Below are 69,660 nucleotides of genomic sequence, written 5' to 3'. Positions count from 1 at the left end.
ATTTCAAAGGGGCAGAGAAAGACTTTACAATTTCAAGTTTTCTAAAGTAAATGTTCTAAGAAGGGGAGGCCAGGGATTACAGGCAGAAAGAAACCCAAGATTTGGTAAAGTTAAGGGAAACATTTAAGGTCATCTCAGTCACAGACCAGAGTTTATTCCTAAGAATTATACTAAATTGTATTGAAGGGAGACTAAGGGCTTCCGATGGGGTTGATAACCTAGTAAAGCCCCATACACTGCAGTTTGGGAAGGGTTCCCATTCTGCCCCCACCTGCCAGCTACCGTGACCCACCCGGGTACACTCAGCACTCAGTTGGCCCTCCCATTTGGAGGAGAACCCTACAAGGACAGTAGACCTACTTATATCTGAGCAGATGCAAGCCCATGCAAGATTACTCAACTTACCCTTCCAGATATGAACAAAAGAATGAGGATTCGCAGACATGGAGGGAGGAACATCTTTACATGGCCCCCAAGAGCCTGAGCATTTTGGCACCTGCCTTCCATACCACCCTTTCTGATGCCTATCTGCTCCTTGCTCTCTGTGATCTGACCACAGGACCTTTGTCTGAGTTCCTCAAACACATCAAGTTCTTTCTGGACTGAGGGTCTTCACAAACGTTACTTCTCCACTAAATCTCCCTTCCCTCCAGTCTGCACCTAGCTGAGAAGTCTCATGAGGGCACCCTCACTGACATCCCCAACCAATCAAAATCTCCTTTCGTACCCTCTCACAGCCAGGGCCAGCTCCATACTTTGCAGGGACCAGCAGAAAATGAAAACACAGGACTTCTTGTCCAACAGTGATTAAGAAGACAACAGCAAAGCATTTTTTTTTTAAAGATCTTATTTATTTATGTGACAGAGAGACAGCCAGCGAGAGAGGGAACACAGCAGGGGGAGTGGGAGAGGAAGAAGCAGGCTCCCAGCGGAAGAGCCCCGATGTGGGACTCGATCCCGGAACACCGGGATCACGCCCTGAGCCGAAGGCAGACGCTTAACGACTGCGCTACCCAGGCACCCCAACAGGAGGGCATTTAACCCAGCATAGAGCCCTTCTGAACACAGGGCTCCACGTAACTACACAGATTTCATGCCGACGAAGCCAGCCCTGCTTGCGGCATGACCTGATTTTCCTTTATGGCATATATAATAACTGGCAATGAAAGATTGTGTGGTTGCATGTATAATGTCTGCCTCCCCCTGCTTTTATAATCCCCCAGTGTAGATAGCATTGTGTACCACCGCCAGCACCCTCCCCCCAGCCCATCTTGCCGGGCGCTATACCAGCAGCTTTGCAGATTCACAGTCTATACCTGCCGAATGTCTGAATGACTGGGAATACACGAGTCAGTGATTCCATAAATCAGTCCGGGGATGATGAACGCACTGCCTCTTCATCCTCAATGCAACACCACCAGAGACAGTCTTCTGAACAAATGGGGTGTCTGTTTGGACCTTACACTACCTTGTTGGCCTCTGGGAATGGATCAACCCAAATTACATGGATAAAGCAATGCTTGGTGTATATTTTCCTTGACTTTGTTGATATAATCTTTTCTTAATACTAAGTAGGAAAGGGGAGTTGATTTCTCCTGTATTTTTATTGAAATTTTATTAGTCTATAGAGAAATTTTGGAACAAAATATCGAAGTGAACAAAAAAAAAAACTTTGGAAAGTATATTGGCACCTAATGGATTTAGACGGCCCAGAAGAGTATTTCTGCAACTAACCCCCTGAGAAACTTCCAAAGGTCCCAGAGCACACTTGCACGAGCAGAGTCATCAAACAGGGTTTGAGATGGTAGGAAATCAGAAACACCCCAGGAGAACAGAAAAGTATATGCATCCAGTGGAAAGTGGGCGGCAGTCCAAATCAATGCCCTGGATTTCTATCTAGCCGCTGCTGAGCTGTTTAAAAGGGGACAGAGGCAGGACGCCCAGGTGGCTCAGCTGGTGAAGTGCCTGCCTTCAGCTCAGGTCATGATCCCAGGGTCCTAGGATCGAGTTCCGCATAAGGCTCCTAGCTCTGCAGGGAGCCTGCTTCTCCCTCTGCCTGCCACTCCCTCTGCTTGTGCTCTCTGTCTCTCTGACAAATAAATAAATAAAATCTTTAAAAAATAAAAATAAAAGGAGACAGAAGGATTACAATTTATCACACTTCACCATCTCTGTACATTAAAAGCACACACACAAAGCATTAGTGAGTGTTCGAGAATACATGTCTAAACAAAGTACACATTGAACACAACAGAATGAGAGCCCATGGGGGAAGGAGAATGGGCACAGACTTGTGGGATAAAGGAGGAAAACAACAAAATTCTATAGTGACCTGGACTCAGCTGACCCCACCAAGGGGTTGTGAATCGAGGGGCAGGATGAACTCAGGGTTAGCTTCGGATGTTTAAGGAGGCAAGCAAGGAAAAGAAGAAGGGAGAGAGGGAAGGAGGAAGAAAGGGACGAAATTCAGTATCTATTTTTCTTGTGAGTAGTCTGACCTAAGCTGCTTTGACATCTGCAAGGCAGAGCCAGGAAGGTTTGGTGCTGTCACATGATGCTGGACAAGACATAGGGAATGAAGGATGGTGCCCTGAGTCTATGTCAAGGAAAAAAGGAATGAACACAAGAAGGACTGGGGGAAAAGCAAGAGATGAGGCCATGACATTGGGCTGCTCTTTACCTGCTGGAAGCCACGTAGTGGGTCCCATAGGAGAAGGCACCAGGTGACGGTATTAAGACAGCCTCCAGTGAGCAAGCACCATATTGAGGCACTGTGCAAGCTTCTTTACTTTGATCACCTCAACAATTTGCCAAAACAGGAACTACTATCCCAGGTATAAGCATGGAAACTGAGATTCAGAGAGGTTAAGTGTCTTGCCCCATGCCACCCAGCTAGTAATGTCAATGGAGAAATTCACATAACGACCTGAGGAGCCAGGCACCTGGCTTGTCGTTTTAACTTTGCCACTTTTTTTTTTTCCTTTTTGGGTCAGGAGCAAAATTGCGTTCTTTTTCCCTATAAAACGTGACAGTACCTAACTCAAAGGGTTGTAACGATGTCATCTGTCCCTCACTGCCGATATGGCAGAGACTCAAGGACATTTTGTAAATTCCAGCCCCAACTAAAGTTAAACCAGGCACAGGGGCTCCTCTCTGTGTGTCCATACTCTTCCCAGCTCCCGGGGCGGGGAGGGGGGTGGGGGGATTGGTGGCTGTTCTATAACAGGGTCCTCCTCCCCCTGAGTCCTGCCTGGCTGCCAAGGGAAAGGGCCCAGATCATAAAATCCAACCTCATCCCTCCTCTCTAGACCCTGGGATTTGGCTTTTACCCTACGGCGTTGCGAAAAGCAGAAGCAATAGTCCAACTATGTGTCTTGAGGTTTTTTACTTTTAACTGGAAGGGCGTGTTATCGAAAGTTCAGAGAAAACCAGTTCCCGGGCAGGGATGGAACTGGGTGAGTCAGGGACACTGCTCTGTTCCTCTTTGAGGCTCCAGAGGTCCAAAGACAGAAAGTGCTGTGGCAGATATTGGGGGAAGGGAGGGGGCAGGAAGAAAAAGGTTGGTGGGAAGCAAACAGGTCTGCTTGAGGCTCTTTAGGTGGTGCTGAGGCCTGAGTTGAGCCCCAAAGAAGGGTCTCAGGGACCTTGAAGGGGCTTCTGCGTCCAGCACATACCCAGAAGCAGCCCTTGAGGAAGGACCTGCTGACCACTCCCAGGAAGAGACAGATGTCCCGTGGTCTACATAGATCAGAGCCCCTGTGTGTCAAGGATACCTTGAATGGGGACAACTCTGGGGAACAAATTACATAGCAGTCTCCTGCTCGGTCTTGAATTCTGGGGGCTAGTTTGCCCTCTGCTCCTGGGTAAAACTCACAGCAGTCCCCACGATTTTCCTGGTTGCTCTCAAATAATACCAACCATTCTGCAGTTATTTAAGTCACAAATTACAGTATCAGTATAAATAAATGAATAAAATTACAATTCCGTGTCTAAGTTTTATTTCAATCTTGCCTCAGTGACACCTTGGGCCCCTTGCAGGTGGAAAGCCTGCAGTCAGGGGTGGAGGGCTTTCCCCACCTGTCCTTGGACTTCCCCTGCCCTTGCATTTCTGACCCTTTCGGGGTTGGGGCACTGGAAGATAGAAAAGGTCAGGCCTCATATGGTCCCATTTATATCAGATGCCCAGAAGAGGCAAATCCATAGAGACAGAAAGGAGATTGGTTGCCAAGAGCTGTGGGGAGGGGAAATGAAGGTGAGTGCTAACGGGTACAGGATTTCTTTTGGGGGAGAAAGGACCTGTCAGTAATGGTATAAAGATTACTTCAGGGGCGCCTGGGTGGCTCAGTCAGTTGGACATCTGACTTGATTTCGGCTCAGGTCATGATCCCAGGGTTGTGATATTGGGGGCCCCCCTCCGCTCAGCACAGAGTCTGCTTAGGATTCTCCCTCTTCCTCTGCCCCTCCCCCAACTTACACTCTTAATTAATTAATTAATATCTTTTTTAAAAGGATTACTTCAAAGGGAAAACATCTGAGCTACAACAGATGCAGAAAGAAATCTTATCTGAGTGTCCCTTACAGACTAAAGCAGAGCTCTATCAGAGTCAGCTGCCCCAAAGCCCACCTCCAGGGGCACTTCAAACAAAACCACCTGTGTAAATGACCCTCATTAGAACTCTCCATCCCTTGAAGCTCTAGCCTCCCCCTACCTCATATGCTGGTTTATAAACTTTTACCCTGGCTGTTTGGGGAGTTCTCTCTCTCTATAGAGTACTTCCGCAGGCAAAATAAATTTTTCCCCTGTTAATCTATCTTTTGTCAATGAATTTGCAGGCTCCTGGTCACCAGAGAGAAGTTGGTAGAGGAAAAGATTTTACTCCCAACAGGGGTGATTAAAATGTCCAAGGACTAGATAGTGGTGATGGTTGCACAACCTTGTGAATACATACAAAACGACTAGATTTAAAAGAGTGAATTTTAGGATATATGAATTTTATCTCCATAGAAATAAAAGGTGAGGGGAACTAGGAGGTTCCTACATGCCTGGTCTATCCTGAACATCTAGCCCTGATGCTCTGGGCTTGGCAGGAATTTGAAGCTGACTCTTTCTCTTAAAATGCCCACCACCCACCCACCTCCCCCTGGGACCAGTCACTTGCAGCTCCCTTTGGTTGGGCTGGATGCTTTTTCCTTCTCAGCCCTGAAAAATACCGTGTTGATTCCTTCTCTTTGCAGGGGGCTGTTCTTCCTTCCAGGTGGTCCTCTTGGACAGGACCTGAGAAGACCCCAGACTGGCACTTCCTCTGGCTCAAGGCTTACGCCTGGCCCATGGGAAACACACACTCTCTGCCCCAAACGAGCCATCCAATGCAACAACTCTCCCTCTGTGCCACCCTCAAAGCAGCTGGCTAGACCATCTCTCTCCCTTTAGATTTTCTAGACCGAGTCACAGCTGCCCACTGTGTCCCCCAAATTGCTGAGTCATCTGGTTGAAGCCCTCTTTCCAACATGAGGCGTAGAGAAAAAACATCTCCAGCCTTCCCTATGAGAAGTAGAATTTTTGGTATTACCACAGCCTCTCTGAAATCTTCTTCCCTAATCTTCTACTCCCACCCACCTTTAATGCTTTCAATGTGAGTTCAAGGGTTAAAAATTACAATGAACCTTCTTTGTGAATCTGCATAAAGGTGGCATCATGCCCAGAAGAGTGGCATTTACCAACTTTTTTCACATCTTTTGGAAAGAGGAGGGCAGTTGCCAATCAGGTAAAGGGGAAAGTCAGGAAATCAGTAGAATCTGTCTCTGTGTCCCTCAGCTTCCCCATTTAGGCCACTTTAGGGCAACCCCACAGTCCCAAAGTCCTTAGTTGCTCAGTATCTTCAATTGTATTCTCCTCGGGTGCCATCCTAAAATTAGCTCTCTGAGTCTCTTTTCATACTAAAGTGTGAATGACTGGGGCGCCTGGGTGGCACAGCGGTTAAGCATCTGCCTTCGGCTCAGGGCGTGATCCCGGCGTTATGGGATCGAGCCCCACATCAGGCTCCTTTGCTATGAGCCTGCTTCTTCCTCTCCCACTCCCCCTGCTTGTGTTCCCTCTCTCGCTGGCTGTCTCTATCTCTGTCGAATAAATAAATAAAATCTTTAAAAAAAATAAATAAATAAATAAATAAAGTGTGAATGACTAACCAAGGCTTTCACAGGTTTTGAAAGACCAAAACCAGAAATTGGGAATCAGACATAAGGTGGGGAACAGCCAGTGACTTCTGGGATCTGGGGTCACCCAAGCTTTCCAAGAAGGATGGAACAGGGACCTGACCTTTTGCTTCTCCCTGGTATTCTTGGTACCAAGCAGAAGGCTGGACACAGAGTCGACCCTTAGTTAATACATATTATAAAGATGAAGAGAGGGATGAATGACTGGATGGGTGGGTGAATACTCTAACAGGAAGATCCCACCAATTTTTCTTTTTGCCTCAGGCTCCAGTACGGTGTAGCACAGCACTGTTACCAATCCTGTCTTGATTTAAGATTTTGATTTTTTTATTCACTGTGGAATTTTTTGGCATTAATTTTTATTTTTTTTAAGATTTATTTATCTGAGCGAGAGAGAGGGAGATGGGGGGGAGGGACAAAGGGAGAGGGAAAGAGTCTCAAGCAGACTCTGCACTGAGCATGAAGCCCAACGCAGGGCTCGATCTCACGACCCCCAGATCACAATCTGAGCCGAAACCAAGAGTTGGACACCCAAGCGACTGAGGCGCCCCAGCATTAATTTTGATGTTTAAAATATTTTATTAAAATATTGTTTTCTCAACTTACCAAGTTTTTGGGTGCCCTCTTAAGTTTTGTACCCAAAACCAGTGCCTCACTCACCACACCCTAATTCCAGCCCTGCCCAGAGTAAGGAATTAATAAATGGTAACTGTTGTTAAAATTATTATTACTGTATAGATAAGACATAATAGGACAATTATAGGCTTTAGAGTCAGATGGATTTAGGTTCCAACCTGGCTCATTCATTGATCAATCATTCGTTTATACAGGTAGTCAATGATTTTTTTGAGAGCCTCTTCCGTGCCACCCATTTTCGGAACATGCTGGCACACAGCAGTGGGCAGAACACCCTGTCTCTGCTTTCAGGGATCATCTACTCTAGACGCCCCGGCGCAGACCAGCTTGTGACCTTCCGTGAGTCACTTAGGCTTCCCAAACCTCATCTGTAACAGGGCAATATTGATCATATCCGCCCAGATTGCACAAAGGTTGGGAATTATAGCAATTAGTTATGTCAATAGACACAAACCCACACCCCAATACCCAACACAATGCCCCATCTGGTGTGATTCGCAGTTTCAAGGACAGAGACTGAGAAAGGGTAAGTATCCCGTGTAGGGTCACACAGCCGTCAGAAGCAGAAACAAAGACAAATCTAGTCATTCTGTTTCATACTCAAGGCTCTGCTCTGCTGGGTGGATAGACAAACCTCCCCTTCCCAGCCCAGCATCTTCCTGAGACCTTGGGGGAAATGGTGAGGACAGTCCTGCCCTGTTGTGGCCTGCCCTGGGCACCCACAGAGGCATAGTCCTGGCTTGGGGAGGATCTGAGGGAAGGAGTGGACAGGAGGGCTTAGTAAAGGAGGAAGAGAAGTATCAGAGAAAGATAAATTTAAAAATAGAAGGAGAAAGAGGCATCCAAAAGGGGGCCAGGCCATGCCCTGTGGTCTTGCTGCCTCCACCTTCTGCCATCCAGACGCTCTTGGGGACAGAGAAGCAGGTCCAAGTCTCCTAGTGGACACAGCCCAGCTTCATACCACCCTCCTCCTGGCAGAAGCAAAGGTTGTGCATACGGTCTCTCTTCTGTCTCTTAGAAAATCCCACAGGGTTTGTGACAAGTTCTTTTAAGACTGTCCTTGTTGTCCTGAAGCAGTTGAACTCCAGTGGTGGTAAGAAGCCAAGAAGCCAGTAAAGCCTGGTGAGAAAGAGTGGGTACTTTCCAGGGGAGGTGTAGACTTCTGAACACCTGTCAGTTGCACAGACACAGGGAGAGGCTGGGCCTTCTGGCCTGGCTGGACCTGCAGGGACTGGGGGTGGAGATGCCTATCCCAGTGGGTAGACAGGGCCTGAGTCCGGGAGGGAGAAGGTGGAAGATGGGAGGTGGCTGAGGGGCACATGAATCACGGAGGAAGATACTGTCTGGGGTTCTGGGGACGAGGACAATCCCTTGAAAAGGAGACTGGCCCCAATCTAGAAATTTCCAGGATTCCATAAGGAGGGTGGCTGAAGGGAAGTTTCATTCCTGATCCTGTGCCTCTTACTCCTCAGCTTCATCACCCAAAAGAGCAACGCATCTGGGCCTACCCCTGCGGTGCCTGGATCCACGACTACACAATGACTGGGAACAGGTCAAAAACCGTACTTGGCTGGCTCGGTGGTACGTAGAGCATGTGAGTCTTAATCTCAGGGTCGTGAGTTCAAGCCCCACATTGGGTGTGGAGCCTACTTAAAATTTAAAAAATTCTTTTAATTTAAAAAATAATGATATTTAAAAAGAAAAAAACATTAAGAACTTTCATTCAATTACAGAGAATATAAAGGCAAGCGCAGGGCCCCCTGAGCATGGGGCTCTGCAACCCTACAGCTCACACACCCATGAAGCAGGCCTCAACCTAGGGCTCAAAGCGAAATAACCACGATGCAGTGGGACATTTCAGCTCAGGATGCAAGAAGAGCAGAGGCCACAGTCACCTCCTCCCCCATCCCCCTCCCCTCCACCAGCCCCTAGGAATTGTCCTGCCTGAATTTAACCCCAATGTCGATTTCTTTCCACTCTGGTTCTTTGCACAGAATTCCGTTTGAGCAGAAAACAAGAAAGAGTCCAGGACTGGGGAACAGAAGCTGCTTCACTTTTAGTTCCATATGACAGAGAGCCCACTTAAAATGTGCTATGGGAATACTAAAATAGTTTATTGGTTTACATACTTAAAGAGAGCAAATGCCAGGGGTGTGGCTCAGGGAAAACTGGCCCCAGGGCAAAGGACTCCCCAGCTCTTCTGCAGGTGTGCCAGGACGGGGCTGCCTCTCCCCTTCCTTACAAGCAGAGAACTACTGGGGAAGGACCCAGCCTGCTGGGCTTGCGGGGATGGGTCCACACCTGTGACAAAGGGTTGACTGAGCCCAGAGACCCTCATAGCTGCATAGGCAGAGAAGTTCCCTCAGAGAAGGGGGGCATAGTTTCCAGAAGAAAGAAGGGTGTTGGAAGAAATAAATATATATAAAGCCCCCTACTTTGCTTTTTTTTTTAAAGATTTTATTTATGTATTTATTTGAGAAAGAGTGAGAGAGCACAAACAGGGGGAGTGGCAGAGGAGAGGAAAAGCAGGCTCCCCACTGAGCAGGGAGCACAATGTGGGGCTCCATCCAAGGACCCTGGGATCCTGACCTGAGCTGAAGGCAGAGCCACCCTGATACCCCCTACTTTGCTTTTCATTAAAACAAAAACAAAAAAAAAAAGCCTCTTGGGCTTAAAGTGTTGATTTACTTTAAGGAATGTTCTTAAAGTATTGCTTACCATGTTAAATGTCTGTACTCACTTATACATTACATGTGTGGTATGGACACGCCCCACACATGCCCCAAATGTTACCATTTCCATGCCTTTGTCTTAAACGGTGAGCTCTAGTACCAGAAGCCCTGGATTTGTATTCCAGCTTTGCTTCTTTCTAGCTGTGTGCACAGATTACTTCACTGCTCTGTGCCTCTCTACCCTGGTCTGTAAGAGAGTGTGGCAACTATCCCTATTTCACAGTGTAGTGAGGATAGAATGATAAAATATTTGCAAAACATTTAAAACAGCTCATGTCTTGCAACTACTGGTTATTAACACTATTTGCAGATACCTCTAACTAGAATGTTCTTCCTCCTTTCTCTGCATTTTAAAATGGTACAGAGTCTCGGTCCAATTTTTGAGACCCCCTTCAAAGGCTATCTCTTCCGTGACTTTTTTTCATCATCCTAATTCAAAAGGATCTCTCTCTTCTTCCTCTGAAGTCTACATGGGGCACCAGGGCCCCGCAGTTCTGGATGGCAGGGGCCTTCCAGTCCTCTCCATCTCTACCCCAACTAGAATAAAATCATCTTTACTAAGACTTACAGTAGTCCTTCTTAACAAGTACTAATAGAATTAAAAGCAATAAACGTAAAGCTCCCAACAGAGAAAACAGAGCTCTATGCCAGATAGCTTCACTGATGAAATGTACCAAATATTTAAAGAAGGATGAAAATACCAAACTCTTCCAAAAAATGAAAGAGAAAGCAGTACTATCTAACTCATCTGATGAAGCCAGCATCACCCTGATATAAGAACATATGTGCACACAAAACCTTGTACATGAATGTTCATAGCAGCATACTCGTAATATCCGCAAACTGGAAACAACCCAAATGCCCATCACCTGATGAGTGGATAAACACCATGTGGTATAGCCATACAACGGGCTATTATTCAGCCATGAAAAGGGATGAAGTATTGATAGCTGTTACAACATGGATGAACCTTGAAAATGTTGTGTTCAGTGAAAGGAGCCAAACGCCAAAGGCAACATATGCAGTATGATTCCATTTATGTGGGGCATCCACAGGAGCCAAATCCCCAAACAGAATGCAGACGAGTGGTTGCCAGGGGTTGGCGGAGGGGAGAATCAAGGTGACTACTTCGTGGGTACAGGGGCTCCTTCTGGGCGATGAAAATGTGCTGGTACTAGATAGAGGTGAGAGCTACACATGTTGTGAACGTCTAGATGCCACTAAATTAATCGCAGTCTGTAAGATGATTAATGGTTACTATTATGTCACGTGATGTTAACCTCAATAACAACAGCAAGCCTCCTTTTGAATGAGGGACTGTTACTTTTGCTTTCAGCAACTATATGAAGAAGGTGAGGCAGTCTTTACGGCCCTAAGGAGAAATTATCAATTAGCTTTTGCTCCATCACAAATCACCCTAAAATTCAGTAGATTAAATCAAGTGTTAACGAGACACCACCACACACCTATGAGACTGGCCAAAATCCAACATCGAATGCAGCAAGGGTGCGGAGCAACGGAAACTCTCATATGTTGCCACCGAGAATGCAAAATGGTTCGGCCACTTCAGAAGACAGCTTGGCGGTGTCTTACGGAACTACACATACCCTTACCATGTGATCCAGCAACTGCTCTCCTTGGTATTTACCCAAGGAGTTGAAAACTTTGGTTCACCCGAAAACTTGCACACAAATGTTTACGGCAGCTTTATTCATAATTGCCAAAACTTGGAAGCAACCAAGATGTCCTTCAGTAGATAAACAGATAAATAAGCTTCGGTAGATCGAGACAGTGAAATATTCAGTACTAAAAAAAAAAAAAAAAAAAGCTATCAAGCCATGAAAAAGAAATGGAGGAAACTCAAATTCATATTGCTAAGTGAAAGAAGTCAATTTGAGGGGCACCTGGGTGGCACAGCAGTTAAGCGTCTGCCTTCGGCTCAGGGTGTGATCCCTGCATTGTGGGATCGAGCCCCACATCAGGCTCCTCTGCTATGAGCCTGCTTCTTCCTCTCCCACTCCCCCTGCTTGTGTTCCCTCTCTTGCTGGCTGTCTCTATCTCTGTCAAATAAATAATAAATAAAATCTTTAAAAAAAAAAAAGTTTCCCAGGTAAATAATGGGGAACAGCATTAAAAAAAAAAAAAAAAGAAGTCAATTTGAAAAGGCCACATACTGCATGATTCCAACTGTATGACATTCTGGAAAAGGCAATACCAGAGAGACCGTAAAATGATTAGTAGTTGCCAGAGGTTGGGGGGAGAGGTGGTGAATAGGCAGAGCAGAGGGGATTTTTAGGGCAGTGAAAATACTCTGTATGATACCATAATGATGGATACATACGATTATGCATTTGTCCAAACCCATAGAATGTACTATACCAAGAGTGAACCATGGGTACCTGATTATACATCTGTCCAAACCCACCAAGAGTGAACCAGAATGTAAACTATGGCCTGTGGGTGATGATGATGTGTCAGTGTAGGTTCATCAACTATAACAAATAGCTCACTCTGGTGGCGGGTGTTGATCATGGAGGAGGCTATTCGTGTGTGGGGGTAGAGGGTATATGGGAAATCTCTATATGCCCCTCAGTTTTGCTATGAATCTAAATCTACTTTTAAAAAGTAAAGTTGTAATAAAAAAATGAAAAAATTTTAAGAAGCAAGCATTTTTTAATATCTCACAATTCTATGGGTTAGATGGATAATTCTCCTGGCCTGAGCAAGCTTAACTGGGGTTCAATGGTCTAGGATAACCTCTTAGCTGGGACAGCTGGGATAACTGGGGGACCTTTCTTTCCATGTGATCTTTCAACCTTCAAAAGGCTAGCATGGGCTGGTACATGCAACAGTATAAAGACTCAACAGAAAAATGGCACACAAGTCTCAATGTGCCAGCACTTTCCAAGTCCCTGCATCACATTTTTTATTATTCCACTCATCAAAGTGAGTCACAGAGCCAAGACCAGAGTCAGTATGGAACGGACTTTCCAAGAGCATGCATATTGGATGGGAGGAATTATTACAGCCATTCTTGTAAATAATCTACTAAAGGAAGGAATAAATCAAATATTTAAACCAAGACCTAACCTCTGAGCTAGGATTCGTAGATGGGCTTGGTCCCCAGTTGAAATCCCTTTACTTGACTTGATATCACCAAGGCATACAGGACATGAAGAGTGTGAGTGCGTGCATATGTGTGTGTGTGTCACCAGAACAGATGTGGAGAGTTGCCGGTCATGTTGGGCCAGCCCTGAGCACCATCTCCCAAGACACAGAGGTATCTTTGTGTCCTCTGACAAATTTGATTTGTGTGTGTCTGTGAATGAGGACCCCTCAAAATCATGGGGTCCAGGGCCCAGTCCCCTCCTGCCTGGGTCTTAAAAAGTAGTACCAGTCTTGGAGCTTTGAAAATTGGAATGTGATACCTGGCTTCTTCCACCAGGAGCAGCAGTTCCAGGAAGTCAGCCTCCTGCATGGTTTGTAGGTGTCAGTGCTGCCATGAAAAACACCATTTACGCAGCACTTTATGCATGTGCAGTAGAAACAGAGCAAGAAGATCTTCAACAGTGAGTGTCAGTCCCCCATGGCCAGCAGCTACCATCCTGCTGACATCTAGATGTCAAGTATCAATATGGCACCTACCCTCAAGGAGAAAATACAGCCATATGATAACATGTTGGTTGAATGTCTTGGACCCCTGCCATCCTGCAAGACAGAACAACCTGACCTTAGCAGAACGGTCACGCACTCCAGATACGGATTTTCTTTCTGTGTCAGTAGTGCCTTTGCCAACACAATTGAGACAGGGAAACAAGAGACCCCATAAAGGACTGCTTTTTTGGTTCCTCTTCCTGCTTCTATTTTTGCTAGGACCTACACCCCTGCCTTTGACACATGCCTTATAGTTCAGATAATATATGTCCTCCTTGTAAAGGTCAAGGAGTTAATGATTTCTTTGGAGTCTTCCAGCACGATAGATAACATCTAAGGAGTTACTTGGAGAGATCATCATGTGTGTTTTCCAAGACTCCAAACACCTTGACACCAAGACCCCAGGCTCCAGGGCACAAGGAGCTAAGGACTTATGGAGGATGCCTGAGCACTCCTCCTTGTTTTGACCAGTTCCCAAATGCCTGAAAGGACACATACACCAGACCACTAACCTCCATAAAAACACCAGACACCAAAATGAATGAGATTCATTCATCTTTCTAAGTCTCCCAGACACTCTGTATCTGCTCTCTCGATGTCTTCAATAAACTCTGCTCTCACTTGCTCTCGGCTTGCATTAGATTTCTCTGTGTGCAAAGCCAAGGAATCTCTTGCTGGTGCTGCGGGACCCTCCCTGGGTCCTCAGACTCAATCAGCCTGCATCACAAACATCCAAAGATTTACAGAATGCCTGATGAGATAGTATTTATACAACGTGGCTCAGGCCAAGGGATCTGTTTTATAGACAGTAATGTGAGTCAGTGGGCATAGGAGATCCACTGGCAATAGCATATACATAATCACGCAGAAGCAGCCAGACCAGGAGAATGGTGGGGTGTTAATAATTTTGCTAAGGGGACAACAGACTCAGGGTTGAGACTCTCCAGAATCCAGGATATCCGCTGAACCAAACACTGATAGATGATGCTATGTCCCCAACATCTAAAACACATAGGAGCCTCCCTTCCAGAACCTGAAGGAGGCCTTGTGAAGGACCCAACATAATAAAGCCACAGACATATTGGAGGGCAGCGTGGGGTGGACTATATCCTGCACTATTTCATGTCCTTTTGTCCCGCTGCTTACCTCACCCACTGCTCAGCCCTCACTTTTCTTAGATTTACACTATCTTCATGCAGGTGTCTTGCCTCTGCTTGCCTTTGAGAACTCTAGCTTCCTGATCTAGCTTCTTTGATCCTGAGGTGTGGAGCCCCTGCAAGAACATAACACACATGCAAGAACATAACACACATGCAAGAGCAAACAATTGCTGTGATCCACCACTGGCCAATGAAGGGTTGTCGCCATCATCTATTGCTGTGGCACAAACCACCCAAGGTTTAATGGTATAAAATGACAACTATTTCGCTCTACTCACAAATTCTATGGGTCAGAAATTCAGACAGGGGAGAGCAGTGATGGATTGTCTCTGCTCTGTGATGCCTGAGATCTCAGCTGGGAAGACACAACTAGCAAGGAGGGACTGAAATCTAGAACAGTGTTGTCCAATAGAAATATCATGCAAGTCATACACAAAATTTTCAATTTTTTAGCTGCCACATTAAAAAAGCAAAAAGCAGGGGTGCCTGGGTAGCGCAGTCGTTAAGCGTCTGCCTTCGGCTCAGGGTATGATCCCGGCGTTATGGGATCGAGCCCCACATCAGGCTCCTCTGCTGGAAGCCTGCTTCTCCCTCTCCCACTCCCCCTGCTTGTGTTCCTTCTCTCGCTGGCTGTCTCTGTCAAATAAATAAATAAAATCTTTATAAATAAATAAATAAATAAATAAATAAGCAAAAAGCAACAGATGAAATGAATTGTAATAATATATTTTCTTTAACACAATATATCCAAAACATGTAACCAATGTAAAAAATTATCCAGATATTTTACATGGGAGGGGGTATGTAATTAAATCCTTGAAACCTGGTGTGAAGTTTATACTTTCAGAACATTCCAGTGTGGACTTGCCCCATTTAAAGTGCTCAGTAGCCACATGTGGTTACTCGTTCCTAGACTGACCAGTGCAGATCTGGAGGCTTCCTCACACCCACATCTGGCACCGAGGCTGGGATGACCTGAGGACTATGCTCATTTGGGACTATTGACCAGAACATTGCCTATGGTTTGGGCTTCCTCACAGCACAGCGGCCTCAAGCTAGTCAGTCTTCTTATCTGGTGGCTCAGGACTCCAAGAGTGTTCCAGTGACTAAGGTTAAGTCCATGACTTTTCGTAACACAGCCTCAGAGGTCACATGGGATAAGCGATTGATTGAACAAGCCACAAGCCCCTCTCCATTTCTAGGGCAGAGAACATAGACACCACCACTGGGTGAGAGGAGTGCCAAAAAATTCGCAGCCATATTTTAAAAGTGCTGAAGGGATAAAAGCCAAAGATAAATGCTTCCCCTCTGTTCCGCCTGGCAAAATATTCCAAGATACCTTCATAAGGCTCTTCAAAAAAACTCTCAGCAGAGAGGTGCTGAGGAATAATGAGATTGATACATTTTTGCCAGTAGAGCCAACAGTATTTATTAATGGGTGAATGTGGGGTGTGAAACAAAGCAAGGAGTCAAGGATCAGGAGTCTGTGTGAGCAATCACACCACTGGTTTACAGGCTATTCCTGCACTGGAAGTGCTTAGCTCCTGGGGCAAACACTCTGACTTAGAGGATGAAATTAACCTCCTGGAGGAAGGGTCCTTCATGAAATACTCTGTGTGCCTGTATCCCTTGGGCAGTTGGGAAAGCATGAAGTCTCCTTTATTATCTACTTCCTGTTGCATTCCCAGCCTTGTTCCCTTTTTCAGAAATAGCATGTTGCCTATTGTATAGCCAAAGGACGGCACTCTGAACCTCTGCCCTGTGACTTCCTGGTCTTCCTCTCTTATAAATACAAGGGCAGAGCTGGGATCCCAGAGAGTCAGAGAGCAAGAGAGCCAGGAGTCCTCAGACCAGCTCTGCCTGCTATCGGGAAGATGAAGATCTTCGCGGCTGCCCTCCCCTTCCTCATTCTTGCTACTGCCCTTGGATCCCAGGTCGAGGTCGTTCATGGTGAGTTCAGTGAAACTTCCCACTGGTGACGCGATGCACGGTAACTCGTGAGCTGGGGAGGAGACGCAAAAGGGCACCTTTCTCCTCTGACATCGTCCCCTGCCCCAGGCGGGGATGTGAATTTGGCACTTGTTTAAAAAGCAGCACCAACAGGCTATAGACCTCTCTCTGGGAAAACTGTGTACAAACGACTGGTCCCCGTTGGGGAAATAACTCTCTCCCTTTTCATGACCAGAATTATTCGATGCCTTCTCTTAGCTGACATAGGTCTGTTAAGTGCTAAATCAAAAGAACTATAGTAAAATTGTAAATTTGCAGAAAGAAGCATAGAATTCTACAATGTTAGTGTAATATTATCATTTTGGAGAGGAAATGAGACAAGCCCTGAAAGTGCCTCACCCAAGTCCCCCTAACCATTCTATTCAGATAACAAACAAATAGCTAGTTCTTCCTATGTGCAGGCGGGCACTGTTCCAAGTGTCTTACGGACTTCATACATTAGACCCTCCTAACAACCCTCGGGGCGGACTATCCGCAACTTGTATAGTTCTGCCTATTATATTATTGTTCTCATTTTCCAAATGAGAAAACCTCAGACAACTTGCTCAAGATCATACAGCTATTAAGTGGTGGAATGAGGGTAGGAGCCAGTTAGGAAGCTGCTACGGAAAGGCAAGGCCACTTAAGATTTTATTTTGCAAGCCCCACACACATCATAGCAAGCATATCAGGTATACACACATGCCTCCTTAAATAGAATTCATGTGTAACGATTTAAGAAATGATCTAAAAGCTTAGTTGCCTTTGCCTCACTAGCCTAATGCAGGTCCGCAATCCCTTCTCCAAAACTCGGGTGGGATGTGTTTTGGAATGCAGAAGTATTTAGTTTTTAAAAACATAATACAATATGGGGGCGCCTGGGTGGCACAGCAGTTAAGCGTCTGCCTTCGGCTCAGGGCGTGATCCCGGCGTTATGGGATCGAGCCCCACATCAGGCTCCTCTGCTGGGAGCCTGCTTCTTCCTCTCCCACTCCTCCTGCTTGTGTTCCCTCTCTCGCTGGCTGTCTCTATCTCTGTCGAATAAATAAATAAAATCTTTAAAAAATATATTTTAAAAACATAATACAATATGATCCAGCAGTTCCACTCTGGATATATACCCAAAAGAACTGAAAGCAGGTACATGAAGAGAGATGCGTACACCCGTGCTCAGCACAGCATTATTGATAATAGCCAGAAGGGGAGAGCAACCCGACAGTCCATCAACAAATGAATAGATTTTTTTAAATGGGGTATCTACATACAATATATTATTCAAGCTTAAAAGGGAAGGAAATTCTGACACATTCTACAAAAGGGACAACCTTGAAGACATTATGCTAAGTGAGATAAACCTGTAACAAAGAACAAACACTGCATGGTGCGGCCTGGGGCTTGGGGGCAGGGAAAATGGGAGTGATTGCTTCACGGAAACAGAGTTCCAGTTTTGCAAGATGGAAAACGTTCTGTGGATGGGTTGTGGTGATGGTTGCGCAATACGTGAATGTGCTTCGTTTTACGGGTCCGTATGCTTTTGCACATGCTCACAATTGTGTCGATTATGTCTATTTCACATTTTCAATAACATAAATGACATTTTTTAAAAGATAACACACACCTGGACATTACTTAAGGTCGCTGGCAGAGTCTGAGACGTGTACTTCAATCAAACGTGGTAGTATTTCTGCAGCAAACACAAATAGTCATACTACTGGGATAAATAAAGATCGTGAATAGCCTCACTTCACTTTGGGTGACATTGTGCCACCGAATCAGTTAACGAAAAATTCTTCTGTTTCCTGAGCCCTTGTGGATTCCAGAAATGTATAGAAAGTATTGTGGTATGTACCACATTATGTACCCATTCAACCGATTTATTCATATCGGATTTACAGTTTGCTTTTGGTATTTCAAAGTCAGTCGGATGGATTCACATCTCTGACAGTCTCAAGAGTTTCCTGAAACACCCCAGGGCCCTGAGAGAGAAAAGGGGCCTGGAGGCAGACCTCGAACTCAGACCGGGGTCCAGTGGTGCAACGTCATCACCTCCCTACCAGGGGATGGGGCTGAGGCATGAGACCAGAGGAGACATGGACAAGGCTGCCTCAGTGATTTCTCTCCCCTCCTTGTTTCTTTCTCCCAAATAGAACCCATGATGGCAAAAATTCAGCATGAACCATTCATACATACGGAAGGTAAAGGTATATAACATTATATTATAGCATATGTTTAAAAGCAGCAGCTGCACAGATCTGCTCAATGGCTTCAGAACACCTCATTTACAGGGTGGGGGTAGGGGGAAGGTGGGGAGGGTCCTGAAGTTGGTGAATGTCCCAAGGAAGATCTGGATGGACTGTTAGAGGTGAACTCTAGTCCACCCAGCTGTCTCTAGAGTTGGCTCACGTGGGGGCAGAGGTGCTCACTGATGCCTTCGGCAGGAATGAAATACTCCCTCTTCTATCGTAAATGGCCGTGGCACTGTTACGGCCTTGCCTGTGTGCCCTCACATAGCTCAGCCCCCAGGAGAGTGAAGCAGGTGCAGGCCGAGAGGGAGAGCATCTTCCTGGAGTCCTGTGCCTTCTCACCCTCCCCAGGACTTTGGAGGAAAGGGGGAAAGGACCTAGTCTTCCTTGAAAAGAGACCCAGTCCTTAAATGGCTCTTTCCCCTTGCAGCAGGCTTTCACCGTCCCTCTGACTGCTGCCCCGACTTAAAACAACGAAAAATTCGATGTGCAAACATGAAAGATTTTTTTGTAACCAGTAGTGCATGCTCCCGGCCAGCTGTCATGTAAGTGCCAAGCTCACTAGCCATGTCTTGGGAGGGGAGGACGTGATGGACAGGTGTGTAGAAAAGTCCCACCCTCTGGATCCTGCCAGGTCGCAGGAGGCTTGTGTCCTCATTCGGATTCTGCAGGGCATCAGGTAAGAGACGCTCTCAGTGAAGAGGCAGACTGGGGACAGATGGAGACAGCAGAGGACAGGCTGCCCGAGGAAATACCCATGAGTCACTAAGGCAGCCTCAGAGTCTGAGGCAGGGTCTCAGAGAGGAGGTGCCCTGAGCCCCTGCAGCAGAGAAGGAAAAGAACATGCTGGTACGAGTGGGAGATCCCAGAGCCGGGGAGGAAGGGGCTCCCCATCCCCATTTGCTGAATGCTCCTTAGTTTGTAATCGTTCTCCGTCTTGCTCCCCAGTTTCCTCACCAAAAAGGAGCGGCTTGTCTGTGCTGACCCTTTTGATTTGCAAGTTCAGAATTGCATGAGGTCCCTAAAGATGAATCACGTGGATGTGAGAAAGAGGAGGCTTGCTTGAGAAGGGATGCTAGGTGCCAGCCACCCCACCTCCACTTGTCTTGTCCCAACGCCCTCCTGGGATTTTCTTGGCCTGAATTATTTTTCAAAAAGCAACAACTACTGTTCTTTTTGTTCTGGTTATAAAAGCAATGCATTAATAAAGAGTATCCAATGTAACTTTTCTTGAACTTTAAGAGGAAAAAGAAACTATAGGAATTGCTGAAATTTGGATTGTGTTTTTTTTCCAAATGATATATCATAATAGAATGTTTTAAAAGCTCAAAACATTCAAACTCATTCAAACATAGATTGAACATGTGTCAAAAATGTACTTAACCCATTTAATGAGGGAACCATAAAACTGAGTCAAAGATCATCTGAGGAACAGAGATTTATATAGTTAATTGGGGATGGCATTCTGATGTTAAGTCAGAGAAAAAACAGANATTTCAAAGTCAGTCGGATGGATTCACATCTCTGACAGTCTCAAGAGTTTCCTGAAACACCCCAGGGCCCTGAGAGAGAAAAGGGGCCTGGAGGCAGACCTCGAACTCAGACCGGGGTCCAGTGGTGCAACGTCATCACCTCCCTACCAGGGGATGGGGCTGAGGCATGAGACCAGAGGAGACATGGAGACAAGGCTGCCTCAGTGATTTCTCTCCCCTCCTTGTTTCTTTCTCCCAAATAGAACCCATGATGGCAAAAATTCAGCATGAACCATTCATACATACGGAAGGTAAAGGTATATAACATTATATTATAGCATATGTTTAAAAGCAGCAGCTGCACAGATCTGCTCAATGGCTTCAGAACACCTCATTTACAGGGTGGGGGTAGGGGGAAGGTGGGGAGGGTCCTGAAGTTGGTGAATGTCCCAAGGAAGATCTGGATGGACTGTTAGAGGTGAACTCTAGTCCACCCAGCTGTCTCTAGAGTTGGCTCACGTGGGGGCAGAGGTGCTCACTGATGCCTTCGGCAGGAATGAAATACTCCCTCTTCTATCGTAAATGGCCGTGGCACTGTTACGGCCTTGCCTGTGTGCCCTCACATAGCTCAGCCCCCAGGAGAGTGAAGCAGGTGCAGGCCGAGAGGGAGAGCATCTTCCTGGAGTCCTGTGCCTTCTCACCCTCCCCAGGACTTTGGAGGAAAGGGGGAAAGGACCTAGTCTTCCTTGAAAAGAGACCCAGTCCTTAAATGGCTCTTTCCCCTTGCAGCAGGCTTTCACCGTCCCTCTGACTGCTGCCCCGACTTAAAACAACGAAAAATTCGATGTGCAAACATGAAAGATTTTTTTGTAACCAGTAGTGCATGCTCCCGGCCAGCTGTCATGTAAGTGCCAAGCTCACTAGCCATGTCTTGGGAGGGGAGGACGTGATGGACAGGTGTGTAGAAAAGTCCCACCCTCTGGATCCTGCCAGGTCGCAGGAGGCTTGTGTCCTCATTCGGATTCTGCAGGGCATCAGGTAAGAGACGCTCTCAGTGAAGAGGCAGACTGGGGACAGATGGAGACAGCAGAGGACAGGCTGCCCGAGGAAATACCCATGAGTCACTAAGGCAGCCTCAGAGTCTGAGGCAGGGTCTCAGAGAGGAGGTGCCCTGAGCCCCTGCAGCAGAGAAGGAAAAGAACATGCTGGTACGAGTGGGAGATCCCAGAGCCGGGGAGGAAGGGGCTCCCCATCCCCATTTGCTGAATGCTCCTTAGTTTGTAATCGTTCTCCGTCTTGCTCCCCAGTTTCCTCACCAAAAAGGAGCGGCTTGTCTGTGCTGACCCTTTTGATTTGCAAGTTCAGAATTGCATGAGGTCCCTAAAGATGAATCACGTGGATGTGAGAAAGAGGAGGCTTGCTTGAGAAGGGATGCTAGGTGCCAGCCACCCCACCTCCACTTGTCTTGTCCCAACGCCCTCCTGGGATTTTCTTGGCCTGAATTATTTTTCAAAAAGCAACAACTACTGTTCTTTTTGTTCTGGTTATAAAAGCAATGCATTAATAAAGAGTATCCAATGTAACTTTTCTTGAACTTTAAGAGGAAAAAGAAACTATAGGAATTGCTGAAATTTGGATTGTGTTTTTTTTCCAAATGATATATCATAATAGAATGTTTTAAAAGCTCAAAACATTCAAACTCATTCAAACATAGATTGAACATGTGTCAAAAATGTACTTAACCCATTTAATGAGGGAACCATAAAACTGAGTCAAAGATCATCTGAGGAACAGAGATTTATATAGTTAATTGGGGATGGCATTCTGATGTTAAGTCAGAGAAAAAACAGATTAATATCCTATAGGAAAATAAAACTGTAACTCTGGGGATTATCTTTTCTTTTCTTTTTTTTTCATGGGGGGAGGGTAGGGGCAGAGGGAGAGGGAGAGAACCTTAAGCAGACTTCACGCTCAGTGTAGAGCCCAACACAGGGCTCAATCTCATGATCCTGAGGTCATGATTCGAGCCGAAATCCAAGAGTCTGATGACACTTAACCAACTGAGCCACCGAGGCATCCCTGGGGATTATCTTTTCTACTGGACAAAAATCATTTACATCTGTGCTAGATAAAAATTTGCAAGTTGGGGCGCCTGGGTGGCACAGCGGTTAAGCGTCTGCTCAGGGCGTGATCCCGGCGTTATGGGATCGAGCCCCACATCAGGCTCCTCCACTATGAGCCTGCTTCTTCCTCTCCCACTCCCCCTGCTTGTGTTCCCTCTCTCGCTGGCTGTCTCTATCTCTGTCAAATAAATTTAAAAAATCTTTAAAAAAGAAATTTGCAAGTTAACCTAATTTCACAAAGTCAGGGGCCCCATCAGGAATAAGTAGAACACCACTGGAGAGGACATTCCCCCTACAGGAGCCCTGGGGTGGGCTTTTTGGACAATCTTCCAAATGACATTGGAGGGCCTGCCTACAGTCATCCTTCTGCCTTATTTCTACATTTTGGATATTTTCTCTCAACAGACATAACTTCCCCTCTTTAAAGTTAAAGGACATTAAGAAAACCATAAAGTTGGACTGAACATGGGTAGTGAGATCAAGCCCAGCATTGGGATCCATGCTCAGCAGGGAGTCTATTTGAGGTTCTCCCTCTCCGTCTGCCCCTCCCCCACTGAGTGCTTTCTCACTTTCTCTAAATCAATCAATCTTTAAAAAATAAAGTTGGAGTGAATATCAATTTTACATTCATATCTATTCAAGTATATATGTTTATATTTATAATTAGTCTTAGTCAACCGTCTCAAAATTCAGAAGAAAGCACTGAAATTCTAAACAAAAAAAAAAATTTTTTTTAAGATTTTATTTATTTATTTGACAGAGATAGAAACAGCCAGCGAGAGAGGGAACACAAGCAGGGGGAGTGGGAGAGGAAGAAGCAGGCTCATAGCGGAGGAGCCTGATGTGGGGCTCGATCCCAGAATGCTGGGATCACGCCCTGAGCCGAAGGCAGACACTTAACCGCTGTGCCACCCAGGCGCCCCAACAAAAATTTTTTTAATTAAAAAAAAAATGTAAAACGTATCTTGCTTTTTGGGTGATTTGCCGTAAAGAGTTATAGGGAAAAAACTCACTGATGACCAAATATCTTTCATAATAATAAACACTATTAGAAGAAGAAACCTGAGACAGTGATTAAAGCTGGGAATTATAACTCTAAAGGGATTAAATACACATTCACACTATGTCTCCTCTTATTCTATGAAAAATAGTTAATCTTTGGAGGTTTGACTACGGTGTAGAAAAGCTTCTTTTGCTCCATCATTTAGGAGTAGGGGATGGACAGAAGGTGACTGGGTAGTAAGAGGTAGAGCACAGATGTACAGTTTAGCCAAGCATTCCAGGTAATTCTTAGGCAGGTGGTCTTAGGAAGGACCTCACTTAGACCATTTTAGGAGGTGCAGGTAAAAAAGGTAGGCAGGCTAGCTGGTGGACCTTTGCCTTAGTAAATTTCACTCCTTCAGGGATTCCGCTCTTTATTTCTCAGCGGAAGTAGAAATCCCTAGTTCCCTGGTTGTGAACGCAGTTTCTGAGGATGGGGGCACTGGCTCTGGTGGGCAAGGAGGAAGGAGGGGTAGGACTGGTCCAGCTTTCACTGAGGTTGTCGGAAAGTTTCATTTCTAGGGAGTAGAGGTGGTGGGACTCCTTTCTTGTCTTTGACCAAAAGTTGTCCTGGGCACTGCCCAGCTCTCTCTCTCTCGGGTCCATCATCCTCTGTGGAAGGCTCCCACACAGATAGCCTTCTTTACTTAGAGAACTGTGCTTGAACCCACTTATGATCTCTCCTGTTGCTCTCATCCACTTCACTGTATTCTGTTGAATTCAGCAGCTTTGAGTTAACACCAGCCCACTGAGAATGAGTGATGGAAACCGCAATTTTTGGCTTCTCTGCAGAGATTTTGTTTCAGAGCCTCGGTGAAAATCTCAAAAAGTTGTTAGATTGAAACGGCGCTAGACCCAAGGGGAAAGTGTGTGATTTCATTGGTTTCTCTGGCTGGCCAAGTTGTTAGCTCAACAGAATGAAATGGAGAGCACGGACCACTGGAACCATCTGGACAGTAGAGGACCAGGTGTCTCCTCATCAAGGCTTTGGGTCATGACAATGGCAGCTGAACGGAAAGGGGGAATGGACACTGAGATGTTCCTTTCTGACCAAGCATCTGGTCACTCATAGAAGGTCTTTGAGATCTTGGAGCAGACAATGGTTTGTTATGTCTACGTCAATTACATAATACATACTCTATTTTCACAGTTCCTCAAAAACTGCATGTTCTTTTTTGCTTCCTTGCTGTCTGTGTCACCTCTGCCACAAATACTCCTCCTCTCAACTCTCCCCAGCAAAACTCAGCCCAGCCTACAAGGTTCAACCTAGATGTACCTGTAAAACCTTCCCTTGCTATCTCACCTCGCTTTCTCTGGAATCCTGAAACTTACTTATTGTCACTCAGTGACTGAGTGGCTACTCTGTGTTACACGTTGTAATAGTCAGGATATACAGAAGATTGAAAGTAAGAACAAAATATGACCTCTGTGTGCAAGAATCATATATATAGCTCATCTCTAAATCTCCAAGTGGTCATGCAACAGTGGATTAAAATGATGAGGTGGCTTTATGAGGGGCAACCAGCCTGGGCCTAACACCTTTCCAGGCCCCATGCGGGCTACCCAAAGGTTGACGCTGACCCTTTGAACAGTCCAGGGTTTGGGGCGCTGACCTCCATGCCATTGAAAATCCAGGTGTAGCTCTCTAAAAACTTAACTACCAACAGCCTACTGTTGCCAAAGCCTCACTGATAACATAACAGTCGAATCACACATATTTTGTATATGTATTACATACTATATTCTTATAATAAAGTGAGCCAGAGAAAAGAAAACAAAACACTATTAAGAAAATTATCAGGCAGGGGCACCTAGGTGCCTCAGTCGATTAAGCATCTGCCTTCGGCTCAGGTCATGATCCCAGGGTCCTGGGATCAAGTCCTACATTGGGCTCCCCTTCTGCCTGCCATTCCCCCTGCTTGTGCTCTCTTTTTCTCTGGCAAATAAATAAATAAATAAATAAAATCTTTTTTAAAAAAAGAAAATCATCAGGCACAGAAAATACATATACAGTATTTACTGTATTTTTTTTAAAAATCCCCATGCAAGTAGACCTGCACAGTTCAAGCCTGTGTTGCCCAAGGGTCAACTGTATATTGAAGCACAACAGGTAGGGAGCTGTTCTAAGATCTGAAACTTCAGCATGCATAGAGGCTCTAGAGGGCGCACTTCCAGACCCGGTCTGGGGTAGGCATGGCCTGGGGGAGAACCTGTCCACCAGAAAAGCGTGAAGAAATCCCAGGAAATTAGCAAGGGAAAAAGAAAAGAGGACAGCTTGACCACCTCTCAGAGAAAGCAGAGGGACTCTGAGACAAAGCAACAAAAGCAGAAGGCAGCTAACGAGAAGTCTATGCAGACAAGAGAAAAATGACGACTACTTGGAAAAACCTGGGTGCTACCGCCAGCTAGGTGTAGCGTAAGCTCTATGGTCAAAATTTTGTGGAGCTAACAGTCATATGTTATATCCTTATAAAACTATATTAGACTTTACCTTTCAGCCTGATTTAGCGTAATGTTTCAGAACCATTCTTCAAAGAATAAAACATAAACCATGCATGTGAAAAAAAAAAAGAAGAATCACCTGGAGGGCTTGTTAAAAACACAGATTACTGGATCCTAGCCCCAGAAATTCTCATTCAGTAGGACTGAGTGGAGCCCAAAAAACCCCAGCATATCTAACAAGTTCCCAGGTACTGTTGATGTTACAGTGTGGAATGGAAATTTGAAGAACTCTCACTTTGGACTTTGTAATTTCAGCATTGTTTGCGACTTTTATAAAAAGCACATGTTTCTTTAGTAACCAAAAAATAATTTCAAAGAATTGAAAAAATAAATCTTTATGGTCTTAAGAACAAAGAACAGGGGCGCCTGGGTAGCGCAGTCGTTAAGCGTCTGCCTTTGGCTCAGGGCGTGATCCTGGCATTCCAGGACCGAGTCCCACATCGGGCTCCTCCGCTGGGAACCTGCTTCTTCCTCTCCCGCTCCCCCTGCTGTGTTCCCTCTCTCGCTGGCTGTCTCTCTGTCACATAAATAGATAAAATCAAAAAAAAAAAAAAAAAAAAGAACAAAGAACAAAATGAGCCAGTTCTTGACTTGTGTTGACACATTTTTTTAATAATGAAGTTTATCAGAGCTATTTAATTATAAAAGAAATATGCAATTGGGAAAAGTTTAAACACAGCTAAATAAGTCTGACAAACAATTTTCAATTTTTAAAAGCAAAAATCTTAGGGGGAATCTGCCTGGCTCAGTTGATAGAGCAAGCAACTCTTGATCTTGGGGTTGTGAGTTCAAGCCTCATGTCGGATATAGGGATTATTTTTAAAAATTTTTTAATCTTTTTTTAAAAAGTTTAAGGTAAAAATCTTGGGAGTTATGCAAAATAGCTAGAAAAAATGTGCTTAAAAGTTCTTAAAAAAAAAAAAAAAGAACAGGGGCATCTGTGTGGTTCAGTTGGCTAAACAGCCAACTTTTGATTTCCCCTCGGGTCCTGGGATCAAGCCTGCCTCGGGCTCTGTGCCTGACAGGGAGTCTGCTTGAGATTCTCTCTCTCCTCCCTCTGCACCTCCCCACCACATTCCCACTTGTGCATTCTCTCTCTCTCAAATAAATAATCTTTTTTTTTAAAGTCAGTAGTCAATAGTTTATTTACATTCATATATTCAACCTAATCATGAAATCTCACATCATAATTAAATTTAACTAGGAGAATCTTCACTGAATATCACCTCAATGTGATATGAAAGATTATTTCTTAAATTTTTAAGAAACTATGCTCATATCACTTTTTTTTAATGATTTTTTTTATTATATTATGTTAGTCACCATACAGTACATCCCCGGATTCTGATGTAAAGTTCGATGCTTCATTGGTTGTGTATAACGCCCAGTGCACCATGCAATACGTGTCCTCCTTACTACCCATCACCAGTCTATCCCATTCCCCCACCCCCCTCCCCTCTGAGGCCCTCAGATAAATCTTAAAAAAAGTAAAACAGAAAGCTGCACAGAAATCATCAAGGCATAAAACAACAGATGGAAACATCCATATTTTTACTCTCTTACTTGTAGAACCACAGTGAAGGTTTTAAATATATAGCTCATTCCCTTCTCTCCTTTTTTCCCCCCCTTCATGTATTCATGCCCTTGGTGTGAACCGGGGGCTCACCTGAGGACTCAGCTAGGACTGGGTCAGAGGGCATGACCCACGTGGTTGAGGCCAGTGTCACTGGGACTGAAGATACAGCCAGTATGGCCAGAAGATTTGGTATACACAGAGGACAGTGCAAAGAGGTAAACATATTGAGGTTAAGGGGAGCCAGATTTCTCACCGCTGAAGTAGAGAGGGAAACACATAGAAAGGGAAGATTAAAATAAACCCTGTGGTGTTGACTTGGAATTGAATGTTTGGTACAAACTTCTGGTTTTTCATTTAGCTAGACTGATGATATAGAAATTGCTATAAATGCTTAGATTGATATAACAGAAATAGATACAAATTTATATACACATTTATGCATATATGCTCAATATATTTTCTAGTTCTGTCCACTAAGAGCTCAGACCTAAGAGCTCTGCCCCTCCCATAGCAATGAGTACCCTGAACACCCAGATCTCTCAAAACCATCATTTACTAACGGGAACCAGGGCTCGTTGGAGAAATGGCTGATTCCCAGAGCTGGGGCAAAGTATAAGATGAGCCTCGCATCATCGTTTTCTGACAAAAAGTAAAAAAGCAAGGATAAATCAGAAATTTTCAAATCTTTTAGAGAATGGGGCAGTAGAGCTGGGAGCCTCGCAGGCAGGGGCCATGACTCACAGCGCTGAGCACACACGGCACGTTAACAGCAGCAGCATCAGGGGCTCCCCCACCATCACAGCCCCTGCCCTGGGGCAGGCACCCCCCCACTCCCTCTGCTCCTCCTCCCTTCACTTGCACCATGGCTGATCACTGAGTTCAAGGAAGCTTTCTCTCTATTTGACAAAGAGCGCGCTGGCACCATCACAACAAAGGAACTTGGAACTGTCATGAGGTCACTGGGTCAGAACACAACAGAAGTCCAGCTGCAGGATATGATCAATGAGGTGGCTGCTGACAGTAATGGCACCATTGACTAACCAGAGTTTTTTACTATGATGGCTAGAAAAGTGAAAGATACAGACAGTGAAGAAGAAATTCGTGAGGCATTCCCAGTCCTTGACAGGGATGGCACTGGTTACATCAGTGTGGCAGAACGACCTCATGGCATGACAAACTTGGGAGAAAAAGAACAGATGAAGAAGTGAATGAAATGATCAGAGAACCATATTGACGGAGATGGACAGGTCAACTATGAAGAATTCATATAGATGATGGCTGAAAATGAAGACCTACTTTCGATTCCTTTTCCCCCTCCAGAACAATCAAACTGAATCTTTTACTTACCTCTTAAAAAAAAAAAAAGTTAATTTACACATTCTGTTTCTCTACAGCAAAACAAAGTCAAAGTACCTTAGGACCACACACATAAAATCTGCATGTATTGGTAGGTGGTCCTGTGTCCTTTAAAGATCAAGCTCCCACCAGTTTTACAATATAAATACTTATACCCCCTTAATGATAAAGCAGCACTTAGTGGACTCCTTGCAGTTCTGTTTGCTCATGATTAATACACTGTTTGGCCAGTTTTTCATGCATGCTGCTTGACAATTGAGCATTGTCAGACATTTGCGTTAAAAATGATAAGTGAAAAAAACAAATTTAAAGCCTATTCAAATGTGTCCTAGTCCAATTTGTTAGTATAAATTGTCACGGCTGGTTTACTTAAACATTTAAAATTTGTTTACCTCAAGATGATTTGCAGAAACATGGATGAAGGATAAACTGTCTAGACATAGCACCACTCAGCAGGATGGCCCTCTTATACTTCTGTGTGCCCCGACCCAAAGTGACAATGACACTTATCCTGGTGGCCTGCTGCATATGTTGGGTTAGCGTTGTCCTCGTTGTACTAGAGCAAAATGGGTGTCAGGCTATCACCATGCACACAAAGTTTTAAAAAGGAAGGGACCATCTTTGTACTCTGTTTTTTAAAACCTTCTGAACCATGACTTGAAGCCAGCAGAGTAGGCTGTGGCTGTGGGCTCTGCACAACCATCACCATTGCTGTTCAAGAAATTATAATTTATGTTCATTCCAAGTGTAAATGTTAGTCTTTTTTTCCAATAAAAAGACCATTAACTTAAAAAAAATCGAGAGGAAAAACCAGGAAAAAAACACAAATATAAGTTCCCCCTTGCAAAAAAATTCTCATACTCTCAAGGCAGAATTCTATACCCAGCAAAAATATCAATCAAGCATGAGAGAGGAGTAATGACTTCTTCAGACAAGGAGGAACTCAGAAAATGTATGTCCACACACTCCTTCTGTATTATTTGATTTTTAAAAATCAATGTGTATGTGTTGCTTTGGAAAACATTTTTAATATTTTTTAAATAGGTACTCCATACTTACCAGCTGGCAACAGAACACTTAAGGTCTCCTTGTTGCAACCAAATTCCAGTCATCCCACTGTATTGTAACTTTCACTTACTTTTTGATTCCCTCTTTGAGCTAGGAGTCCTCTGAGGTCAGGGTCATCTTCATTCCCATCCTCCATGCATAGCCCAGTACCTGGCATTTGATATTGTGGCAAAGAAGTGATGTAGTCATTAAACCCATTCCATTTTCCTCCTGGGCACACAGATGATCTATATTTTTCATATTTTCATCATTAAGTTGGAGCCAGGTGCCTTCATTCTGGCCATGGAGTGAAAGTGAAACTCATTTATATCATTTCCGGTACACGAAAATCTCCCAACTCTCTTCTGCCTCTCCCCTTTGTAGCAAACTTGGAGGCCCTGTGTTGAAACTGGGGGAATCACAGACAGAAGAAGCCTTAGTCCATGAATAGGTGCGTGAACAGCCCTCCCCAACACACACACCCTTATCCCACTGCTCACACACATTGGACTATGACTTGAGCAAGAAATAAGCCTTCATTTAATTAACCTCCTGAGATTTAGGGGTGGTTTATTATAGCAATTAGTGTATACAGACTAATGTAGATAGGAACTTAATAATTTCTTGGACAATAAAGGGATTTCCTGTAAGGCTCTTAGCAACAACTTGGCAGGTAGGCTAAATCTCCAGGAAAACAAAGTAAACACTCTTTCCTTCCAACTCATATTCTCCCCAAAAAACAACTTATTTCCTCAGATGGTTCCTAATGGCAATTGTTATTTGATTTGGAGAGTTTAAGTAGTATTGTTATCGATAATAAATACAAAACACGTCTAATAAATGGCTATCTTGGCAGCCCAGCATGTTTCCTGTGAGACGTACATACTTCAACCCGCTCAGTTTATTTATTCATGCTCCTTCTGAAACAGGCGTTTATACCTCACCTGCTCCCTGCCAGGCTCTGTGTGAATGGGCAAAGGTAAAGAACAGATGCCCCCCGCCCTGACGAGTCCAGTCAAGGAAAGAAGATGGAAACAGCTTTGCAACCACAACAGCAAGCAAAATGGACCCAGGGTGCCCAAGAAGACTGTGGTAAAGGGCACCGGACAGAGTCCGCAGAGGCCGATCTGTTCAGCATCCCACTCATCCTGTAAATATGAGCAAGTCCCTGGCCCTTCTGGAGCCCCAATTCTTCCTCCGTAAATGGCCACTTTAGACTAATCTAAGGATGGCAACACATGGCCTGTGAGCTGCACCCTAACAGGAACCATATGTTAGTCACAGCACTCCCTCTGAGGTGTGTGGACGTGGCTTCAGAATGGCATCCAACAAAGAACTCTGGTCCACCCCTAATCAGGGAAGCCTACTAGCCATCCCTGAACAAGGCGCTTTCTAGGTGCCCATCAAACTTCTCTGTAACAAAAGTCAGAAACCAGGAGAAGATCCCAAAGGGATCCACCTGAGTTCAGAAAGTGCTCAGACTAAAGGCTTTGCAGGAAAGCCACACTAGCCAGGACACATTCCAAGACAGGTTAGTGGGGGAGGGGGGTCCCATGTTTCTCCATGGCATACAGGTTAAGAACACAGACTTGAGAACTAGACTGCCCAGGTTCGAACCCTGATTTCACTTATCAACTGTCAAGACTAGGGCAAGTTATTTATGCTCTCTGTGCCTCAGTTTCCTCAACAGCTGATTGAAAGATTAAATGGGCTAATATTCATAAAACATTTGGGACAGTGGCTAATGCATATAGCCGTTATGTAATGTTTGTTAAATAAATTATCTCCTGAGGATCGTGGCGCTCATACCCAGGGTATGGTGAGAGGGCGGCGATAAGACTGGGGGCTGGGGGTTCTCCTTAAGTGTTTAAGTGAAGAGCTCTTAGCCTAGATTAGTAAGACCGGACATGGGGGGCTCCAGGCCTCATCCTGGTACCCCAAATCCCCTCTGATCTCGAAACAGATCCTGAACCTCCCCACATGGCCTTCTTCCAGGCCCAGAACTGGAACTGGGCACAGGCCCCATCCCAGCCTTGAGTACCCCCAGGCCCTGTGCTATGGCCTACACCAAAGGAAGGGCTTATATCAAAGGAGTTAAATTTATTTCCACTAGGGATGGAAGGCAATTTCCTCCCTGAAATCTTGGCTCTCCAGCCTTCCCTTGCTCCACCCTCAAAAAACATGCAGGATATGAAATTGCTGAGGCATTGCGACTCCCTACTTCCCTTTGTCATCTTAGTTCCCTCAGTTAAAAAAATATTTTGCCTTGATGATCATTTCTCAACACCTCTTCAGCCCAGGAGCCTCCGAAGTCCCCACCAGGTCAGCTCTCCCCCTGCGGCAGCTCCCCACCAGGAGGATAAAGGTCTCCCCCCCGCCAGGAGGATGAAAGTCTCCATGGCAGCCATCTCCATTCTTCTCATCCTCCTCATCACCTGTGCCCTGGGGCGCAAGGCTGAATTCTCCTCACGTGAGTGCAACACCTTATGGTCCTTCCAACCTAGCCCCTGTGGGGAAAGAAGCAGGAGTAAGCTTGCTGGGGATATAAGGAAGAGGGGCTCTAAAAGGAGGTCTGGGGTCTTCTTCAACTGTTTTTTTCCTTGCCCTCCAGGACCAGTCCCCACCATGGAGTGAGGCCTGTCTCTCCACTCCCTCCGTTCCTCTCTCTCTGCCATTAAGAGGGGCCTACCCCATTTGGGGGACATTATCCCCAGGGAGACAGAGGAGCAATTTGGGGGGACCCTCAAAGCCATTTGCTTGCCTCCTGAGACTGGGGCCACCTGTTTCCAGAGTCAGCCCCACCCCGTAAGAGCAGCCTTGCTTCGGTGTGGGCTGAGGGGAACCACAACAGTGGGGTTCCCACCTCGACCACCCTTTCCCAGCTTATTTCTTAGGATGAGCTGCCTTCACACACAACCAAAACGATGCCTCACCCTTCAATTTTACCTCCTCACCTTTTTGAAACTGGGGGGAAACAGAGAAGATTGTTGAAATAAAGCTGGTCTAACATGAACGGGAATCTGGGCAGTCTGACTTGCCTCTCTGAGAAGGCGTTTGGAGCTCAGAGGGATAGAGTAGGAGTGGTCTCGGGGACCAGCACACCCCTTATCCCATTCTTCGGGAAAGGAGGATGTTAATTGGGTAAAAGAGCAGGCTTTTCCCTCCCCACCCACGCACGCGGCCACCCCTGGTGACCACAGAGGCCACTGCCCGGACACTCCCAGTTCTGTACAGGTTAGCCGCATAACGTGCACACCCCCATCACTCCACTCCATGACCATGCTGCTTCCTTTTCTCCAGGGCCCTTGGTCAGAAATGCCCTTCCAGCTACCTCCATAAATCAAGCTTGACTGAACGTGTGATTTCCACTGTCCCCCTCCCGCACCTCCTGTAAGAGCCATGAAATTTCATGGAAAGTTCACCTAATCCAGTGATGTTTAACATTTTTTTAGATCGTGGAAACTTTCTTCAAGCAAAATCTTACTCAGAAACCTAATACGTAAAAGAGCAAAAAAGGGCCAAAAAGGGTACTATCCCCAAAACTCTACTCCTAAATGCATCAGTATCTCTGAAATAGACCCCAAAGCCCCCAGATCCCAGGAAGCTCAGTGTAAAAACCACCAATCCAGTCCAACAGCCACATTGACAGATGAGGAAACTAACAGAGGAATAAAGTTGCCATGGGCACAAAGCCAGCAAAGGCGAGGGGAGATTGGGATCTGGGTGTCCTGACTCCCTGTCCTTGGACCTTGGTGTCAGCTTCCTTCCTCTTTGCAGGACAGGGGTTCAATGGGGACACAGGCAGAATGGGCGGATTGGGAGTGGCTGGGTCTGCACTCCCAGCTGGCACGTGTCCCTGTCCCCCATGGGCATTTCTTCCAAATACTCCTCTTATGTGGAACATTTGTGCGAGCCTGCACCACAGGAGTGGTGTGTGGTCACTGAGAAGATTTGGGTTTTGCTAATCTTCAATCCAGAGTTGAAGGTCATCAGCCAGTCTTTCTAGGAGAGGTTGAAGAACGGGAAGGCAGGTGATTGCTGATGTGGGAGGAGGGAAAGAAGAGCCAGAGGACTGGGAATCTGCACAATCCTCTCTCTGAATTCCGAGGGACCCCCTCCTCCTTCCTTCCCTCTTCCAGCCTCTGTCATGCAGAAGCAGCTGGCAGGTCTGGCCTTTAACAGAGAGCCCCGGCTCAGCTTCCCTCCTGCTTTCTCCTCAGGCGGACCTTACCACCCGGCTGAGTGCTGCGTCAGCTACATTGCCCAGGCAATCCCACGTCACCGGATCACAGATTATTATGAGACCAGCAGCCAGTGCTCCAGGCCTGGGATTGTGTAAGTGGCCCCACACGCTCTACTGGGGGACAGGGAGTCTGCAAGCCCGAGGCGGGGCGGGGCGGACCAGGAACGGAGACTCCCCAGAGCACCTCTCAGGTGCAGCAACGGGTGGCAGAGAGGCCAGCTGGGGGCTTTCTGGACCGGCTGAGCCTGCAGGGAGCCAGCGCAAGCCCAGAGGCATCAGCGGAGGAGAAGGGAAGGCAGGAGGGCACTTCCAGGGGCAGGAGGAGCACAGAGACTAGATGGGTCCGGGGGTCCTGAGGGGCTGGAGAACGTGTCTCAGAGAGGAGGCTGGCCTTGAGCTGCCTCTAGCAAAGGAAGGAGAAACAGCCTAGGTGGGTGAGGAGTTTGCTCGCGAGGGCTGACCGGCTCTCACTTCCCGGCAGCTGGATGCCTCAGGTGGTGACCCTTCTCCCTTTTGCTCCACAGCTTCATCACCAAAAAGGGCCATTCCGTGTGTGCCAACCCCGGTGATGAGTGGGTCCAGGACTACATCAAGGACCTGGAGGGAAAGGAGTGACCCAGAAGTAGCGGATAAGGGCATAGCTGGCCATCTTAAAGAGAAGAGGCCACGGTCCCCCTCTCAGCCCCAGCCACCTCTCAGGAGCTGCCTTGCCTTGAATTAAAGACCTTGAATTCATGCCCTCCCTGCCCGCACTCATTTCTACCGAATCTACTCACTGGAGCCCAGCCGGGGTGGCACCCTCAGCATCGGCCTTTGCTCTGCAGAAGTGTGGTCAGCCCTGGGTGCAAGAAACAGGTCAGGCCTGTGATGGGGGTGGAGGGAAGCTGAAGCCATCTTTGCACAATTATTATCAGGATGGTAACAGATACCATTGTCTTAGCGCTTTCTACCTTCCAAGCAGTAAGTAGCCTATGTGAATTATCTTAGATTGCTACACAAGTGTAAAGCTAAGAGTTGTCACCTGATTTTGCAGGTGAATCTTCATAAAGCCTTCTTCATAGCAGACAAACTTCAAAGCCCTTTGTTCTGTGCTGCTCCCAAGGCCCTCATTCCCAGCCGTCTGGGATAAGAATGATTTGTGAACTTATTCCATCCAACCCTTCCCCTCCACTTACATACATCAGGTTGTACTGTATCGTTAGAGTCATTTTTGTGTCCTCCACGAGGCCTAACAAAGCCTGGCCTATACCAGGTGCTCACGAAATGGATGGATGAGTGGATGGATGGATGGATGGATGGATGGATGGATGGATGGATGGAAGGAAGGAAGGAAGGAAGGAAGGAAGGAAGGAAGGAAGGAAGGAATGAGGCAGGAACCAAGAGGAGGCTGTGCTCCATGAATTACACCCAGCTGCCCCCAAAGGCTCTCAGACCCATCCTCAGGGTACAAGGGGGAGTCCTATGAACTCAGAGTAAGAGTATGCCCAGTGTAGGCACTGTGGCCATCCTTCCCTGGCCACTGGCCTTCCAAGACCAGGGCCAAGAGGAGGCTTGTATGCTAAAGGTACAACCAGGCTTCTCTAGACCTCCTTTCCTCCATAAACAGCAGCCAAGGGGGTACCCCACAGACGTACCCTCCCTACCCTCATAAAAAGCCACAGTTTCACCACCACTAACTGCCTTGAACCCAGCAGGACTAAGTGCGTTATACAACTTTTCCCTATTTATGAGCAGACATGCCAAACAGCAAGGCCCATAAGGGTCTCAATCTGTCCCTGCCTTCCTCTACTCTCATTTACTGAAACACTCCCCACTGTGGCTCTAAAGCTCACAGTCCACTGACAGCAAAACTCCCTGTATCTTCCATCTCTTCTCTGAACTCTGCCTTCAACCCCAGGAATGGGGTCCTGACGCAGTCTGAAGAGAAGATGCTGAGGGACAGGTCAGCCCTGGTCAAGGCCGGGGGCATGGAAGCTGGAATTCTGGGACGCAGAAGTTAGTTGTCAGGTGTGTGAGGTTGGAGCGTCCCCTGCTGGCCATGGTATACAGGCGGGCTGGCCAACTAGACCTAAAACTGTGTCTGAGTCCAAGGTCCAAAGATTAAAAAAAAAAAAAAAAAATCAACAAACAAGCCAAACAGCTCAGCAATAAATGAGGACCCAAGGATCAGCACATTGTTTTTCTCGATGTATTAGTAGCATAATGTGTACAGGAAACAGTGTGAGTTCAGTCATGTGTCAGACTGAGGATCGGGGATGCCGTTTTCAGAAGCCTAAACCCTACCCCTTGCCCCAGTCTGTGCACTCTCTAATCCTGTTTCATGTTCACCTTCCCAACAGTGGATCACCTCGTGGAACTGGGGTGGTTCCACTCTCCCTCCCCCTCCCCCAAAATACAGATGGATGGCAGGTAAGGTGGTGAAATCACACGGATCCAATTTTCAGAACTGCCTGCCTCCTACCTGTGTGACCTGGCAGAATTTCTTTAACCTCTCCAAGCCTCGGTGGCCTCATTTATGAAACAGAGTAATAATCTCCGCTTCACTACTGTGGGGATTAAATAAAACAGGGCATACAAGATGGCCACACCCAGCACACACAACCACACGTTCCCTCTCTCCACTCCTCTCCTTTTCCTGAACTTAAATCTTATTAATTCAGCTGCACCAGGCCCCACACCCCCCTTTCAGCAAACACTGAGGAAGGCACCGCCTCTCTCCCCCACCGGCTCTGAAGTGGTCAGAGTCCAGAGAGCCGTGAAGTCAGAGTGGACGACCAGCCTTTCCCCTGAAGCTGAAGGGCCCGCTTGACAGGATGAAGGTCTCCGGGGCTGCCCTCTTTCTCCTCATCCTCATCCTCACCACTCCTGCTTCGCACGGCCAGTCAAGTGAGTCCACCTGTCTCTGTAGGGCAGGAATGAGAAAGGGGAACAGGGCAGCTGGCAGCGAGGTGACACCAAGAGCCCTATCAGGTCTCTGTCATCAGCCTCTCCCCTCCTGCAGGCTCACCTGCTGTCTGCAAACTCTCCCCTTTGCAAGCAGAGCTGGGCTGGGGTCCAGATCCCTTCTGGGGTCATCGGGCAGTTTCAGGAAGCTGGGTCAAGGTCACGTCAGGAGTCCCGAGGATGGAGAACAGGAATGATCATTGGGGGGGCCAAGGGAGTAACAGAAGAGATGGTAGTAAACATGAGCATGAAAGGAGAGGAAGACGGGTGGAGGAGAAAAGCTGCAGGTGCTCTGGGAGAGCAGGATGAAAGGCGTCAGGGAGGAGGCTTAGCCCAGGAGTGGGGACTCTGAACCTAGACACCCGTTCCTGGTAGTGTCTGGCACAGATTGCTGGGACTACCATGGCAGCCAAAAGAAGGGCCCATGGCATGCCCAGGTGTGCAGTGTGAGGATGTCATGGCCTCCTCAATCCCCATTCCCCAGCCCAGGCCTAAATAAAGTCCATAGAAAAGAGGAAAAGAGGAACGGGGCTGAAAGGTGTGGGAGCCACAGGATGCTTGGGACCTATGGAGAACAAGATTTGTTTAGCCCACTTTCTACCCCTGACTCAACCACCATTTATGAAAGAGACCACATACCCACCTCCAGGTGCCCCAGCCCTTCTTTTCTCTCTAAGGCTACCCCGGGCACGTGGTCCGGCCGGACTCTGCCTGTATAAACTCTTAGGGGAGCAAGGATCGCACACATCATGTAGTCTGCTCACACACTCTCAAAACGCCCCTGAACTGTGTGAACTGTGCTTTGAGCACCAGGGTCATGGGCGTCACTGTGAGCAGAGCCGCATCTGGTGGGTGGCAGGAGGCAACAATGCCCTTAGCGAAGGTCAAACAGACCACTGCAAAGGGTTCAGTCTTCCAAAAACAGAAAATGGCCCGCCCAAAGGATGCATCGGCCAAATGGTACTCTCGAGATATTCCAGTCTTGGCCACCAGGCTGGAAGCAAGGGGTCAGGTTGCAAAGGGATTTGGGGGCTAGGGGAGGTCTCTGCCTGCCCTCCTGTGTGGTATCCCCAACTGATGAGTAGTCAGGGGAGCTCAAGGGAAACACAGTGCTAACAACCAATGAGGCCAGCATTCTGTCAGCATCAGAGAGGTGGGAAAGTGGCAATTCCAGGCAGGGAGAATGGGCATTCCTACCATCTGCTCTTAATTATAACAAGCACTGACAGAGCCTTTCTATGTGCCAGGCTCTGCATTAAGGGCTTTACCAGCATTTTCTCAACTAACCCTCACCATGATCCTAGGACACGAGCATCTTTTTACGCTCATTTCATAGATGAGGAGACCTAGAGAGATGAGGAGATCATGATTCAAATCATTTAGTCCAGCTTCCTACTCAGGATGTCTGACCCGAAGCCTAAATTAGAAGACTTTCATTCCCATGGGGCACCTGGGTGGCTCAGTTGTTAAGCGTCTGCCTTCGGCTCAGGGCGTGATCCGGAGTTCTGGGATCGAGCCCCACATCAGGCTCCTTCGCTGGGAGCCTGTTTCTTCCTCTCCCACTCCCCCTGCTTGTGTTCCCTCTCTCGCTGGCTGTCTCTCTCTCTGTCAAATAAATAAATAAAATCTTTAAAAAAAAAAAAAGAAAGAAGAAGAAGAAGACGACTTTCGTTCCCACTCCAACTTCTCTGGCTCATTGCTTATCTCACCCTCCTCCCTGACCCCAGCCCCTCTAGGGCCTCTAGGATAGAGTCCACACTTCCCTCCCACAGCTCAGAAGGTGTGCTGGTCCCCCCCCCAATTTCATCTCTTTTTTTTTTTAAGATTATTATTTATTTGCGAGAGAGAGAGCATGACTGGGGTGGGGGAAGAAGGGGCAGAGGGAGAAGCAGGTTCCCCGCCAAGCAGAGAGACTGATGCAAGGCTCGATCCCAGGACCCTGGGATCATAACTTGAGCTGAAGGCAGATGCTTAACTGACTGAGCCACCCAGGCGCCCACATTGCATTCCGGCCATCTGCAGCTGCTCGGTGCTCCCCACGCACAGACAGCTTCCCCCACCTTCAGGCCTTCATACCTTTCTTTCTTCCAGACCCTACAACCCCTTTGTCTGTCTCAGTCCCAATTGGCCATCAAGAATTAAGCCATGCACTGTGTGCTAAGCCATGCACTTCTTCCCCAGACACCCAGGCTGGGTTAGGTGTCCCTCATTCTGTTTCCAAAGCACCTTGTGCCAAATTCTATTCTATCCCAGACCACATTCCACTGTAGTATTTACCTTTTCACCTTCCCTTTGCACCCTGACTAGACTGGGAGATACTCAAGAGGAGTGACTGTGTCTTCCTCGTGTTTTTGCCCCCTTAGAGCTTGGCATGTAATAGGAACCCGTACGTGTTTGCCACACCCAAGCCCCGGTTCACCAGCAAATGTGAATAACCGAGGCATCTGCACCTAACGAAACTCAGTTCAGAAGCTGGAGTTTCTACGTGTACGTCCTCCCCCACTTTTTTCGCTTTCTCTGTTACGCATCAAGCTCTTATCAGCCCCTGCTAACAGATGGCTTTGCTATCAGAGGCGTGGGATGCAAGGGATGGGAGATGAAGGTAGGCAACCATGGGCTCCCTCTACACCTACTTGGCTCTGCCTTCCATGTGATTCCCTCAGAAAGTCCTGAATCGTTGAACAGTTCTCAGACCTGCTGCCTGAAGCATCATGAGAAAGTAATGCCAAGGAAACTGGTGGTGGGATACAGAAAGGCCCTCAACTGTTACCTGCCAGCAATCATGTAAGCATTCCCTGCAGATACTTCTGTGGAGGGGGAAGGGGAACCCCGGGGCCAAAATGAGATGCACAGAACCAAGAAGTCTCCATGCAAGAAGGAGGGGAGTCATGATTAAGGACTCGGGCTTTGAATCTCACAGGGCAGGCCTGGGTTTAATTCTTGATTTTGCGACTTAGAGCTGTGTGGCCCAATAAATGGCAGCCATCATGAAACCCAAGCCTGAGCGTCTTGGCTGAGTGGGAAACAGGCTGAAACAGGGTTGATGAGGTCTAGAACCTAAACAGGGTTGATGAGGTCTAGAACCTAGACAGTTCCCTTCTGAGGGAACTCAGATGCGGGAGGCCTGGGGAGGCAGTGAAGAGTATGAGGCGAGCCCTCATGCAAGCTAGAAATGGGGGGAGTGTGGACTGAACCCCCCACCCCACTCCATGACCGCTGACTGTCTAACTCTGTTTCCACAGCTTTGTCACCAAAAAGAACCGAGAGGTCTGCGCCAACCCCCAAAACAAATGGGTCCAAGAGTACATCAAGGATCCCAATATACCTTTGCTGCCTCCCAGGAACTTGGCCCAGGTTAAAAGCGTTAGGCCATAGAAAGGTCACACCACAGCTCACCGTGACCATCAGGCCTCAGTGGGAGTCCAGGTCTGGAATGAAATGTGCAGCCCTGTGAATATGCAAGGGGAGGGTGCGGTCTGAATGACAGTCGCAATCAGAGAAGCTAATTAAAAGTATTTCAAACATGTTCTCAATCTCTGGAGGAAATGCCAAGGTTAAGGGAGGCGGAGATAAATGGATTCTTAATACACAGAAATACATATTTCATATCCTTTTCGCTCTTTCCGCGCCTCACCTCACACCCACACAGCAGCCGTCCTAGATGATTATGCTCAGCTTGCAATGGCCCGAGCATCTCTGGCCTCTGGCTCATTAAAAGCCCCACAGAATTCTTGACTTTTCCTGTCTATCCTTATCCCTTTACTAGATCTCTTCTTCTTCTTTTCTTTTAAAACATAGCTTTTTTTTTTTTTCCCCAACGGGCCAGCGTGGGAAAATTCGCAGGCTAATAGTTTTGTCCCTGTCACAGAGGTTTTGCTAGATCCCCTGATATGCGGATATGCCATCTTCCCTGGGCGGGGCTGGAACAGAGAGAGAAGTAGGGATCTCAGCTCCCACACTGAGCCACTGGCATGTGTCACACAGTGTCATGTCTCCAGGGCTTACCCAGGTTGCAGCACTTGTCAGGGGCTTCATTCCTTCTTAAGGCCGAATAACGTTTCATCATGTGTATGTACCACATTTTGTTTACCCCTTCATCCATCGGCGGATGTCTCAGTATCCATACCCCTTTCCTTTACATTAGCCAGAGTTTGTGGATCTTGGTTTCCGTTACTTGTGCCCAAAGCATTTTAACTTGTATGGTGACTCATTCATCGCCAGCCAGAGGCAGGTAAGGGTCTGAGGCTCTGACCTACATGCTTCCCGCCCTCATCCGTCCACGGGGAGCCAGTGCTGCCTACGTTAGAACCTCCTGGACTGGGAGTTCCTGCTCCTTGATCCAGGGATTTCTCTCCTCCCTCCTTGCTGTCAGAGCTGAGGGGTTACAGCAGAATGTGATCGAATGTCTCCCCCTCTAGTAGCTCACAGCCCAGGAATACCAGAATCACTAACAGATACAATGCAGTCAGGCCCAGACCTTTGTTAGCGGAGGCCAGAGTGCACATGGGGGGGAGGCAGGAGATTGACACAGGAGCTAGAACAAGTTCAGCATGTACACCCACGGCAGCAGGAAGTTTCAAAGTCCTGAGCCAGCACCAGGGTCAACATCAGGGAATCAGAGTTCAAAAGCCTAAAGGACAGGATGGGGATGGGGCTGAAAACAGGAAGCACAGGCTGGGGCCAGGATCCTGACAACCTGGAAAGGAAACGCTGTTTGTTATTTCTCTCTCTCTCTCTCTCTCTCTCTCTGGGTCCATCAGAGCTCAGAGGCGAGATGTCAGTCTGAAAACCTAATTGGGTGTCTATATAACAAAGTCAAAGTCCCATCCTAGCACATCATATAAAGCTTGCCAGAAACTCCTAACAGTTCACATGCTAATGGAAGTACTTTCCTCTGGTGCATTCAGTTGTTTTTAAAGAGGGCTCTTCCTAGTCTTTTCAAGATAGATAGATGCCCAGATTTAAACTCACACACACACACCCAAAGGACCCCCTCACTGGGACACACAGCGATTTACCAGCTCTGATCACCCCAAAGCAAAGACCTCACCCACATAAACCAACCAGCTCACATGACTGTCAGCCTTGTGGGACAGAGGTGGTTGACTGGGAGGCTGGGGGTGGAAAATAAGGCCTAGAATAGCGGGTCACTTTCACTGCTATGTCAGAGAAAGGCCTTTGCCTCAGGACAGGTGAAGACCACACACAGCAACATGAGGGAACCAGTGGGTAGGACAGGAAGGCAAGAACATGAGGAAGCTACTCTGGGTAATACAAAGAGAATTTTACATGCAGGTAGGAGGTCTGGCCACACGTCCCCTCTCCGTGCATTTACTACACCAGGAGGATTTGGACCAGATGACCGGATGTCCTGAGGCTAGCTTTGGCGGGCTGGTAAGAAATGGTATTTGGCCCCCAGAGTGGCCTTCGAAGATAGGCCAGATGAACATGCCTTTCCCCATAAAAGAGGACATGTGTCCGTGCACATGTGTGAGTGATGGGCGGAGAGTTGTCAGCAGCCGACACTAGTATCAGGGGGACAGGGCTGATACGATGGTTTAAATGCTCCAAATTCAGAAAGGCAAAATCTGGGTTCAAATCCCAACTATGCCATTTACTGTGAGACCTTGGGCGACTACCAAATTCTTCTAAGCCTCAGTTTCGACGTTTATAAAATAGGTCAAATAACAGGACCTACCTCCAGATGCGGAAAGGATGAGAACGCTTAGCACAGAGCAAGTGCTCAGTAGATGAGCCTTATTATGCCGGCATCTGACTTTTCTTTAAGACCATAGAACATAGGACAGAAAGGAGCTTTCTCTCATTGTGAGGTAAGGGGACCACAGTTCAGAGAAGGAACAATGACTTGCCCAAGGCCGCACTAGGAATCATCGGCAGATCTGGCATTAGAACCAGGGGCCATATTTTATTTTATTTTATTTTTTTTTAAAGATTTTATTTATTTATTCAACAGAGATAGAGACAGCCAGCGAGAAAGGGAACACAAGCAGGGGGAGTGGGAGAGGAAGAAGCAGGCTCATAGCAGAGGAGCCTGATGTGGGGCTCGATCCCATAACGCCGGGATCACGCCCTGAGCTGAAGGCAGACGCTTAACCGCTGTGCCACCCAGGCGCCCCAGGGGCCATATTTTAAACAGAAGAAGCTTCTGGTCTCCATGAGGCTGGGGAAAACTGGATCCACCCCACAAAGAGAGCAATAGCTCAAGGAGAGCCTCCTTTCCCATCATCTGGGCTCCTGAGACCTCCATGAAGCTATCCTGTGATTGCCGGCAAGAAGATTTTGAGGAAGCAATGGGCAGACACAGGGAGGGACACTGCATCTCTCCAGAGCCTTGTGTTTACCAGCAGTGGCCGTTACCTATTTGAACCAAGTTTCCTCGCCTGCAAAATGGAGCTGATCCCTTACAGGGCTGTTTTGACTATCCCCCAACCACAGGGTCTGGAACAAGCACCATAATAAAATGGAAAATGTTGTTATTCTCTTAGCAGCTAGAGCAAGAATCCCTTTCATGGAGGAAACACCTCTGTTAAGAAAATGTGTCAGTAACCCCAGTTAAGGGAGGAAAGTCCCCCAGGACAGGACTACAGACTGGGGCCCAGACCAGGGGAATGGGTGAACCAAGAGGAGGGACTGTGTTGCCTCTGAGAGCCAGAGAGGGGTGGGGAGAGCGGTCGGGGGAGCATTTGGAGCCAGTGCCGGGAACAGTGGGAACTTCTCCTCCCTGGAGCCCTCAAGAGTTCCATCAATTATGCAGCTCCCGGAATATTTGATGAGAGTGGTCTGAGGGGAAGTGACAAGGGGGATTACTCCCCACTGAGGTTCACATGGGTGTGAGACAGGGCCAGCGCCCCAGAATAAGGGATTAAAATTGAGAAATGTGAAGTCAGTCCTTGGAAAGTCACAGAAGCCTTGCAGAAACTTTGGACGGCCCTAGACAGTAGAACTGGGGGGTGGGGTGGGGTAAAAAGACTTGCAAGTGGTTCTCATGCTCAGGGTGGCTATTTCAGACTGGGTGGTGAGGAAAGGCCTCACCAAGGAGGTGATGCACAACCCAACAGCTCAATGACAGCCTCATGAGGAATAAAGATTTCCAGGCAGGAAACACCGCCAGTGCCAAGTGCTGGCAGGAACTAGCTTGGTGCCCAGGAGCAGTGTGGCTGGAGTGTACAGCCAGGGGAGCGGGATGAGGAACCAGGAAGGCAAGAGCAAGACAGGGGTACTTTGTGAGCCAGAGTAAGGGGTGTGTAATTTATGTCAGGGGAGGTGGGAAGCCATCAGGGATGGTGTTAAGCAGCCAAGTAGCATCATCTGACCCACCTGTTTAAAGAAACCTAGCTGCAGTGCAGACACGGATTCCTGGAGGCAAGGGAGACCCGTCCGGACTAAGCAATCCAGGCCACAGGTGAGGATGGCTGGGGCCAGAAAGGAAGTTGTGGAAGTGGAGGAAAAGGAGATTAGGGAACCACTTGGGGGGACAGCATTGAAAACAAATACTGAGAAAGATTTGGGCTTGAGCAACTAGGTGGATGCTGGCACAAGTTCTAGAAATGGGGAAGTGTGGGGGGAAAGCAAGTTACGGAGTGGAATCAGGATAGGGACATGACAATTTTGAAACACGTGTTAGGCATCTATGTAGCTATCCTGGGCAGGGAGTTGGTTGTGAGTCTGGAATGCCAGAGAAAGGTCAAGCTGGAGAGGTAAAGCCATGGGACCAGATGGGGTCAGGTAGGAAGGTGATGAGCAATGGGCTCTGGGGCACGTTAGAGATAGAGCAGGAGCCACACAGAAATGGGAGGCAGGAGTAGCCAGTAAGATAGCAGGAAATCCAAGACAGTGTGGTGACCTGCCAGCCAAGAGAAGGAAACAATTCAAGAAAGAGGGAGGAGTCAAACGTGATGAGTACAGCCAAGAGGGAGAGAGGAACAGAGAAATGCCACTGGATTTGACCCATGAATGTCCAGTGACCCAGACAGGTACGGACAGAAGCCCAACCACAGGGGAGACCGGGGCTACGGAAGTCGGGATCAGAGCTCTATGTAGGTAACTCTTCTAACAGCTGTTTTGTGAAGGGAGACAGAATTTAGGGTTGGAGCCGGAAGCAGGAATGGGTCACGGGAGGATTTTTTTTTTTTTTTTTTTTTTTAGTGTGGGAATTTACAGTGTGTCTGTGTGTGAATGTGCAAAATAGTCAACCTCTCTGAGCTTCAGTTTCCTGTGCTGTAAATCAGAGAACAAAACAAACACCTACAATTGCAGGTTATTTGGAGAATCACACCAGTTAATGTACACAAAGTATCCAGTCCCATCCCTGGTTCATAGCAGAGGTTCCCAAGCCAGGAAAAGAGTGCTTGCCCCCAGCAGGTTCTCACTGGTAATGGAAAGAGGACGGTTCTCAGTTTGCACACTGCCCCTTATAGCAGAGGACTAGCTGGGGGAAAAGGAACCATGTGGTGAATGGCAAGATCAAGAAGTCATTTGCGAGCATGGTTGCTTTCACCCTAAGCACACATCCAGAACTTCCCTCTCTCTTCCCAAAAACGAGCCTTCCCCTCCAGACTCTGTAACATAGGACTGCTCATCTGAACCACAGAACACAGATGATTTGAGGGACTATTTTCCCAGTTCTCCCAAGGATGATGCATAGTGAGCACCATCCTAGATGCAAAGGAGAGAAGTTAATCCGTTATATCCAATGCATGTCTTTGAACTCAGCTAAAAAAGGCTGCCTTGGAGGCAGGGACCACCACTTTGAATTTATTCACCCTTTGCACCTAGTAGGCTTCATTAAATACCTGTGCATGAAATTCCCACAAAGGCCTTGGGCTGGCTGGGCAGAAGGTGTGTTCAGACGTCAATGTGATGAGCCCTTTAGGCTGTGAGTCGGGGGTGAGATCAGAAAGTGCCACCATGGAAATAGCATGTTAAGCTGGGTCCTGGAGGGTGAGGGTTTGCACCCACGGCAAAGCTGGTCTAGTCTGACTTTTCTTAGGAAAATTAGTGGGCAGTGCCACCCAGTGGTTAAGAACCACAATGACTAGACTCTACAATTCCTTAAAGGGCTCACGCAAGTGATTGTGTCCAAGGAGCAAAATCAGCTTGTGCATGATGCATAAACCCAGCTGTGGACATGGCGCCTTCTGGTGCCTGTGCCCTCCCACCTCCCTGATCGCTCCCCTTTGGCTGGGAGCTGAGGCTCTCGGTCCCCACGAATGCAGAACAGAAAAATACCCTGCTGTCAAAGAACTTACATGTGAGTGGGGAGAGAGACCATACACAAATATACACAACATCAGGCAGTGAGAAATTCTACAGAGAACAAAGCAGAGTAAAGGTAATGGTGAGGAGTGCAAATGGCAACTTTGTACTATTTGCTAGAACCCACCAAGAACAATTTAACTTAGTAAACTTGTCACCTTAGGTTCTGCTTCTAGCCTAGAGAACTGCACACCAAACACATCTAATAAGCTGATCGTTCTATAAACTCCAGACAAAATGTTTAAAATACAGTTGAGAGCACAAGAGACTATACAGAAGCAGGCAGGTTTTGGAGGTTAAAAATTGGGAATTGGCAACAGGCGCGGAGTGAGTTCCTAATTTTTGTGGTTTGGGTTTGAGGTCGAGTGCAGGGCTCACCCTGAAACCTTTTCAGGAAAACCAAAGACCAAGCCATTGACCCCTTCAGGCCAGGCTCAAATATCAAAGATTGTACAATTTGTCAGGAAGACTTATTCACGGAATTCGGAAGCAACCCATGGTTACCTTCACCTCATTTTAATACTAAAATCTCTGTGCAAGGAGAAGCACAAGCCTCATTTACAAAACATGAGATGTATGTTATAGGCATGTTTCCTTAAGATGCATGTGTGACCTCGTGCCCGACTCTACATACAATGTCAAGCCTCCTCTATCTAATTGTTCATCCTAACCCTAAATAAAAGGAACCCGTTCACCTTTGCCTGGGGAGTCACAGCTTTGGAAGTTATTCCTTGGATCTCCTTATTTGCTAGAAATAAAGTTTACTTTGTGCAACAACTCAATCTGGTGTAGTTTCTATCTGTGACTCACCAAGGAGCAAACTCACGTTCGTTTGGTTACAAAAGTGTTATGGGAAATAAAGGGTCAGGGTAGTAGAGGGAAGTGTGCCCCACCCCATATTACACCTCACAGTAAATGTGGACGGTTTTGTCTGCCCAGCACAGGGTGCTAATGGGATTGTCTGTCTTCGGGACACCTCTCACACCCAGCCATAGAGGTTTGTCCAAGAGGTGGGCACACAACCCATACAGGGCTAGGCCAAGTCCCTACCTGAGACTGGTAATAAACACTGGAAGAAAGAAATACACTCTTCACTGGGGTTGGCTGAGCTAGAATGACGAAAAGGTTGAACAACCTAGGTTTTGTCCCTCTCTCCCACCTCTTCATAAAGGAAGCCCATCTTCAGGGGAAGAAAATTGGGTGACATACAAAAGGAACAGAGATGAAAAGTGGAATGCAAGAAACCCTCGATGACATTGTTTGAGCCTCTGGATCAAGCCAGACCCTTCCTGCACTTTCCAGTTATATTAGTCATTAAGTCTCCTTTTTGATTAAGTTCATATGGATTGGATGTCTGCCTCTTTCAACCAAAAATTAATAAGCCCTTCCCCTGATGCCCAAGTGGAGGTAACAGGATCCTCAAGAGAGAGAAGGAGGCCAAGAATCAGAGCACTGACTAGCAACAAAGTGATTGGTGAACCTTAACACTGCTAAAAGGACAGAGAAGCAGCCACTCGTGGAGCTGACACAAGAGCAGATATGGAATAAACCCCTTTTCCCAAATATATACAGGAAGATTAACTGAGAGAAAAGGCTGAGTTGAGATTGACAAGGCTGAGTCATTTGCTCAGGCAAATAGTGAGCTAGGTTACAGTGCAATCATGTAATGTGCCCTAAAGGACGATTGCCTGGAAGAATGGGGGATGACATCAAGGAACCTGTGGTCATGATAAGAAGCCATCCCTCACCAGGGTCGTATCAACTTGTCATGTGCCAGTCATCCATCTCTTGGCGCTTCAGTCTGGGGCCCAAGCCTTCTGTTTTGAAATGCAAGCAAGTTTAGGAAGCTAATGCATTTACCCTGTTGTTCATTCACACCATTCTGAGAAAAGGAAAGTTTTGAAAAATAGATGAGAGTAATTATGGATTGTGGGGGGATTGCCTGGAGAGGTCAGGCTTGAATTGGGCACTTGAAATAGGAGGCTTGGAAGCAGAAAATTTTGGAGAGGAGAGGTACCCATACCTGCCACAATGCAGTTCTTATCCCAGCCTCTGCAGACAAACTCCTCCCTCCCCAGTATCACCTGGGAGGTATCAGTAGGATGTGTTCCACTAGTAAGTGGGGTCCAGAAATAGTGGTATGCTGTTCTAGGATCCTCAGAAGCTTCCTGATGCTCCCAGAAGGCCATTGAGCCTATCAGGTATCCTCTGGCTAGGGATTTCTAGGGACAGGGACCTCCAAGTAAAGTCCTATTCTCCAGTCCAGCAGCCAAGGTCTGCTTCCCCCACTAGTCCAGCCAGCCCTTTCCAAATCCTTTCTAAGTGAATCCTGCTTGCCCTGCTTTAAACTGAGCTAAGAATCAAAATGACTCCTGTCTTTGGGCATCCTTGTGCATAATCAAGACTCCAGCTCTAGGTCCACAGACCCTGGGAGATCTGATTAAACTTGATACAATCTCAATACCACAGCATTGTGAATGTCCAGAGCCCCTCCCAAGATTCCTTCCCGTTCCTTTGGCCAGTTTTCTCTCTCTCCAGCCTCCCTGACCAATCAGGGGTCCCACACAAATTCAGCAGCGGGGCTCACTTTGCTGGAGCCCCCAGTAACCTGCCCCTTGTTAGATGGCCCCAGGAAAGAAGACAGGGCCAGTGCCTCCACAGAAGGAGGAAGATATAATGGAGAGTCAGGTAGAGAAATGAAACCCTGCCCCTTCTGCCCCCAGAGGAGTAGGCAGAGGAGCAGAAGGCAGAGCTCAGGCCAAACAAATAGACAGCAATGTGTCGTGAAGTTTTCTCTTCAGCAAAGAGATTGGAGGGAAATTGAAATCAGAGAAGCTTGCATTCAGTTTTAGTAATTGTAGTATCCCATACAGTAGAATATTACACAGCAATGAAAAAGAGCAAGCCACCAGTAAACACAATATAAGTGAATTTCATAGTCATGATTTGGAGCAAAAGAGTCAGACCCAAAAGAGTACATACTATATGTGAAATTCAGGGAAGTCAGAACAGTCGGACATCAAACAGTGGTTACCTTTGAGGGATGGATATTCACTACAAGAGAACATGAAGGAAACTTCTGAGGAGCTGAACATGTTCTTTATCTGCATCTGAGGGATGGCTACCTGAGTATATACATGTTTGTTAAAAACTCATCAAGCTAGGGCCACCTGGGTGGCTCAGTCAGTTGAGTGTACAACTCCTGGTTTCAGCTCAGGTCGTGGTCTCACGGTCATGAGATCAAGCCTTGCATTGGGCTCTGTGCTCAATGCGGAATCTGCTTGGGATTCTCTCTCCCTCTGCCCCTCCTGCTCATGTTCTCTCTAAAATAAATGAATAAACCTTAAAAAAAAAACTCATCAAGCTATAAGATGTGTACATTTTACTCTATATAAGTTATACCTCAATAGTTTTTTATTTGTTTAATTAGACTCCATACCCAGTGTAGAGCCCAATGCAGAACTTGAATTCATGACCCTGGAATTAAGACCTGAGCTGAGATCAAGAATTGGGTGCTTAACCGACTGCGCTATTCAAGCATTCCAGTTTTTGTTTTTCTTTTTTGTTTTTGTTTTTGTTTTAAATAAGGACTTTGAGTTTTGGAGGACTGAGGGCGTGGCAAAGCTCAGAGACAGCAATTTTATGCTGCTCCTTGGGAACCACATGTCTATCAGGAAAAAGCCAGGGTTGTGTAGAAAAGGCTGATGCAACCAGACCTGACTCTCAGGCTATCCTCTACTGCTCCCTAGTATGGCATTTTTAAAATGGTCAAGTGGGTACTGGGGAGGAGGTAGAGAAAACCCCCCGGGTGTAGAGGGCATTACACTCTTAGAGACTAACTCCGAGTACTAAATATGTATGCATGGAAATGAGGGGCAGACTGCTCACAGACATTTCTGCCTGGAGTCCTGCTGGAAGACAGGCTTCCAAGTTTTGTTCTCTGGACATCTTTGAGGTACTTTCCTGTTTTTATCTCCTCTTCCCTTTCCTCATTCAGGCAGATCATCCACACCACATAGCTCATCCGCCCATCTCAGGGGAGACCTGACACAGGGCGGTGACTAAAACTGTGAGTCTCTTTTGTTCTAAAAGCCTAAGCCCATTGCAGAAAGGATAAAAGAGGATTCAAAGTAATCTTTTTTAACGTCTTCACCAGAGTTATTAAGGACTGTGGATTTCTTCCCAGGCAAAGAAAGTCCTGGTTTGGTCTGGAGGGAAGCAGGTGCCACATGGGCAACCCAGCAGCACGGCCAGGAAGCAGGGAGACCCCACGAGAAAGAGCTGTGGACAGTGTCCAGGCAGGTGGACCACAGCAGCCCTAAGGAAGTTTTCTGTGCCCTCAAATGTGACCCCAAACCTTCAGCATGTCATCAGACCCACAGACCATACTAACCACAGGTAGGAAGACTCAGCAGTAACCTGTGGGCTCTCCAAACACCCAGGTGTACCCCAGAAAGGCTGAGGTTAAAGTTTCTCACCAGGCCAGCAAAAGGACAGGATACAAAGATACATCAAATTAAGTTATAGGAATAAAGTTTTCTTTCCTATAAACCTGAGTTTGTAGACTTCATTTCCAGCTACAACTCTGGGTACTTCTGCATTGAATCTGTTATAATGATATGAATCTTTTCGATGTTAGTGTTTTACTTGCGTAATCCTCATTAAGTGTTCGTTACCCTGTGTCCCCGGAGTGGAAACTTAGGAGGGAGGCAGTACTTAGCTGAGGGTGCTCCCACTGTGGCTTTCCTGTGACTCTGATCTGACCACAGACATCCCACACCCCATCCTGAGGCTGAACCACAGTGGGACCTCCAGCTGCCCCCCTCCTGGGCTCGGCAGGCAGCCTGTGGCTGCTGGCTGCAGGACTGGTAGGATGCCTACTCACCTCCTTTCTTGCCTTCCTGCAGAACAGAATCCCTGCCAGCCTCTGGGGGAAAGGGGGAAATTTCCTCTCCAGAAATCCCCCACCGAGTGCAAGCTCTGAGCTTGTCGGCTTATGTCTCACAATGGAAGGGAACTGTCCTCCCAATTCTACTTTGGAATCCCAAAGTGGACCTTCTGAGTCATAGAAGGGCCTCCACTTCCCTTTTTCTAGCTGGAGTTCTCCCTGTCACTTCCTGAGGAACATTTGTTCTCAAACTCATTTCTGACCCTGTAACCCTGTCACTGTCCAGCTTCAAAGAGCAAGAGTTGGGGCGGTTGGAAATGAAAAAGAAGACACTCACTGGCCATCCTTTACGTGTCAGGCGGGCTACAGGTGTCACCTTAATCCTAATTTCCACCTTGCAGGCCAGGGATTATAGCCATAAGAGACATAGGGGAAAATCATGGGGAGCTCAGGGAGTTTAAGTAACTTGTTTCAGCTCACACCACTGGCAAGTGAAAACAAGCCAGAATTCAAGTCTGGGTTGGACTCCAAAACCCCAAATGGGACCTGTCAGTGCCTGATCCAGCCTTCCCCACGGGCCCTGTGGGCTATCTTTCTAGAACCTATACCCCCAGCTCAGCTCCCAGGGAACATGCCCCCACTACCCAGTCTCTCTTCTGATTTCCAAGGCCCCAGCAGAGGAATCTAACCAGCCCAGCTCATCGTTTTCATCTAAGCCACATAGCTCCTGGCCAAGCCCTCTATTGCAAGCACGGGCAGCTCTGCCTCAGGGTCCTTCCTTGGCTGTAGCTTTTCCTACTGGAACCTCCTGGGATCACCTTCCAATAAACTACTTGCCCTCACATCCTTATTTCATGGCCACTTCTGGGGAATCCGGGCCTGAGAAAGGTGTGAGAAGGAGCAAAGTCGAGACTGACTCCTGGGTTGCGGGCCTGACCAGTCAAGCTGCATTATTTTAGCGGAAGCAGCTACATGTATTGTGTGCTTGCCATGGGCCAAGCATTCCGCAAGGCCCGTTACACAGAGTATGCCCATTAATCCTCCCCACCGCATTATGTCCTACCGGCGTACCATCCCCATATTATCAATAAGGAAACACGCTCAGAAGAAGGATGCTATTTCCCTGGGGACAGAGAGTTAGTAAGTGGCAGAGCTGGTTTTCAAGGGGCAAGAGGTAGGGGAGGTAGAAAGGCCATGGTGCTCTGACATTCAGCGGCCCAAAATGTGTTACTCGTGAGGATCCCTGCTTCCAAGTGCCAGCCCCTCATTGTCCATGGGAGAGTTCCCATTTCCTCACAGTAGAGATCCTTAATGGCCCTATTATTCACCTTCTCACTGATGGAGAAAGTGGGTGTAAGAGGGGGGGAAAGTACAGAGGGCAAGAGAGAATAATCAAAATAATAAGAGCAGTTTTGTACTGAGTGCTGACAATGTGCTGGGCACTGTTACGTTCTTTACATCATCCCTCTTACACTTCCCAACGAGCCTTGGGGGAAGACCTGTCTGAAGTTACGCCCATTTAACAGAAGTGGGGAAGGACAAGTTCTACAGAACAACAATTAGCCAATCCAGCCATTCGGACCCCCATGGACCAGGCTCCGGCACCTTCTCACTGTGACTCAGCCTCAGCCTCAGCCTCTGTGTTTTCCACTTCTTCTCTTTTTATTTTTCTAAGAAAACAACTCCACATCCTACTTTCTGAGCATTTCCTGCCTGGTCCCTGGGGAGAAATCAAGCCTCCTCAGGAGGTTCGAAGCAATCAAAGGACAGCTGCAGGACACCAAAGGGAGAGTCACGGCTGTCAGAGGCTCCCCCTTGTTTTTGGAAGCGTGTCCAGGGTTTGAAGAGAGATCCCGGGGGTCTGAGGGTCTGCAGTGCTGAGGCTAGAGAGCAGCCAGAGTCTGCGAGATGAGAGGGTGGTTTCTCAGCGGGAGGGTGGTGTGTGTTTGTGTGTTTATGTGGCGGTGGTGGTGCTTCTTCAGTATCAATCATGTGGCGGTGTCAAAAATGGACATGTTACAACTTATACACACTAAGAAAAAAAAAGTTGTTCTCATTATTTTCAGTAACTGACCACACTGGAACGGTGGAAGAAACACTTAAACAATGACAATTAAAGAAAACCATCTCCCCTGGAATAGAGCAGTGGTGCTTCAGAGAAATGTGCAAGGCCACTGTGAAGTTCCTTGTCAGGGCTGTTTCGTACCTCCCAAGAAGGCTTCAGGATGCAGGGGGCACTGAAGCTGCCTTGTGGCCCTGGTTGGGGGTGAGGGACAAGGTTTTCGTCTCGCCAGCTTCCGTTGATGCTGCGATGGGGTGTGGCTCATCTCGCCTTACCTCTGAACCCTCCTGATTGCCACAGCGCCACGGCTAAGGGAACTGGGGGTCTGTTCCCTGGGGGTGGCCGGGCCCGTGGTCCCTCCCTTGCTGCCTCGGCCCCATCCAGTCCTCATCAACCTGAATCTAAGCACGTCCTCCACCTTTTTTAAGCCACCCATTCGGCAGCCTCTGAGATGGGGTCATCAGGAACCTCACCGGAATATCAAAAACACTTGCTCCATTCCCCCTCTCAGATAGTGCAAACAGTTATGAGTTAGACCCCATCCACATCCCCAAGGAGAACTGAAGGCTTGCGTTCTATCCTGGTATCCCTTCCTCCAATGTCCACCTCCACTGATCATCCATTTCTTCACATGCTGCCTCACCCCACATGGGTCAGGGCCCTGGTCCCTTCATTCCCCCAAAAGAACACTGATGTAAGTATATTGGGTGCCAACAGATGTTCCCCGGAAATCTTGGCATAGGATGGGTTCTGAAGAAGATGTAACATGAATGTAGCACAGAATAATTTAGGTGAGAACTTGATCTAGGATATTAGCCATAAAAAATCTCTGCTTAAAAAATCCATTGGCCATTCCCTGCCAGAAGGAATTCATCTTCCCCAGCCTGATTTTCTTCCCAAGACTGGGGCCCTGCACATCTCTCCTCTTCTCCCTCACAACCCCACACTGGCTCTCACCTTGACCAGGAACAACTCCCAGTCCTGTTTCTTTCTTGTGCAGAACAATTTAGCCCCCTCTAGGCAAGGCAGGGGAAGGGGGGGTCTCCCCTTTTATAATGAAACATGCCCATGAAGCATGTTTCCCCCTAAACCAAAGAGTAATTCCCCCCCAAGATTTTTGCCCTAATTTTAGACCAGCCAGCTCAACTTTAGCCAGCTCTACTAAAACAGCATCGTTGTGATGCCTCATACATTTCTTTGAATCCTTACAGGTATTTCTTTGAACCCTCACAGTGAACAGTAGGTAATATTATTACCCCCATTTCACAAACAGGAAACCAAAACAGCAAAGTTGAATAACAGTCACTGAGCGAATCAACAACCAGGCAAGAATTTAGCCCCAGGTCTGCCTTACTCTAAAGGCCCATTTTCCCCCCACTGCTCATCCTGGGAGAAAGAACTATGTTTCTACAGGTAGGAGGTGAACCCATCTTCAGAACAATTCCTATGTGGCAGGCACGAACAATTCCCATGCTGCGAGGTTATCTGTGGAGCCAGGAGGTGTGAACCCTTGACAGTGGGGGAGGCTGCTCTCAGGGTCCCTACTGGTCCGAGTGAGGCCCCATCCTCCAGGACCTCTGCTCCTTCCCAAGTCAGCCTCTTCCCTGACAAGAGAGCCCCCACTGCAAACCCCAGTGCCAAGTCCATCCAGCAAACAGTAACCTTGGGGCGGACCTCACTGTTTCCAGACCTCAGACCTACAGACAGGCTCTCTCTCTCCCAAGCTGCAAACTTGAGACTCCCCCAGACCATCTGTCTGATCAATATACACCCCCAGCAGACAGGCACTGTACCTTTTCCACCTTTACTGGGCAAGGGGCCAAGGCCAGAGGGGTCATCAGTGTTTGCTGAACTAGGCCTGGTTCCAACCATTACTGTTTCTTCCCTCTTCCATGGTAAGGGGTCCAGCTGGTTGAAGTGACCTCACTGTCACTGAGGTCACTTCACGGTGACCATTTCCTGAGCACCCACTGCATGCCAGGCATTCTACACAGCAAGTTCATCTCCTCTCCCCTGTCGCCTCAGTTCAGTAGCAGTCAGCCCATTTCATAGTGGAGGGAACCATATAGCAAGATCAAGACAGCTCCTTGAGCTTTCACAGTGCAAGAAGCAGAAGCTGGAATTCAAGCCAAACTTGAGCAACAACAAGGCTCCTGCTGTTTCCACTATGACACCCTCAGTCAGAGGAGATAATGATCTACTCTCCTTTTCCGGGGATCAAATGTCACCCCCTTCGGGGAAAGGCACGTAAGGCTATATTTTCAGTGTCAACATGTGATTCTAAAACCCACTTCCCTGATGGCGTGATGGGTGTTGTGGGGGGTGGGGTGAGGCCGGTGCAGAGAGGAGCCCCTGGGTGAGTCAACCCACCTCAGAGAACCCCGCAGAGAGGACTGGTACTACTTTCACTGGACTGAGGGATAAAAGAGGCTCTGAGGATGTGGAGAAAGGGGATCCCTCTTACACTATTGGTGGGAATGCAAGTTGGTACAGCCACTCTGGAAAACAGTGTGGAGGTCCCTTAAAAAGTTAAAAATAGAGCTACCCTATAATCCAGCAATTGCACTACTGGGTATTTACCCCAAAGGTACAGACGTAGTAAAGAGAAGGGCCATATGCACCCCAATGTTCATAGCAGCATTGTCCACAATAGCTAAAGTGTGGAAGGAGCCGAGATTCCCTTCAACAGACGAATGGATTAAGAAGATGTGGTCCATATATACAATGGAATATTACTCAGCCATCAGAAAGAACGATTACCCAACACTTGCAGCAACATGGACGGGACTGGAGGAGATTATGCTAAGTGAAATAAGTCAAGCAGAGAAAGACAATTATCATATGGTTTCACTCATTTATGGAACATAAGAAATAGCAGGGAGATCGGTAGGAGAAGGAAGGGAAGAATGAACGGGGGGTAAACAGAAGGGGGAATGAACCACAAGAGACTATGGACCCTGGGTAACAAACTGAGGGCTTCAGAGGGGAGGGGGATGGGGGATTGGGATAGGCCAGTGATGGGTATTAAGGAGGGCACGTATTGCATGGAGCACTGGGTGTTATACGCAAATAATGAATCATGGAACACTACATCAAAAACTAAGGACGTACTGTATGGTGACTAACATAACATAATAAAAAATTATTTTAAAAAAGTAAATTTAAAAAAAGAGGCTCTGAGACTGGGACTGGAAACTCCATGGGAATTTTCCCCAGACATCTGGGCACCGCCTGCCAGATGACTCTCTATAAATAGACCAAAAATGCACATGATATAAAATTCTAAAGATACAAAAAAATATACAATGAAAAAGAAGTCTGCCTCCTACCCCTGTCCCTGGTCTCCCTCCCATGATCCTTCCTAACCAGAAAGGAAAGTAACTCTTACCAGTTTCTTATCAACCTCCAAAAGAGCATCTAGGCATTTCTAAGTATAGCTGAGTCTATTTCTTTTTTCTTTCTTTCTTTTTTTTTTTTTTTTTTTTACATATGGGTAGCATACTACATAAGCCATTCTGTTCCTTGCTTCTTTTACTTAATCTTGCATGTAGAGATCTGCTTCACTCTTTTTAGCAGCTGCCTCACATTCCATCATATGGAAGTGCCAGAACTAATCTATCAGTCCCTTACTGATGGCCAATAAGATTGTCTCTAATCTTCATTAGTATCGAACTATGAATATCTTGTACTTATCATGTGGTACGTGCGAGGATACGTGTAAGATAAATCCCTAGATGTAGGATTGCTAGATAGAGCTTATGAAATACAATATGTGCTTTTAGGTGTTTAACAGATTTCGCCAAACTGCCCTCCCTCCATAAAGGTCGTAACATTGTGTCAACCACTGCCAATGAGGGGCAGCACAGGGAGTGCTTTTACATGAGGAAAAGACTTCTGGCCAGGAGAGATGAGCTGAGGGGCAGACAGGCAAGCCCACGCCTGGCCCAGACATTTATCCTAGGACAGCAAGTGACAAAGGTGAGCCAGCACCACTAACAGGCTGCTCCCTGCAGGCAAGCCACCCATTTCACAGATGAGAAAACATGCTCAGAGAGTTGACACGCCTCACCCAGGGTCACGGCCCGGAACCCCATCAGTTCAGGGCCCACTCCCCCAGACCACGCGTGCTTCCCCCTCTGGTCGCAGCTGTGGTCTCCTGTGCTGACTTGGCCACAACTTGGAGAACCCCGCTCCCTCCTATTGTGAGCTGAAAATAACTGGGCCACCCACATGGTGCGGGCTTCCACTTGTCATTTCATTCCCACCCACAGGGGACCAGGACCTGTTCCCACACATACACACTCACCCAGCTGCTGTTTCCAGCCTACCTGGGGCCCACGGAGCCTTGATCTTCCACTTCTCCGGGGTGGACACTCATCCACCAGCCTAAGGAACTGAAAAACTCAACGGACCCTCTCCATGGTTACTGCTCGATGGCGGACAGTGAGGGCGTGAAAGAAGTGAGAGTCACACATGAGTCGCGGGTGGTATCATCAGTCACTCTGAAAATAGAAGCAAGCATGGTGAAAACAGGGCTCTGCCTCTGTACTTAGAAAGTGCCTTCACTTCCATTAACCCATTTTACCTCCACAGCAGTTTTCTGGGTTGGGCAAGGCAGGGATTCTTACATTCATTCCTCCCATTTCATAGACAAGGAAAAGGAGGTATGATTCGTCACTGCTCCGGAGGAGCAGAGACTAGAGACAGACCCAGGGTTTCTGGTGTCTAACCTGGCCGCAGACTGTTCTGCCCCCATGATAATCAATCTCCTGGTGCATGAGGCACCCACAAAAACCATCCCTTATCTGCCCACCTCCAGAATGAGTCACTGTGTCCCCTAGCAATGTTTTTTGGGACCCTGCAACACATGGATATACATAAATTCCTTTCCCCAAATCCTCATCTTTGTTCCAGCTCCATAGACACATCCTTTTAAGGAGACTCTTGGGGTGTTTCTGATGGGTGGCTTTGCACTATATCTAAGTGCCTTGCACAGCCTGGGGAATAGGACGGGTGCTCAACAAAGGTGCATTGCTCAGTTGGCTGAAAGAATGAATGGGTGGTTGGATGGGTGAATGGGTGGGTGGAGTATTGGTTAAATTTTTTTCTTAGACTTATGTTTTATGGGGGTTTTTTATTATTTTTTTTCCTACACAGCATCCATTACTCTTTCCAAATATCACCTTGACATCCTTTTATGGAATTACTTCTCTCCCAGGATATACAGTCTCAGTGGTACTGCAAATCAGTGCTGTATCTTCTCCCAGCCAAGATGCAAGCAAATGACACAAGCTTGGCTGGTCATCTTCTCTCCCGTAGGACTGTGAATCCTTAGTAGACAGGGATGTGGGTAGAAAGAATGGCCGGAGTACATTTATTTCCAAAATGGTACCCTGATGAGACTGTCAGGTAGTACCTGCTGTCCAAACACCCAGAGCTTTTCTAGTTTCTTACTGCTCATTTTCCAAGTCAGGTTCTCCAGTGCTTTATCCATTCTACAGGCTATTCGACCTTACCCCCAGTATATTACCTTCCTGCTTACATGAGCCAAAGTGCTTTTCTGCACTTACAAACAATGACTTTTAAATGGTACAGATGCAGAGATGAATGAATGGATGAATAGATGGATGGGTGGAGGAATGGAAGGAGATGAGAATGTGGAGGAGTAAAAGGGTAGAGGGGTGAGCATGTGGATAAATGCAGCACTGCCTGGGGAAGGACTTGATGAACTAAGTGTTGAGTCCCAGGCCTTGGAAGGATGGGTGGGAGAGGAGGCATGATGACCCTTCAACCTTGCCTGCAGGGGAAGTGATGTGAACCGGTTGTAGGGGCAACAGGTTGCCTACCCCCAAATGTCCTCCTTTTGTCTTGTACCTTTTGACTGAGAAAGCCTTCAGAAATAATACTGTTAAACTTCCATTTCCTAGATAAGGCAACTGAGGCCCACAAAGGGAAAGTGATTCCCTAAAATCTCACAACGAGGTTTCAGGATGGGCTGGGACTAAAACTCAGGTCCTAATTCCCAGTCCCTTGCTGTTTTCACTGCTTCATGAAAGCTGCCTCTATGAGGAATGACTAAAGTGCAGAATTTCCAGATTCCATTTTGAGGAAATTCCCCAAGGGGACTTCCTCACCCAGGCTGGAGGTCCTCAAAAATGTCAATGGGTCAAGGAAGTTCTTAGGCCCCTATCGTAACCTGAATGTTCTGCAGGCCTCTGTGCTAGGGGGGCTTGTGGAGGGGTTTGGGGAAGCAGCATAGAGGGGAAGCAAGAGACTGGGGACCCCCATCCCTGAGAATGGATGCAGGGCAAGAAGGGGCTTCCCAAGGCCCACTCAAAAAAAGGGGCAGAATCCAGACCACAACCACAAGAGTCCTGTAAGATTCTAAAACTTGTGTCACTTCCTTTGAAAGCATGTCTGTGAAACTCCTTGAAAAAGGGTCTGCATGCTGGCTGCGGGCACAGCCAGGAAGGAAAAAGGGGGGACCATAGGTCACTCCACAGCCAAGCTTGGAGCGAGAGAGAAATCCAGGGAAGGACAGAGCATAGAGGCCAAGTCTCTGAAGTCTGAGGCACGGAGGGTGGGAAAGCTTACGGCAGGCTGAGTCATCACCGTTTTCTACATGTTTTCTTCCTAATAAGTGAAATAATGCCTAAGTGTCCAGCACAGTGCCTAAGAGCTAATGGAAAACACCGTCAACTCCCCCTCGCCCACCCCCATGTCCGTTAACACTGAGCTGAGATGAACACCCCTACTCGGGGGGTGGGGGGCAGACATGGAGTGGAGAAGCCCTGGAGTCTGGACATTTGGAGGAAGAAAGGGAATCTTTCTTGTGCTGGGAATAGTGCTGGGCAGTTGACTGATCACCTTTTAATCCTCTGAGGCATCCTCGGTGCTGGGTATTCTCTGCCCCATTTTCAGAGAGGAAACCAAGGTTGTAGAATAGTTAATAACTTGTCCAGAGACATACAGGAGGAAGTGATCTGTCTGATTGCCACCCCAAGTTTGTTCTTCTTCACCAGGCTTTCCCCTGGGGGCGGGGGACAGTGGAAAAGAGGGGTCAGTTATGTTCTGGGAGTAGGCGCAAAGAAAGGGGCTGCTTCTGACAAGCATGCTGGGGAAAACAAAAACAAAAAACAGACTCCAAAGCTGCAAGAGGAGTAGCATCTGAGACCGGCTGTCACTCAGCAAACCTGTAAGAACTGAGGCTTCTCCCTGGGCCCCGCTCCCAGGGCTGCCCCATCCCCGAGGCATCCTGTGGTGATGCTTCCAGTAACCTGAGGCGGTGAGCATATCAGCAAACACACCACAGGCTGCAGAAAACAAGCAGCTGTACGCAGCCACTGTCCCGTGTGGTGAAGGCGAGAAGCGTGGGGGGAGGCCGAGCTGCAGCCCTCCAGCCTGAATGTGGTTGAAACTATAAAACAGTTGTCACAGTTAGTACCCCTGACCTGGTGAAATGCATAGGAGGGGCATGGGGCGGGGGGAGGCGTAGGATAGAATGAAACCAGACCAAAAGGAAAGGCAAGGTGCAGCAGAAAGAGTCCTGGATAGGGGTTCGAATCCTGCCTCCAGCTGGGCAATCCCCCCCCCCCCCCCCCGGTTGCCGCCCCTACAGACCCTCCCGGCACTGCCAGAGCACCTACTCCAGGCAGGGCCCTGTGCACACAGGGGTGTGAGACCAGCTAGCTGGCTCCTGGGGGAAATACTCATATTTGTAAACAAGGACAGTGGAGGGACGCAGCCAGGGAGCAGCTCTCCAATTTGCTGATGGAGAAAATCAAGGCTCCTCAGGAGGAAACGACTTTGCCTCAGGCTTCTCTTGGGGCCCAGACTGGGATTCCTAGAGAATGGAGGGACTTTCCCTGCTTTGGACACTTTTTTAAAAGCAGCCAGAAAAAACAGAGCTGCTCCCCACACGATCGTGAGGGGAACTCCAGGTCTAAGCAAAGCTTTGGAACCCAGAGGCAATGAGGTTTTGCTTTCTTTGCCTGCCTTCGGTTTCCTAACATCACAGTGTGAGGCTGGGCAGGCAGCCAGCTGAGCTCAGGGAAGGAATGAGAGAGGAAAAGGGAAACTGGGCCAGGAAGGCAAGGGAGGGCCTGCACTGGGCTGGAAAGAGTGTGTGTCTAGCTCTAGCGAGGAATGTACTCACATCCAGGAGGAGGGGGTGCTGATGACAACCAGCCCTGTGGAAGCAAGAGGCCTGTCAATGAGCCTGCTGGGTCTGTGAACTTCGTACACACAAAATTACATGCGTCTGTGTAGGCCTCCACGTGTTTGTGGAAAGCAATCCCAGCTCTCGCCAGACTCTTAAAGGGCTCCATTGCCCAAAACAGGTTGGAAGCAATCTTTCACTTCACAGACGAAACTGAGGCCCAGAGAAGGTGAGCAATCTGCTCGAGGTCAGCACTGGTAAGTAATAGAGCCATGTGCGAACCTAGGAGTCCAACTCTAAAGAGCCCATGTAATTACTCAAGACGCTGTAAGAAGTTATTCCGATTAGGGGCACCTGGGTGGCACAGCGGTTAAGCGTCTGCCTTTGGCTCAGGGCGTGATCCTGGCGTTATGGGATCGAGCCCCACAAGGCTCCTCTGCTATGAGCCTGCTTCTTCCTCTCCCACTCCCCCTGCTTGTGTTCCCTCTCTCACTGGCTGTCACTATCTCTGTCAAATAAATAAATAAAATCTTTAAAAAAAAAAAAAGAAGTTATTCCGATTAAGCCAGCATGAATTTAGCATCTATCGATCTATCATGTGCAAGATTTTGGTGGAAAGCAGGGGAAGAATACGAAAAGCAGCTAGAAAAGAAAAACCTTAAGACGCTGTTACTTTGTCCAGGGAGTTAAGACAAGACCAGTGCAAAGGTGACTCACAATAAAAGAGGATATTTTTACTTGTTATTGTCCACTTCTCTGCCCACCACACACACACACACACGGACACACGTGCTCCAAGGGGCAGGTGGTTGACTTGCTCACCGTGGCATCCACAGCACCTACAACAGTGCCTAGCTCACAGCCAGTCACAGGAATAGATTGCAGGTGAAGAAGGGCTGACTGAGTGGGTGTAGACCAAACACACTGGCAGGAGGTGGGGGAAGGGCAGAGAGGGCTTCATGATGTTTGTACCTCACCTTACAGTCTCCTAAGTACGTTCACAATCATTACTCTCCTTGATCCTCTCAACCACCGGTGCATGCATCCCTTGTTTTCAGGGACATAAAATCCTGGGGGAATCATAAGGACAGTTGCCATTCATTGAATCTGCACTTTAATTTCCTCACAGAATCAGTACCTTAGAACCAGAGAATATACTGATTCCATGAGTCCAGACCGGATTTTGCACAGGAGGTAGTGAGTGGTAGAAATGGAATTACGATGAGGGTCTTCCCCCTCTCTGGTCCCCACAATCCACTGGAACTACCAAAAGGGACGAAACATACTTCTGATATGCCCATTACCTATTCCTGCTGAGCAACACCACCATCCTACCTACCCCTATTCCCACTACCACTCACACACACACACACACACAGCAGAAAGGTTCCCCAGGGTTTAAGGATGAGGACTATGTTGGTCCATATCACTTCTTACCTCAGCTAGTGTCCCAACTCAGCATAGTTAGCATCCAGGAAAATACTCTGCTTTCTTCCTCAAAGAGGGAAACTGAGATCAGCGAAAGGAAACAGAAATAGAGCTCACATGGAAAAACTGAACCTCAGCAGAAGTCTCAGGATTTCTCTAGAAACAATGCAGTGTGGTAGAAAGTCTACGAACCCAGACAGGCTTGGGTTCAATGTCAAGTTCTACCATTGTAGGCTATGCGACCTCAGCAAGTCACTTAACCTCCGCCTCAACCAACCCGTCTGCTTAAAAACAAACACTTTTTGTAATAAAGCTCACTAACCCATTTAATGGGGAGTCTGATCTAGACTGCTGAAAAGCCTAAAGTATAGAATGTCCCTAAAGGGACTGCCATTATAATACCATGATAATAATAGCTAACATTATTAAGTACTTAACATGCATCAGGCATTGTACTAAGAGCTTTACACACGGATACATTTATAGGAACTTAATTGTCTCAACAGCTGTGGGAAGGACCATTGTCCTTACCCCTGATTTACAGATGAGGGAACTGAAGCTAGAGAGATTAGGTATCTGGCCAAAGACTGTCTAATAAATGGGAACAACCCCAAAGCCCCTGCTCCTGGCCACCAGGCTACACGGCCTCCCACACGTTTGGTAACTAAGGGGACTGTGTGAGGGGAACAATTAAAACAGACCATTTTTGTGTGGACAGATCAATGTTTCAAAAGTGCTTGCCATGTGTTTCTTTAAATGAAATGGCCATGGTTTTCAAAATTGCGTTTCAATTGTAAATGGGTGAATGAGTCATGAGGCGGGGAGGAGAGGCTTCCTAGGACAGGCTTAGAACAGCAGCCGGCACCTAGACAGGATGCAGTAACTGTTAACTGCCCGACTGCTGTGACTCAGTGGGAGAGGCTTGAGCCTGGTCATCAGAAGCACTCCGGTTCAGGGGCGCCTGGGTGGCACAGCGGTTAAGCGTCTGCCTTCGGCTCAGGGCGTGATCCCGGTGTTGTGGGATCGAGCCCCACATCAGGCTCCTCTGCTATGAGCCTGCTTCTTCCTCTCCCACTCCCCCTGCTTGTGTTCCCTCTCTCGCTGGCTGTCCCTGTCTCTGTCGAATAAATAAATAAAATCTTTAAAAAAAAAAAAAAAAAGAAGCACTCCGGTTCAATCCCACTAATCAGCCATGTGACTCTGAGGACCTTCACACAACCTCTTCTGTGAAATGAGAATAACCACCCTTCCTCAAAGTCACTGTGAGGAGAAACGAGATAAGGTCTTCCCATTCTAGGTGATTCAGTCACCCTCAGCCCCCAAGTTACGTATGTCACAAGAGCTAACAATAAAATGTTTTTGGTATAAGATTAAATTTTTTTAGGGGCGCCTGGGTGGCACAGCAGTTAAGCGTCTGCCTTCGGCTCAGGGCGTGATCCCGGTGTTATGGGATCGAGCCCCGCATCAGTCTCCTCTGCTGGGAGCCTGCTTCTTCCTCTCCCACTCCTCCTGCTTGTGTTCCCTCTCTCGCTGGTTGTCTCTATCTCTGTCGAATAAATAAATAAAATCTTTTAAAAAAAAAAAAAGATTAAATTTTTTAAAAGTTACATCCTTTTTAAAATGTGTTTGCTCTTGTCACTGTCGATAGGCAACTTTCTCTTAGATAATTCAGATGTCAACCTTAGCCCATCCCAGGCCAAACTGTCACTATTCTGAATTATCCAAATAGGAATGGATGAAGAGGGTGCCTGGGAGGCTCAGTCAGTTAAGCATCTGCCTTCGGCTGAGGTCATGATCCCAGGGTCCTAGGATTGAGTCACATCGGGCTCCCGCTCCATAGGGAGTCTGCTTCTCCCTCTCCCCTCCCCCGCACTTGTGCGCGCACGCATGCGTGCGCGTGCTCTCTCTCAAAAATAAATAAATAAATAAATCTTTAAAAAAAAAAAAAAGTAGGAATGGATGAAGATTTCCTGAACCCAAGTCTTTGGAATGGAGTAAGGACCTTGTCTCTAATCAAGACCACAGCATGCGTTCAGTTAAAGGATGTCCCCAACCATAAACATTTTCACGGTAGGTAGTACTGAGTGGACGGAGCACTCAGTACTACCAGGGCACCCAGGTTCTGATCCCATCGTTCATTTGCTGTGTGTTCTTAGCAAGTCATTTCTGCTCTCTGGGCCTCAGTTTCCTCCTCTGCAATTGAAGAACATGGAAGAAATGATCCCTAGGGTCCTCTGCAGCTTTCAAATTCTGTAACTTTTGTATCCAAGAAGATGTTAGAAATGAGATGGGATCCCAGCATTTACTGAATTTCTTCATCTGTAAAACAGGAAAAATGAACATAATAATAGTAAATGAGTTGCCCTGTAAAACCTTTAGAATAGTGGCTGGCAGCACAGGGCGGGTGTACTCGCCTCATTTGGGGGCTCTATGTCAGAGAACCCTCCCTTCCGTGGATGAGAGGGGAAATACGAATCTGTAATGCATGAGCAAGAACTTCGAAAGCAGCCAAATAAACACTCAGTTTATTTCTAGTCCATCCTAACTGCCCCTCTCTGCCCCCAGAGAAGCAGGATCCTGACCTCTGCTGAGCACCCCTGCCCTAGAAGAGGAAGCTGAAGATGCCAGCGGAGGAAGAGGCTTTCCACCACCAGTGCCTATATTAGTCCTTCTGGAGGGCAAAGAGGGAACCGATGAGCTCACTCGGGATCAGAGGCGGTGAGGAGGAGAGAGAGAAAGAGACTCAAATTTCCGGAGGCTATTTCAGTTTTCTTTTCCATTTTGTGCAATTTCACTTATGATATCAAACAGTACGTGGCTGCTGTTTTGGAAACTCCCCTTGGGGGGGCGCCCCTTCTACTGGCCTGACTCTATAAAGGGCCAGCCTCAGCGGCAGAGGATCCCTGCAGTCAGTGGCTCTGCCTCCACTGGCTCTCACGCACACTCCACTGGCTCTCACGCAGCCTCCACCAGCAGGTACCATGAAGGTCTCCGCAGCCACCTTTGCAGTCCTCCTCGCCACTGCCGCCTTCTGCGCTCCTGCCTCTGCCTCCCCATGTAAGTCAGGTCCTGACCACCACAGACTGGGGCCAGACCCTCACCCTGATCCCAACTTTGCCCCCCTTTCAGCTGCAGCATTTATGCTGTCTGAACCCAATGATTTACATTCCTATATTGCTTTACCCAGATGTCCAGCTGTCCCTGAGAGAGCTCTAAGCCACTTCATGGCAGGGAACCTCTCTGCTCAATTTTTCTGTCCTCAGGATCTACACCCAGGCCCTTCAGATGCTGAGTGCAGACCGATGCTGGGGATGTTAGCAGGCGGAGGCAGCCTGAACTGACCTCGAAACACAGCTAACTCATGCCTATCACCAGCAGGGTTTCTAAGAAACTTCTGAGCTTGAGACAGTCATATTCTTCCCATTTCATAGATGGAAAAAGTGGGGCTTGGGAGAGGATTTTAATTTTTTTAATTTTAATTTTTTTTAAGATATATTTGAGAGAGAGAGAAAGGCAGACAGTGTGGGGGAGGGTTGGAGAGAGAGGGAAAGAGAAAATCTCCAGCAGACTCCCACTGAGCACGGAGCCTGACACAGGGCTCAATCCCACCACCCCGAGATCATGACCTGAGCCAAGATCAAGAGTGGGACGCTTAACCAACTGAGCCATCCAGGTGCCCCAGGAGAGGATTTTTTAAAAGCCTAGTATGGATCAAGTATTATGCTGACTGCTCTGCGTGTACCATGTCATTTAATACTTACCACTACTCTTAGAGTGGCTGAGCTTGACTTATGGATGGGGAAACAGAGGCCCAGAAGAGTTAAGTAACTTGCCTGAGGTCACACAGCTAGGAAGTGGGGAAACTGGTGTTCAAAGCCAGTTCTCTCTGGCTCTTAAACACTCCTAACTCTACAGGGAAGTAGCAACTGACACTTTCCAAAGTCATCTTGAATTAACTGACCAACAAAAAGTCATCCTTCTCTGTTCAGGGCCCTACTTACCACCCTCAGCCAGAGGCTCCCCAGATGTAATACACATCTTCAGGCCCCTCTTAGGGGTTGAGGCTGAGCCATGAAGTCTGAGTTTTAGAAGCCTCCCTCCAACCCACCCTAGGTCTCAAAGAAACAAAGCTCTGAATCCACTGAGGATCCCGGGAGGGCAAGAATAAGGGCAAAGGGCCCAAGACGAGCTAGGAGAAAGCCCAGCATATCTGTAGAACCAAAGGCAAAGGGTTATGGTGTAGAGGGAAGGATACAAACAAGGTTCAAGGATTAGATGAAGGATTCCGAAGATCTTCTCAATCCTCTGTTGGAATCCCCCACTCTGCTACTGTGTGTCCACGGCCAAGTGACTTTACCTCTCTAAGCTTCAGTTTCAGCCAAAGGAGGATAACAGTCTTTCAAAGATAACATACCCAGCACAATACACCATGTGCAATGGCAATGAATATAGGCGTCTCCTTGCTTTCTCCAGATGCCTCGGACACCACACCCTGCTGCTTTGCCTACATCTCCCGCCGACTGCCCTTCACCCACATCCAGGAGTATTTCTACACCAGCAGCAAGTGCTCCATGCCAGCGGTTGTGTGAGTCCCAGTCTGTGGACCCTTGGGGGGTGGGGAGGAAGGGACACCTTTTGTCCCAGAGCCAGTCCCCCACAGGAGCACTCTAAGAGGTTACCCTATCCACTCCTACCCATCTTCCAGCTGCTTAAATAGCCAGAGTTCCTCCCTCTGTAGCTTCAGATCCCCCCCCACACCCGCTATCACATAGAAGATTAGACAAGGGGTTCCCGGGGCAGTTCTCCCCACTCTGACGGACTGGGTCAGGTCTCTGATCTTTAGGAGTGTAACCTTTACTTTAACATGACCTACAATGCCCCTCCATGGAGAAAAGATCGACAGTCATTTCTCTTCGGTTAAGAACGCCACATTCCCCCATACCCCACACCCAATTGAATCCACCTACAACCTCAGAGGATCTAAGAAGGAGAGGTCAGAGGCCAGAGCCCTAGTTACAGTCAGGTGTATTTAAAAGAAAATTATCAATTGGTGAAGAGATAATGACATGAGATTCTCCTTTAAATATGCAAACTATTACATTTGAAAAAATTAAGTCTACCACCTAGAAAGTACCTGTGTATCAAATGTGTTACATGGATTATCCCCAAATTTCATAACACTTACAGGTGTGTGTAATTCTCTCCATGTTTCAGATAATGAATCTGAGACCAAGAGAGTTTTGGTGACTTGCCCAAGGTCGCACCGTAAGTGAGGGATAGAGCTAGTCTTTGGAGCCTCCTCTTTCTACTACAAAGGTCAACAGTGATAGTTGCTTAAGAAATTTAAGATAGACAATGAAAATGGGGTAATCATGAAGTTTCCTATATAACGGAAAAGTTTTGGTTTTTTGTTTTTTTTTAAGATTTTATTTATATTTGTGAGAGACCGAGAGAGCAGAAGTAGGGGGAGCGGCAGGCAGAGAGAGAAGCAAGCTCCCCACTGAGCAGGGAGCCTGATGCGGGACTCGATCCCAGGACCTGAAGATCATGACCTGAGCCGAAGGCAGACGTTTAAGTTTTTTTAGTCCCAAAGCTCCTGTGACACTTGAAAAGCTATAGGTATTCAGAATTGCCTTTTGTTCTGGTAAGTCCTTCAAAGTATAGTGGCAATATTTAGCACTACTGATTTGATCTCTGAAAACAAATATTTTTCAAAAGAAAAAAAAAATCCTTCTTTGAGCACCTGCTATAGGCAGGTAGAGATGAATAAACCACCATCCCTGCCCTCGTGGCACACACAATCTAATACAAGGAAAAGACAGATGCAGAAGGACTAGAGTAACCCTGGGTAAAAAACATCACAAAAAGAGAGGGAGCACAATCCAGCCTCAGGGGTGAAGGGAACTTTGCTGCAAAAGGCGTTTGAGAAAAACCCGGGGGACTGGGTACATGAGACAACGCGAATGTTGCCAGGACTCTCCTTTGATTGATGCAGCATCCCCGTGTAGAAAAGCAATGAGGACCTTGAGTGTCAGCACAATGATGCAAAAGCCTTAGAGCGAGGGAGACGAGCTGGCACAGGGGAAAGCCTAGAAAGTCAGGTCCAGTTAAGAGGCTGTATGGTGGGGCGCCTGGGTGGCACGGCGGTTAAGCGTCTGCCTTCGGCTCAGGGCGTGATCCGGCGTTCCAGGATCGAGCCCCACATCAGGCTCTTCCGCTGTGAGCCTGCTTCTTCCTCTCCCACTCCCCCTGCTTGTGTTCCCTCTCTCGCTGGCTGTCTCTCTGTCGAATAAATAAATAAAATCTTTAAAAAAAAAAAAAAAAGAGGCTGTATGGTTATCCATGTGAGCAGTATTGAGGCTAAACAGGACCTGAAGGGGAAGGGAAGGAGAGTGGGGGTAGGAAGCCATCACAGGTGGAGTCAGCAAGACCCGGCAGGTGAGGTGAGGTCAGAAGCAAGGACGAGAGGGGATTAAGTGACACTGAGGTTTCTACCCAGACAGCTGGAGAAGTGCGGACCCCCTCACCCCAAAGTCTCAAAGAAGAGCTGTTTAAAGAGGAAGGAGCCAAGGTACCAGCACGAAAACCCTTGGCAATGTCCAGCAGGGAGAGTGAGAAGAGGGGCTGGCAGTTAGGAAACAGCGTTGGGGCTAGAGACAGGACATTCTTTTATAGGAGGAAAGGGTCCCCTGAGAGGAGAGCAGTCATCTTTAGCAGAGTCTTGGGGAGCACTGACTCCAGAGCTAGTCAGCCTTTGTCAGAATCCCAGCTGTGCCAGTTGGCAGTTGCACAAGCGTGGACCTAGCAGTTAACCTCTCTGAGCCTCCATTTCTTCACCTGCAAAGTCGAGTGAGAGTACTTCCCTCACTGGGTCAAAGGGAGAACAATGAAATGAAAAATGAAATTGGCATATATTCT

The 69,660-nt window shown here is 47.4% G+C and overlaps 5 protein-coding genes and 1 pseudogene across 21 annotated transcripts in view; 5 read left to right on the top strand and 1 right to left on the bottom strand.

Annotated features, from left to right (window-relative positions):
• The window catches only part of LOC100469295 (C-C motif chemokine 3), a 44,228-nt gene extending 41,446 nt beyond the window's left edge, over positions 1 to 2,782 (bottom strand). The window contains exon 1 of the mRNA XM_034639805.1: positions 2,681 to 2,782. Within this exon, the coding sequence (XP_034495696.1) occupies positions 2,681 to 2,708 (28 nt within the window). The 5' untranslated portion in view covers positions 2,709 to 2,782. The remainder of the gene's footprint in view (positions 1 to 2,680) is intronic.
• Positions 2,783 to 16,125: 13,343 nt separating this feature from the next.
• Positions 16,126 to 34,727, top strand: LOC100468009 (C-C motif chemokine 14-like). Of its 10 annotated transcripts, none has more exons than XM_019804201.2 (5): positions 16,126 to 16,345; positions 18,532 to 18,585; positions 19,061 to 19,172; positions 19,262 to 19,306; positions 19,576 to 19,895. In XM_019804201.2, the coding sequence occupies exons 1-5, from the start codon at positions 16,270 to 16,272 to the stop codon at positions 19,691 to 19,693; spliced, it is 405 nt and encodes a 134-aa protein (XP_019659760.1). In that variant the 5' UTR covers positions 16,126 to 16,269; the 3' UTR covers positions 19,694 to 19,895. The 10 variants fall into 10 exon arrangements, with proteins under 10 accessions (XP_019659760.1, XP_019659762.1, XP_019659759.1 ...); XM_019804203.2 differs by having other exon boundaries at positions 16,127 to 16,345; positions 18,532 to 18,579; XM_019804200.2 differs by having other exon boundaries at positions 16,128 to 16,345; positions 19,058 to 19,172.
• On the top strand, positions 20,196 to 21,730 carry LOC117795398 (C-C motif chemokine 15-like). Of its 8 annotated transcripts, none has more exons than XM_034639802.1 (4): positions 20,196 to 20,416; positions 20,892 to 21,003; positions 21,093 to 21,137; positions 21,407 to 21,730. In XM_034639802.1, the coding sequence occupies exons 1-4, from the start codon at positions 20,287 to 20,289 to the stop codon at positions 21,522 to 21,524; spliced, it is 405 nt and encodes a 134-aa protein (XP_034495693.1). In that variant the 5' UTR covers positions 20,196 to 20,286; the 3' UTR covers positions 21,525 to 21,730. The 8 variants fall into 8 exon arrangements, 4 of the variants coding, with proteins under 4 accessions (XP_034495693.1, XP_034495695.1, XP_034495692.1 ...); XM_034639804.1 differs by having other exon boundaries at positions 20,198 to 20,410; XM_034639801.1 differs by having other exon boundaries at positions 20,211 to 20,416; positions 20,889 to 21,003.
• On the top strand, positions 27,566 to 28,675 carry LOC109490279 (annotated as a pseudogene).
• A 1,534-nt stretch (positions 34,728 to 36,261) lies between the features above and the next one.
• CCL16 (C-C motif chemokine ligand 16) lies at positions 36,262 to 40,457 on the top strand. The gene is made up of 3 exons (XM_002923625.4): positions 36,262 to 36,873; positions 39,594 to 39,714; positions 40,173 to 40,457. The coding sequence occupies exons 1-3, from the start codon at positions 36,801 to 36,803 to the stop codon at positions 40,303 to 40,305; spliced, it is 327 nt and encodes a 108-aa protein (XP_002923671.1). The 5' UTR covers positions 36,262 to 36,800; the 3' UTR covers positions 40,306 to 40,457.
• A 25,173-nt stretch (positions 40,458 to 65,630) lies between these two features.
• CCL5 (C-C motif chemokine ligand 5) overlaps positions 65,631 to 69,660 on the top strand; it is a 6,138-nt gene continuing 2,108 nt past the window's right edge. The window contains exons 1-2 of the mRNA XM_002923612.4: positions 65,631 to 65,799; positions 67,216 to 67,327. Of these exons, the coding sequence (XP_002923658.1) occupies positions 65,724 to 65,799; positions 67,216 to 67,327 (188 nt within the window). The 5' untranslated portion in view covers positions 65,631 to 65,723. The remainder of the gene's footprint in view (positions 65,800 to 67,215; positions 67,328 to 69,660) is intronic.

The sequence above is a fragment of the Ailuropoda melanoleuca genome, chromosome 13, assembly GCF_002007445.2.
Source record: "Ailuropoda melanoleuca isolate Jingjing chromosome 13, ASM200744v2, whole genome shotgun sequence".
NCBI lineage: Eukaryota > Metazoa > Chordata > Mammalia > Carnivora > Ursidae > Ailuropoda > Ailuropoda melanoleuca.
Note: the sequence above shows the minus strand (reverse complement) of the source record. Positions and strands in the feature narration are given on the sequence as shown.

Bases quoted from the DNA above. Each gene is read 5' to 3' on its own strand.
- LOC100468009 (XM_019804200.2), top strand. From the start codon at position 16,270: ATGAAGATCTTCGCGGCTGCCCTCCCCTTCCTCATTCTTGCTACTGCC. The intron at 18,586-19,057 runs GTATATAACATT...TTCCCCTTGCAG, and splicing joins CATACATACGGAAGGTAAAG to CAGGCTTTCACCGTCCCTCT. The intron at 19,173-19,261 runs GTAAGTGCCAAG...GGATCCTGCCAG, and splicing joins TGCTCCCGGCCAGCTGTCAT to GTCGCAGGAGGCTTGTGTCC.
- CCL16 (XM_002923625.4), top strand. From the start codon at position 36,801: ATGAAGGTCTCCGGGGCTGCCCTCTTTCTCCTCATCCTCATCCTCACC. The intron at 36,874-39,593 runs GTGAGTCCACCT...TGATTCCCTCAG, and splicing joins TGCTTCGCACGGCCAGTCAA to AAAGTCCTGAATCGTTGAAC. The intron at 39,715-40,172 runs GTAAGCATTCCC...CTGTTTCCACAG, and splicing joins TGTTACCTGCCAGCAATCAT to CTTTGTCACCAAAAAGAACC.
- LOC117795398 (XM_034639801.1), top strand. From the start codon at position 20,287: ATGAGACCAGAGGAGACATGGAGACAAGGCTGCCTCAGTGATTTCTCT. The intron at 20,417-20,888 runs GTATATAACATT...TTCCCCTTGCAG, and splicing joins CATACATACGGAAGGTAAAG to CAGGCTTTCACCGTCCCTCT. The intron at 21,138-21,406 runs GTAAGAGACGCT...CTTGCTCCCCAG, and splicing joins CGGATTCTGCAGGGCATCAG to TTTCCTCACCAAAAAGGAGC.